General features: G+C 34.0%; 6 protein-coding genes and 2 long non-coding RNA genes across 10 annotated transcripts; 5 read left to right on the forward strand and 3 right to left on the reverse strand.

Moving 5' to 3' along the window:
* Nucleotides 1–4,376: 4,376 nt before the first annotated feature.
* Nucleotides 4,377–7,991, reverse strand: LOC113718750 (beta-glucosidase 18-like). Its single transcript, XM_027243660.2, has 12 exons — nt 7,774–7,991; nt 7,590–7,656; nt 7,426–7,484; nt 7,200–7,275; nt 6,724–6,798; nt 6,539–6,626; nt 6,179–6,431; nt 5,959–6,074; nt 5,497–5,770; nt 5,291–5,393; nt 5,105–5,210; nt 4,377–4,736 (listed from the first exon to the last, which is right to left on the reverse strand). Exons 1-12 carry the CDS (start codon nt 7,954–7,956, stop codon nt 4,502–4,504), a joined length of 1,635 nt encoding a protein of 544 aa, XP_027099461.1. The 5' UTR covers nt 7,957–7,991; the 3' UTR covers nt 4,377–4,501.
* Nucleotides 7,992–19,627: 11,636 nt separating this feature from the next.
* On the forward strand, nt 19,628–20,773 carry LOC113717892 (uncharacterized). The gene is made up of 2 exons (XR_003454549.2): nt 19,628–20,127; nt 20,304–20,773. It is a non-coding gene; the product is annotated as an uncharacterized lncRNA (long non-coding RNA).
* Nucleotides 20,774–21,605: 832 nt separating this feature from the next.
* LOC140021608 (uncharacterized) lies at nt 21,606–23,433 on the reverse strand. Of its 2 annotated transcripts, none has more exons than XR_011825509.1 (3): nt 22,917–23,433; nt 22,580–22,740; nt 21,606–22,184 (listed from the first exon to the last, which is right to left on the reverse strand). It is a non-coding gene; the product is annotated as an uncharacterized lncRNA (long non-coding RNA). The 2 variants fall into 2 exon arrangements; XR_011825510.1 differs by having other exon boundaries at nt 22,649–22,740; nt 22,917–23,426.
* Nucleotides 23,434–31,505: 8,072 nt separating this feature from the next.
* On the forward strand, nt 31,506–34,335 carry LOC113718006 (G-type lectin S-receptor-like serine/threonine-protein kinase At1g34300). The gene has a single exon (XM_027242898.2). The coding sequence runs from the start codon at nt 31,714–31,716 to the stop codon at nt 34,135–34,137; it is 2,424 nt and encodes an 807-aa protein (XP_027098699.2). The 5' UTR covers nt 31,506–31,713; the 3' UTR covers nt 34,138–34,335.
* A 3,915-nt stretch (nt 34,336–38,250) lies between these two features.
* On the forward strand, nt 38,251–40,763 carry LOC113717750 (G-type lectin S-receptor-like serine/threonine-protein kinase At1g34300). The gene has a single exon (XM_027242550.2). It carries the CDS (start codon nt 38,317–38,319, stop codon nt 40,705–40,707), a length of 2,391 nt encoding a protein of 796 aa, XP_027098351.2. The 5' UTR covers nt 38,251–38,316; the 3' UTR covers nt 40,708–40,763.
* Nucleotides 40,764–45,697: 4,934 nt separating this feature from the next.
* LOC113719540 (protein POLLEN DEFECTIVE IN GUIDANCE 1-like) lies at nt 45,698–55,156 on the reverse strand. Of its 2 annotated transcripts, XM_027244760.2 has the most exons (11): nt 54,367–55,155; nt 51,165–51,316; nt 50,341–50,444; nt 48,940–49,028; nt 48,697–48,770; nt 47,563–47,713; nt 47,299–47,466; nt 46,905–47,002; nt 46,672–46,794; nt 46,477–46,545; nt 45,698–46,266 (listed from the first exon to the last, which is right to left on the reverse strand). In XM_027244760.2, exons 1-11 carry the CDS (start codon nt 54,986–54,988, stop codon nt 46,063–46,065), a joined length of 1,854 nt encoding a protein of 617 aa, XP_027100561.1. In that variant the 5' UTR covers nt 54,989–55,155; the 3' UTR covers nt 45,698–46,062. The 2 variants fall into 2 exon arrangements, with proteins under 2 accessions (XP_027100561.1, XP_071928518.1); XM_072072417.1 differs by lacking the exon at nt 46,672–46,794 and having other exon boundaries at nt 54,367–55,156.
* Nucleotides 55,157–63,701: 8,545 nt separating this feature from the next.
* LOC113718796 (protein RGF1 INDUCIBLE TRANSCRIPTION FACTOR 1) lies at nt 63,702–67,030 on the forward strand. Its single transcript, XM_027243711.2, has 5 exons — nt 63,702–63,890; nt 63,989–64,264; nt 64,743–64,898; nt 65,016–65,144; nt 66,481–67,030. The coding sequence occupies exons 1-5, from the start codon at nt 63,888–63,890 to the stop codon at nt 66,598–66,600; spliced, it is 684 nt and encodes a 227-aa protein (XP_027099512.1). The 5' UTR covers nt 63,702–63,887; the 3' UTR covers nt 66,601–67,030.
* Nucleotides 67,031–69,736: 2,706 nt separating this feature from the next.
* LOC113719534 (miraculin-like) lies at nt 69,737–70,366 on the forward strand. Its single transcript, XM_027244753.2, has one exon. It carries the CDS (start codon nt 69,737–69,739, stop codon nt 70,364–70,366), a length of 630 nt encoding a protein of 209 aa, XP_027100554.1.
* Nucleotides 70,367–71,564: the final 1,198 nt, after the last annotated feature.

Genomic DNA, 71,564 nt, shown 5'->3' on the forward strand with positions numbered 1-71,564 from the left:
AGGATAACGTTAAGAAAATATTCTAAAGAAATAAACAGCTATGTTCTTCTATCTTTTGACAGACACGAGCTGTGAATTTAAGCTAATGGCAAATTATATTTTACCCCCCTGTGGTTTAGCGCTTTTTTACATAACCTCCCTATGGTTTCAAAAGCTATACGTAACCTCCTCATGGTTTAGATTAAAATGTCAAAGTGACGAAAATAGTCATTCGTAATGGAACTTCTAAAAATGTCAAAATTACCCTTATAAATACATAGCACACTAACCCCGTATGATTTTTATATTTTACCATATAACCCCCTTATGGTTTAATATTTTACTAGATAACCCTTTTATAGTTTTCAAAATATACACATAATCCCCTTGGTTAATAAATAATTTTCAACTTTATATAAGGGTATTTTTGATATTTTAGGTGACTCCGTTACGAATGATCATTTCCATCATTTTGACACTTTAATCCAAACTATGAGGGGGTTATGTATAACTTTTGAAACTATTGAGAAATTATGTAAAAATTACTAAATCACAGGGGTAAAGTGCAATTTGCCCTTTAAACGATCCTTCACATAGAACTTACCCTGGATACTCCTATGAGTTTTCAGTAGTCTTTTATCACATTTGAATTGGAATAACATTATCAAAGATCAAGGATCGGTTAGTAAGTCAACTATTCATCAGTTCAACCTATTTTGGCATGTATTTGTAAAACAAGACAGACCAATAATAGCCGGTCCAACTAAATGACATTCATGGGAGGAAAACCACTATGTTTTCAGAACCGGACCGGATATCGACTTGGTCGAGCTCAGGGGTCAGGGGTCAATGGGTTCAACCGGGTTCGATAGGGGTTGAACCGGATGACGTCATAAATAAAATTTATTTAAAAATTAAAATATTATATGTAAAATACTTAATAACATGTTAATATTAATAAAGGTATATTCATATATATTTGATGTTTCAAATATATTTAATAAGAAAATACAAATAAATTAGAGCAATCAAGTAGCAATTTATATTATTGAATAAGCATTAACAAGTTTAGAATTAAAATTATGGACTTAATTGAAAAATAACACCAAACTTTAAGACAACATTTATAAAGTATGAAATATTCGAGGTATGTTAATAATTTTTAACAACTTAAGGATCAAAACATCATATTAAAAATATTCTGCCCTTTCAAAAAAAGTAAAAAAAAAAAAAAAAGAGACCGGGTTCATTTTTCCGGTCAAAACCCGGTCACCTGGTTTGACCGAGTTGTTGATTTCCCGATTTTTAAGATTAACTTGGACCGGCCAACTGGCCGGTTCCCGGTTCGACCGGTCGAACCGGCCGGTCCGGTCCGAGTTTGAAAACAGAGGAAAACCAACGTTAGGTGCACTAAATATATCATACACTAACACAGGGCATGGAGTAATATTCTGCCATACTGCACATGGGCCAACATTTATAGCCTTAAACCACAGTATGTAATTTTTCAGCACATTTAAAGAGACAATTAACTGTCTTCTTCATCAATCAAAAGAAACTACATGACAAAGTACTTGTCAATTTCATTAAACTTACCTTTGTCCACCAAGTAAAATGGGTGATTACAGACAAAATCTTCAATATTTTCTCATCCCAAACTAAATAGCAAATTAGTAACACAAGTAAACACTAAACCCTTATCAATTTTCACCATTTGCTTCCAACATAAAATAAAGCAGTCATTTCCAAGACCCCCCTAACCTAGGAAAAATATTTAAAATGGCAGAGTAAGTTAAATTTTCTATAAGAAAACAAAAAATATATATATTTCTTTGCTATGAGCTGAAGAAACAGGAAAAGTGTCAGGAAGAAACTTTGTAAATGTAGAAAATAAGCATGATAGAAATTTGGTGACTTTTGAGGAAATAAGAAAAATCAAGTAAAACTTTCTTGCTGATCTGCATTTAAGCGTGGAAATTTAGTGCTTTCTATCATGCTGCTTCTATTTTTGAACAAAGTAAAGGGCTAAAGAAAGTTTCTGAAATTTTTTGAATTGAATTTTCATCCTTTTAAAAGGACAAAGAAAAGATTACAACAATCGATGGCCAAAAAAGGAGTATAGAAAATACAGAACAAATTAAACAGAGAAAGCAGGATAAAAGGGGAAGAAAATATCATTGATATTCAGACAGGAGGAAAAGAGAGATGGAAAGAGACAAAACAGGGGAATGAATAAAGGTAAGAAGAGAAATTCACCGAAGGAAAGAAAGGATCAATTTTCTTTGTCTAAAAGCCCATTGGCATCTGAACTCAATTACCAGTGGGAGAGAAAGGATCACCATTTTCATCTAGTGCTCCTAGCCATCTAGTCATGAAGCTACGAAGTCCTTAGACAGTGTATGAACTTTGGCATTCTAGTAGTGCTGGAGTTTTTCATGCTAAATAAGTCTGTGGTACTATCGTGGCATCCGTTGTGAATTCTGTGCAGCTTGTGGTACTTTCTTGGGAAAGAATTCCAGGAACAGAGAGAATTGGGAATTGGCATCAGAATGGGGAATGCTTTTCCATAGATTTTTGTTGTTCTTTTTAACACTTAAAAATACACTAATAACAGTATAAGAAATATTAATCCAATATAAAAATAATAACTGTAAAAGTTTTTTTGAATAAATTATATTTTACCCCCCTGTGATTTTGTATTTTTTACATAACTCCTCTGTAGTTTCAAAAACTATACATAACCTCTCATACTCTGGACTCTAAAAGAAATAAATTATCCTCAATTCCTGTGGATTCGACCCTGCTCACTGCTATATACAAGTTTGTATTTTTCTTAAGTAGGTATTTATTATTGAACAGGCTCGACACCTGTCAGCCAAATGCTTTTAGGCTTTTGTCCTGTTGAATTCTATACTAGGAAAACTTGCATAATCAATTAGTAGGAAAACTTGTTAAATTTAAAAATGAGAACACTTGGTCTCGAAAGGTAATGATTGAAATTTATTGAGCACCCATCTAGTAATTACAATTTATTTTGTCATTTTTATTAACTTATTCCCATGTACTCCTTTCCGTTTTTTAAAATGATTCTTGACTTTGAGGCCTTACCTACCTACAACCTGGCAAACAAACTTGAACTATCCTATTACTAAATATACGCATAAGACAAAAAATCCATAATAGTATTAGTGTCCATAATCTATGGGAATGACATGGTGATTAGGCGAATAGATTGAGGGAATTTTCAATTTTTCATGAAGAAGGCTGTGTGGAAGGTATTAGGGAAGAAGGTTTGATTAGGCACTGAGATAGGTATATAATCATGCAATACTTATTAGTTTTATTATTGTCCCATGAATTGATCCAAGCCTCCAATAATTTTGTTATTCTAATTTTACTTTTTTTTGTTTTCTTTTTTAACTGTTAAAATATATTGATTGTGTGGTCTTGTGGTTGTTCCATCTTCCATTGAGTCAAGGGAGGTAAATGTAAGTGATTAAATTGGAGGGGAGCTTCCTGCAATTTTATGAACCCTTGGAGGAGCTAATTTCAGCATTGCACCAAAGAATGAAGTTTGATGTCCAAGTTAAGGCTTTGATTAGGGAAAAGTTCCTAAATTTCAATGAATTATTTTAATTGTAAAGTTTTGACCACTTAAATATAACTAACCAAAAAAAAAAGAAAGAAAAATATATTAATAAATGGGAAATTTTTTTCTCTTTCCTATTCTTGGACAAAGAGGAACCACACCTGGTGAAAAGAGACAGAAAAAAAAAATTCCACTCAATAGGCAAGAGACTTGCAATTCTTCTCAGCCTGAAAGAGTACATTTCATCTTGCATAATACAACTGTTGGATTCTTATTTCCTCACCATACTTTTATAGACCAAGGATAAGCATATGTATAAGTAATGGTAAATATCCAAGGGAAAAATGAATAGAATTAGCAACTTATGTAGTCAATTTTTGTTGACAGTAAATTATAGATAACCTCATCTAGCATAATGCCTTTTCAAAACTTTACAATTAACCTTAAAATCTTTAACCTCAAGAATTAAAAAAGGAAATGAGCTTGTAAGAAATTAATAAATTTGGTATCAACAAAATATATTGGCAAATTTTTATGAACAAAATTTTCGAAAGCACTTTGTCAAAATGCAAGTGTCAAAAGATAATGATCAATGACACTTAAACATGAAATGACAATTATGTAGTTTTGATTAAATTAAAAGACACAAATATGTTTTTATGTACCAAGGATCCACATTGCAGTGAGGTTCGGTTTGAGCTTGTAAACTATTTCCTTACCGTAGGGTAAACCTTTTATATATTGACGGTGTATATACTAGTGGATCTACGTGCATAACACGCCATATATATAAAATTTAATGTTTAAATTCAAATTCAAATGATTTAGCATCTATTCAACTCTGTCAGTATCCACGAACAATGTAGGAAAGATTAATCCATAAAAATAGGGGAAATATACATAGGGGAAAATGAACTGAAAACAACCAGTTCATCACTCTTCTGCTCTACCAACTTTGCTCCAAAATGCAACTGCAGTTCTTGGCTTCATGCTATTGGAGCTGATGTTCCCGAGGAAGTTTCTGTACCACTTGGCGGAGGACCTAGGAGTTCGATTCAAGGTTGCACGATCAACAGAATAAAATCCAAACTTTACATCATAACCCGATGACCATTCAAAGTCATCCATCAATGTCCAGACAAAGTAGCCCCTCACATCTGCACCATTTCTGTCAAACAAAAGTATGTAAATTGATCAGCTATTCTAGCAAAGATTTTCAGTACGAAAGAAAGCATGCATCAAGAAAAACATGAAATCATGAATCTTTTTTGTACGAGAGGTGATATGATTTGTTTAAATGCATTCATACCTTGCCCGAAGGATGAGAGGCAAAAGGGGAAGGCTTATAGGCTATAGCTTCTTAAAGAAAAAATGTTCCATAGTGTTGAAAAATTTATAAACCTTTTTTAGTTTCTAAATCAGTAGAAAAGAGAATATTTATCCCATAATTGGCGAAGAATCTGCTCGACAAAAGCATCATTAATGGCAGTAGATGAGGATAGATGAATGTGACTACAATCATGGGAACAATATCACCTCATGGCTCGAGCCAAGAAGGCAAGGTATGCTTTGTGGAATGCAATTCGCTTGACATCAAGCTGGAAGTCATCAACTTGTTCTTGTTGTGGAGGTGTAGAATAACCTACAGATTGGTTAAAATCATGAGTTCTCAATGGTAAGACAAATGATAACAGAAGCATGTTATCGAAAGTATATTTTTACCATTTTCAGTAATAAGCATAGGCTTGTTATGGTATCGATTCTTTACATAGTCCACAATCTCTTCCATTCCTCTTGGAACAACAGAGAATGTAGGCAACCCTGTCTGTTTAAACCAGAAAAAAAAATCATGAGGAAAAAAAAAACTAATCTTAAGAGTCATATAGCAATCTCAATTTGATATTTCAGCGAATATCTGATTCTCGTACTGGTTCCCCAATCAAAACACCACCACGCTCTGCAGTAGTACAGACAAAGCCGCGGATGGCACGGTCTCCACCAGGGGCACAGGCAGAGTCGGAGCTGGCACAACTTAAGCGTATGCAGTCCTTAGCATAAAGAGTTGCATAGTGGTTCAGTCCAAGGAAGTCAATGCTATCCCTTATGAGCAGTCTTTCTTCTGGTGTAAATTTGGGTAACTCATTTCCGTGATAGCGACGCATTTCTGGAGGATAATCACCAAACACTAGAGGATCGAAAGCCCTGTTTTATAAACATAGCACATCAAGAACGTGTCATCTTGTCTTATTTTGATTTATTTCACGTAGAGAAGCTTCTTGATTTCAATCTTTCAATCCAACGAGGCTTCAATCGCGTGAGAGGAGAGGACAGTAAAAGCTCCCAATCTCAGGGTAAATGGCACAGCTTAAGGAGGAGATGTCAACACTTACCATGCCACATTATTAGCCAATGCCCTCTTTACAGCTTCCTTGTCATGCTCATCATCAGTAAATGGTTCGTACATAATTGCATGGACCACAATTCCAATTACACCACCTTTTTTGGGCTGTCCCAAGATTGGTATGGCGAAAAAAAAGTAGTTTAGCTGTATAATCCAGTAAAACAGCAGATACTGTATATCATTGATGCCAAACGAAGTATTTTACTTGCCTGAAACTGCTCGCGGTAGAGTTTGGAAGCCTTGGCATGGGCAAGTAACATGTTATGCATTGCAATCAAGGGCTCAGTATCTGAATTACCAGCTGAGCAGTTGCCAAAAGGAGGGGAGCAATGACCTGGAGGATGTTTTCCCCTTTCATAGGCAAAATCTGCAGCCAAATTTGGTTCATTGATGGTCACCCAATACCTCACCCGATCACCAAAATTCTTGAAACAAGTTTCAGCAAAATGGACGAAATCATCCCTAATTCAATTCACATAGACCCAAGATTTTGATCATATTGCGGAGTTATATACCATTCACATAAAATCCATAATCAGAAATCCAGCATAATATTAAGTTCAACATACTGAATCAGAGGATTTAGCCAGCCCCCATATTCGTCACTAAGCACTTGCGGTATGTCCCAGTGGTGAATTGTCACAAAAGGCTGAATGCCTGCGTTGGATACAATGTGATCTAAAGCTCTCAAGCGACACAGTAGTAATAAATAAGAGATGAAGGGTGGAAGAAACATGTGATGTTTGCTCAATACCTCTGAGTAGAAGATTATCGATTATACTACTGTAAAACATGATTCCAGCTGCATTAACACCACCCAATTTCCCATCTAAACAAACCATTCAAAGATTTATTGTGAGTTTGTGGCATTCCAAGAAAAGAAGGGACCAAAAGGGATTATACCATTGAGGGTAAACTACTTAAAGGGCCTCTAAACTATTTCAATTGTCAACTTTGACGTCTCATTTATTTTAAATCACAAATTGATCCACTAATAATAAGAATAGTCAAATTTTGATCATGTAGTCAACTTCTATCATTAGATCCGTTAAATTTTTGCTTAGATCCATCAGATTGACTAGTGGAGATGGACTAAAGGATCAAAATTTGACATTTTTTATGGTTGATGGACCAAATTGAGACTTGAAATAGATGAGAAGTCAAAACTTAATTATTGAAATAGTTTGGGAACTCCTCAAGTAGTTTATCCTTGGAAGGAAAATAACACACTTGGAAGTATTCTTGACCAGGAAATGGAGAACCGGTAAGCATCCACTCCAAGAGAATGGATTGTCTCTATATCTTCCTGTCATGAATGATTCAAAAGCCACATGCTTTAAATGGATTCAGTGCTTGAAATCTTTAATGTACATCTTCATATCATTCAAGTAAAATGTTAAGGGTAAAGTGAAAGGATATCAGAGTACTGGAGTTGGTAACTTAGTTAATTTGGTACCAGGTAACGATGGTAATGATCAGTGGCTATATCTCCAGTGTCTCCATTGTTTACATTACCTAATACAATTTGAAACAAAGTAGAAACTTAATCAGATTTCTTTATCCAAAATTGTATAGAAAAAGACATTGTTATAAGCAGCAGTAAAAAAGTATCCCTATCACCATTTTTATGGACAAAAACATCCCAGTTACTAAGGCTCTTCCCATCTTCAAGAATTGCACCCTCAATCTAAAACCATTGGAGTAGTGTCATGCTAGACAAATTTCAAGAGAACTGCATGGAAAAATACATCACCAAAAACACAGGCAAATACACAAAAGTTAAAGAAACACATGATTTGTATACTTGATAGGAAGAAGTGGCAACACCAAAGAGAAATCCAGTTGGGAAATCTGATCTTTTCACATCTTCAAGCTCTTCTTCTATTCCATTGCCTCCTTCTTGAAGGGCTCTTGCATAAGGATTTGCAGAAATGAGCAATATGAAGAGAAGAAGAGAGGAGGAGGATAGCATAGTGGTGACCTTCATAAGTTGATTATTCGAGTGGTGTCATGATAGTGCTAAAGATAATTTATTCTTTGATTTGGCATAACAAGAGACAAGAAGATCACTTGTCTGAAAATAGAAACAAGACATAAAAAATTAATGGTAGTTGAGACAATATCCAACTTCAGATGATCACTTGTTGGATGAAATCTTATGACAATACCTTCTACCTAGTCAGAAACGTGTATAAATAAAGTGTTTTGCTTAGGTAAGGATGCAGCATTGTTCATTCAATGCTAGTATTAGAACCTGGAAGCTGAATTCTCGTTTATTTGCCTTGAATTCAACATTGTACATTTTTTTTAATTATTAATAATAGGCGTTATTTATACATGATATTTTTGCTGATCCATTTACGTTTGCTTTTTCTTGGGTAAATTAGTCCTTTGCAGTTTAACGTTTTTCTAAATAACCCTTTTATGATTTTAAAGCTCTCCATCTTGACTTTATTGCCAAAATGACATAAACATTCTTCATAATGAAGCCACCTGAGATGTCAAGATTACGTGTGCTAACCACGTAGGGTTATATACATTTTAATACCATAAAATGATAATGTAAAAAAGTATTAAACCACAAGGGAAAAAGTGTAATTAATCCTACATATACCCTTTCTTTTATTATTTGTATCATATACCTGCAAATTGGACAATAAGTATGAGATCAATTTAATGAAGGTGCAAAGTATTTGTTAATTAACTTAGACAAAAGTATTTGTTAATCAAGGTGCAAAGTATTTGTCAATTTAATCAAGTGCATGTAAAATCTAAAGAATATATGAGTGAGAAAGAAAGAAACACAATAAATAAAATATGCAATAAGATTTTTGTAATTTCAAAATCACTATTAATTTGTGCAAGACAAAGATCCAGAAAGAGGGAGAAGAATTGTTGATTGATACAAGGCAAAACTAGAAATATCATATAATTAACTTGGAAACAAGGGAGGTTAAGGAAATTCATCTGACATTAAAACTCCAAAAACTACACGTAATTATGCAATAATTTAGCGTTGTACCCAAAAAAAACCGAAAATGAAAAAATGAAAAAAAAAAAAGAAAAGAAAGTCTGGCCTCATGGAAAATGGGAGACACCAATAAAATGATGTGACGCAGACTAATTGACAGTTCCAATTTTAAATTAGTATAGTCAACTATGCCAAAGCACAGGGATAAATTATTCTGCTCAAAGTCAAGCACAGCTGTCATCCAGTTTACTTATTTATTTATTTATTTTGGCGATGTCTGTTTCTTTGTTTTGCTTACATTCCTTTTTTTTTTTTTTTTATAAACTAACCCTTATATTTATTCCAACATCCTTCTTGAAATTGAAGCTCGAGCTTGGCTTAATTATGATTTTAGTTTGATTGAAGTGGATCTCAAACTTAATCAAGCTTAATTGAGTTTTATGCAATATTAATTAATATATGTGTTTTCTAAATAAGGGATACACTACAAATTTTACACTTACCAAAACCAGAAATTAAATGAATATTTGTTAGGCTCGATGACTGATGTTTTAAGCCGCACGCATAATGCTTAAGTACAAGGTCATAACTCATAACGCTATTCGAGCAGTTAAAAATCAGCTCAAGTTCGGTCTACTTAAGTTCGAATTTGAGTTTCTTTGAATACATATTTACGCTATAACTTTACCACACCACATTAAAGCATGACATTCGTGGCTATTTGACTTCTTCTTCTTCTTCTTCTTTTTCCTTTTTTTTGTTTGGTTGTTGGCAATAAGATTTGATTCGATCACATCGCACACATCAACAAAAGTGGAAAGGGGAAAAAGGATCATGACAAGTAATATATTCTTTTTCTTCTATTTGTTTTCTTCTTCACAGCTCCTTTATTTTGCTTGTTTGGAGCACATACATTGCAGTTGTGTCACTTCATTCAACATTATGTAAATGTTGTCTATCTCAAAATCATTTTCTTGTCTGTCAGACTCAAATTTGTTTGTGAGATCCACAGCTTACTATATGAAGGGCCCAACTTGGAAAGTTTATCTTCAGTTAATTTGCATATAGTGTGAATATTTTTCTAATCTAAACAAATACTAAATCTTTAGGCCTATTCGCTTGGCTAATTAAGCAAGGTGATGAGAAAATGAGAGCACCACAAATAAAATTGCCAACAGTGCTAAATAAAGCAAATTTTAGATATTAATAAAAAAGCAAAAAACTGTTGTATTTACCTTGTATATAAAAAGAAAGAAAGGTTACTGTAGTAACTTCTCTTTTTACCATGTGTATAGTTACTTCTTTTGACAAGTGGCAGTTTTCTTTTTTAGTTGAATTTTTGCTCCACAACCCTTATCTCTATCTTTTTTTCTTTATCTTTCTTTTTTCCCTTCAAAATTTTGCTGTATAATGAATTATACTAAGATTATTATTTTTACTATTTTTTAGGTTATTATTGTTGACCATGGAGAGGTATCACAACAATCAACTGATTTATATTATCACTTCTTCCTCCATCAATTTTAACTCTTTAATCCAGTATTTTGCTTTTTCCGTTAAATATTTTCCTTCATCCTAATTTTTCTCCCTTTCCTCTTTCCACTCAGTGAATGCATCTTTTCCTTTTTCCTTTATAATTAACTAAATGTATGTTTTTCTTGCATAAGAATAGATATTTCTTTTGTTCCTTTGTTCAAATATCATGATTCATGGTCATCTCTTTCTTTTAGAAAAAAACATAGACAATAGACATTTTACCTCCGCTATTCCTATTGTATGGTATGTTCCATTTTCTTTTTATTCCTGCTTTTCCCCTATTTCACGCTGCCAAATATGGACTTAAGTTTTTTTTTCCATTAACTGTATTTCATTTAGCCTTTATCATTTTTCTTTTTTGCCCCTTTTATCCTGCTACAATGGTTTATTTATTTATTTTGTCTTGATTTTCTTGATATTCATTAAGTCTTCCATTATTTTGGTTCTGCAAGTCAATTTTCCTTTTGTGAGGTTTGTCTTAAATCTAAATGCAAAATTTGTATTTTGCAATTCTGATGATTTAGTTCGTTTTTAATGCATAATTGAATCTTGCAATTCCTTTAGTAATTCTTTGGTACTGAATTTTTGTACCCTTTTTATGCATCGAAAAACCTTCCATTCGAATTTCTTGCAAGTTTTGTTGTAAATTTGTAGGATGGAAGTTTTTACATGATGATGTCTTGTTTTAAAAAGAAATAGTGGTAAAATTTTATGCATTTGTAATTATAATAGCATGATATTTGAGCTTTATGAAGCATATATAATTTATGTTAACATTGAATAGGTTTTGCATATCTCATGTGCTTGGTTTTTGGTTTTTTTTGCTATTGTTTGTCTACACAATACAGCAAGATAAACTGTACTGCATCACAATAAGCAAGTTGGAACAAACTTTTGGAACATTCCACCAAAAACAAACTTTATTTTTTAGACTCATTTTTTGACAATTATAATTGCTCTTTCTTTGAAAGTAAATTATAGTGTAATGAATTTTAACCAGAATTTTATTGTTGAGCCAAGCACAGCCTGGTTCCTTCTAGTTAAATGTATAGAGTGAAATACCCTTTAATTGGATAGCTAGCAATTTATTTATTTATTTATTTTCTTCTTGTTTCAAGTTATTGTTATTGATTTCGTCCTACAGTTAACTACATTCAGAACCATATATAGAAAAAAGTATTAAATTTTGCCCAAATAACTCAAGAAAAATTTGTGCAAGTGAAGATGTTGCTAAATTAAGAATGACGCATAAGCATCATAGACCTATCCAAAACATGTCCAATTGCTATTTCCAAGATATTTGTTGTCCGTAATTGTGTTCATTTCTTCATTTTTCTACTACGCATTGCTGCCTTATCATTGTATCATTCTACTACGCATTACTATTTTATTTTGAATTTATTTTTATTACTATTTTTTTTTTTTCCTTTTTGATACGATTGATTGAAGGTGAAGGATTTAAACCAGAACTCCAAAAACCCAACCAATGAGCACGGGTGTAAGATGGGGGAGTAGGGCTGCGAACCCCCAAGAATTTCAAATGTTTATGGGATAATTTTAGAAATTTTCCTTGAAGTTTCTAACAATTTACTTAGCTTCTATAAGGTTTTAAATATTACACCTACATCCCTTATCCATTTAAAATGACAATACTAAACTTAATATTTTAATAAAATTCCATTGTTGCTGTGTTTATACAAACAATGCATTTTATAATTTTTTTTCCTTTTTACTTCTTATTCATTTCTCCTATATTTCATTAGAAATATAGAAAAATTATCAATATTGTCCCTAACCTCTATTCTGATCAAATTTTAAATTAGTAATATTTTTTTAATAACTTTTAATATCATCCAATTTTTTTGTAACTCTTTTTTATCAAAATCAAGAATAAATCAACAATAATTAAAAACAAATGGCTAAAATCACTACCAAACTATGTTGTTATATCACTAAACTAGTCCATAAACTTTTCTTAGAAAAAAACCAGTCCATAAAATTTTAAAAAAAAAAGATAACACTTCTATCTCTATCTTGAAAAGAATCTGTATCCCCAATAAAAACACTATGAAAAGTAACCTATTATAGCAAAAGATTTATGGGAAAATCCACTTTTTGTCCCTAGACTTTGATTTAGGGACACATTTCGTCCCCAAATTTTTAGACGCACCACATTTAGTACATGAATTAATTATTTTTTGCCATATTTAGTCCAAAAACGGTAAATTGCTTAATTTGGAAGGAGAAAGTCGTTTGTTTGGCACGTGGCCGTTAAGTAAAAACAATTTTTCACCCAAAATCAACGGTCACATCAGCCTTCTTTGTTCCAATTGAATATTTTACCCTTTTTGGACTAAATGTGGTCCAAAATAATTAATTCATGTACTAAATGTGGCGCGTCTAAAAGTTTGGGGATGAAATGTGTCCCTAACTCAAGGTTTAAGGACGAAAAATGGATTTTTCCCAAAGATTTATTGTTATAGTTGATTATCAAACAAAAAATATTAGCGTGAAAAATTTGACACTTATTTCTTTTTAATTGTGCCAAATTACTTGACTATTGTTTAGAAGACTAAATTAAACTTTATAGGATAACAGTATTTTAGGGTATTCATTAAATTTTTGACCCTACTTTAAGGTTTGGTTACCAAAATGTCAAATCAAGGGAGGTAAGTATATGTTTTAAAACTTCGAGGGAACTAAGTGAAATAGTCAGAAACCTCAGGAAGGGTTTATGAAATTATCCCAAAGTTTAGTGATACGAGTCTTTACCTCAAGAAACTAGTTCATACGTTAAAATTCTTGCCTCCTCCCTCCAAACTTGAAATTAAGTCCTTGCCCGTGAGAATTAGTGACTTCATTAGTTGTATGCTTTGCTCTTCTCTTGATTGTTCTATAAGTTGAAAGTATATTTTCGGATATTTATTTTATATCTATTACCCTATAAAAAGTATGATGAGTTTTGGAATTTAAGAGTGTAAACAAAAGTTGATATTAGTTTTTGAGATACCAAAATTACCCTCAACACCTATAAACAGCCAAACTGTATTGCATTTCCTTAATAATTAATAAGAATTATGCTAACAGTTACAAAGAAACATTTCTTGAGTTATGGTAAATTAAACCAAAAGAAGAACAACTAATTCATTGTATTTCATGAATAACTAATATCAATTATGCCAACTGTTACTAGAATGAAAAGCATTCCCTTGAGTTATGGTGAATTAAATCCAAAAAAAAAAAGAATTAATTTTATTTATAAATGATAAAAAATGGTGAATCTTAGTGATTATAGTGTAAGAAAAAAAATGATAAAATTACACACCTCTCTAATAAATGAATAAATTACTTTGCATTTCATTAATAAATAATAGGAAACATTCTAGCAATCACAAAAATGAAAGATTCCGTGCTTTTTTTATTTATAAAAAAAAAAAAGAACAACAAATTTTGTTTTATAAAATGTCCATGTTTGGAGAGTACTTCAAATATGAAAGAAAACATAATAAATTTGTTCTATGAGTCTCTTGAAAAGTACCATTAGTCTTTTTGTTTTTTTGGATACGAGTAAATTAAGTCTTAGTATGCATAATTGAAAACTAAAGGAATTGTAGACGGTGAATTGATACAGCAGTGATAGGGTGTAATTTTATCATTTATTTTATTATTAATTTCCTCTATTACATGACTCAATGTGGATTAATTATTAGATTCTACTCACTTTTCATAATTTACATTTATTTCAGAGAGTAAAATGAAAATGCTACAACTAATGCCAATTTGACAGTCATCGGGAAAGAATTCAAAAAGAAGACACTCAGGAACATTTTTGGAACAAAAGAGACGGAGGCCTTTTTAGTCATTTTGGCCGAAGTCTTCCTGGAAGGGGAGAGCCGCCGCAAAGGATATCAATAAAAGGGGGCAGCCGCAAAGCAGGAGGCAGGAGAGTAGGTTTTTAGATAGGAAATAAAGTAGAAAACAGGGAGGACTACTCTAGGAATTGCTTTTGGTTGACTTTTCTTTCATTGGCTTTTGCTTGGCTTTAACTCTCGTATGTCAATTAGGCACAATTGAATGATTCCCTGTAGCTTTTCTCTTGGACGTTGGCTCTTCGTCCTTTGTGGTTGCCGCAAGATGGCCGCAGCTTTTGCGTCAGTTTTGAATGGGTTTTTCTCATCAACAATGAGTTAAACCCCTTTATCTAGTCAAGGGACAACGGATGCTTTGGATCGTCTAAAATTATGAAATCGATTTAATTTTATCTTTTCTTTTTATTTATTGGTATTCGCATATTCCCTGGTTACAGTGCTTATGATTGTTTAATTAATTGATTGTCTTGGATCCGGATAATTAGTTAATCTGATAATCTATTGTTAATTGGGACGTTAAATCCGTAATTGTTTAATTGTCTCAAAATAGTGATAACTGGCATGATTGGGTTTGTGTCAGGGAAATACGTGTGCTAATCTGAAATAACCCTGGTAGTGTGTTATTTGGTTAGAATAGGGCTCCTCTAATACGTAAGACAATTGAGGGATTAAATCTTATGGGCATATCTAGGATTATTTCTCAATTAGAGCAGTGATTAACGGGTGTACCTTGATCACCGACACAGTAAGGAGGGGTTGACTGTCATCACTTGTTTGGCAATTATAACCTATTTATTAATAGATAATTGAAATTGCATGTGCATCGATGATCAATTAGGTGAACCATTGCTGAAGTTATTCCTTGACTAGATTCTTAATTATCACTTGTTTGATTTTAGTAAATTGTTATTTAATTTCTAGTTGGCTATTTTATTTTTATTATTTTACTTTTAGTTGAAATGCTTAAATTGTCACCCCTGATATAAAAATACCCCCTTGTCACTGTGAATTTGGAAAGAAGCAATTACACCCAGTCCCTGTGGATTCGACCCTACTTACCACTATCTACAGAAATTATTTCTAGTTTGAGTAGATTTTTATTATTGCACAGGCTGACACCCTGTCAAGCAGTGAAAACCAAAGGAAGTCTCCTAATATAAGTACACACATGAATTTTGAAGACCACCTCAACCGTCATTAATTAAACCCGAGAGGGGAACTAGTTGACATGAGAGCGAATCTGGAAGCTTGGCTGGCTCACGGCTGTGGTCCTATTCTCATTTTTACTTCCGCCACCAGCTTGGAAAGTCATTCACGATCACGACTGCAATCCACCAACCTGCTATCAATATAGTCATACTCCAAAAAAATCGGCATCTGCTCTTTTCCAGTTCCAAAAAATATTCTCAACTACATTTCCTATATCCATTACTTGCTCTACACTTCTTCCTACTAGCCCAAGTGTAAAATTAGGCATGAAAATAAAACATGTTTATCAAAATTAAGGACCTTCCTTATACTTTCTGCCTGTTTCAACCTAAAACCTAAGAAGAACAAATAATTCATTAGACAGAAATGCTTTTCCAATTTCTAGCTTAATGACCCAACTTGTCAACAATACTGTTGATAGTATCTGAAGCTTTGTCCAAAATTTCCTGCTCCACTTTAGAATGTTCCAATCCATCCCTTAAAGTCTTCAACTGGTCCTTGGATGACGCGTCAAACAAAAGGCTAAAAGAACCTTTAAGCAGCATACCACCGGTGTATAGTCCTCCCAGCACAGTGCAACGAATCAAGAAGCTCTCCACTTCATCCAATTTAACCAACTTGACATGCAAACGTGAAAAAGCGGTTCGCAACATGCCTATTAAACATAAATCAAACAATTTAGAAAATGAGTAGATTCTTGGAACTCAACTTGCAATTAAAAATAATTAATCATCTCCTAAGTCATTTTATCCCATCTTGGTCCGTCAAAATAGATACTAAAAATAGATTCTTGGTCCGTCAAAACCTTTATCCCGTCTTGCTGGTTACTACTCAAATACTAGGAGTATAGCAGCACTATTACAAACTCGGTTCAACAGTATCACAGCTCAAATCAGCACAAACAAACTCCTCAAACAATATAGTAAACATCTATAGTAAAAGTTTTTCGTACACACTCCTACAATAAAATATTTTAAAAATATCCCCAAAAACAGCTAATGCACTCGGAGCAGTCAAACTCAGAAGTTATTTAGTTACTGTACACGTTTGCTACTACCCTACCCTGAAACAGCATCTCCCTGCAAAAGTAACCTACACAAGCATCATTCCCGCAGAAGCTTTCCCAGTCAAACTTGGAAGGAAAGCAGAGGAAACCAACAATCAAAATTCCCAAGTCCCTTGCCCTATAAGCTGTATGTACAATTCACGCAGTAACCCAAATAAAATAGGTCAAGAGCCTTCTACTGGATCAAGAAATGCAATAGTAGCTTTACGGAACATCAAAGATCTTTTGGCTGCTGAACATACAAATCAGACAAGACACCAGAAGGAAAAGTACCAAATTGTGGAATGCTGTAATAACACAAGATAGAAACGTCAACTTTGCATTTGCATGAACTGCTTTCAAGGAGGGAAAGAAACCCATTAACAAGTGTGGTTGTCAGTGTTGCAAAAGCTAAACCCTTTTATACAAAATACTACATAAAGTGATAATAAATTAGTTCAATTCATGGTTTCATTTTCCAAAGTCCAATAATGAAAATTCATAAAATATCCTCAAACTTTCCTCTAGGCAGCTTTAAGGTCCATCTTCTTTGCCCTCGAGTTCCACTCCAACATTCCTTAATAAAAAACCAAAATGCTTAACTAGGAGCTTAGGAAAGCCATTAACCAACATTAATAAAGATAGACGACATCAACCAACCACCACTCAAAGATTACCCAAAAGTGCACTAGAAAGAAACTTGAATTCTAACAGAGCAGAAACTAGGTAGGACTTCATCCTATTTATGAATGTGTTTTCTGTGCTCCACTTTCAAACATGGTAAGAGCAAAGGATATCACTGAATAAATTAAAGTGAAATTTTGCTTTATTATGTATTATAACACCTTCAAATGTATACCAGGTGAGATAAGCAAGGAAGGTAAAGTTGGGTGCTTAATAGGGAGGGTGAAACACTTGTTATAAAATGTGGCCTTCATTTTGGTGGCACTAGAAGTTGGGAAGAGGTGGAAGGCTAGTCTTTTTTCTTCCACTTCATTTCATCATTGCTGTTCACCTAATATATTTGGAATGTGTTTGGATGGGAGTGTGTTTCAAAAATTAGTTTTTCAAATACAATAAAATTTTTTAAAAAGTACTCTAAAAGATAATCTAAAAATTAGTTTAAATTTTTTTAAAATTTTAAAAAATTTTAAAAAATATCTCAAAATATATTCTAGAAACTCTTCTTTTCTTAAATATCCTAAAATATTTTCTAAAAATATTCCAAAATATAATCTAAAAACTCTGCTACAGCAAATTTTTTCAAAAATACCCCCAAAAATAACTAATCCAAACGGAGGATTATTCGTATAATTTAGGGCACATAAAAGTATAGTTAAAAAAATGAGATTTTGTAGCAATAGGTCAATATATAATAAAAACATCCCCATTATTTATAAACTACAACATTGATGGAAGTTAAATCTTGAAAAAAAGTAGAAATCTATATCATAAATTGAGCGACATAAGGGTTCAATTAAATGTAACTGAATATTTAATTTGATAAGTAAATGAAATACTTACAAATATGTTGCCTTCGATTTGATAATCTTTTATGAAGGTGGGAACATTCTTCACACCAATCAACTCCGAGTACAAATACCAATATTGTGGGTTTAATTAATTCTGTTGAATTTTGTGAAATTCGTACTATAAATGAGAATGCACGATTTTTGCATGAATTAATGTGTTGGTCAAACAATGTACCGCCATTTTTCTAAAAATTAAAAGCATACGGGATTTAGAATTATCATTTGTTTTAGAAAGTTTGTAAATAATATTGTATAAACATATATACGTATAAATAATTTATACCTTTGCTTTTAAATCTCTACGATAAGAAGCATCACAATAAAATATGAATCGTGCATGCCTGTCTTGAAGAGCGAGATATAGATTAGCATTGGAATCTCTAACTTGTATGCTAATATTGTATCTGTTAAGAAGAAATTGTGATATATAATTAAAAAATGTAATTAAAATTAAAGACATATGAAAATAATTACCTAACAATAGTGTGGACTACGTCATTATAATGGATACACGCCATTTTTGAAAAATGAGATTGACATGGTTTTCCATAATTTTTGCATAACTTATGGAACATATTTTCTATGTTAATGTTTTGAATGTAAGCATGTATCCGAAAATATTTAACTTAAAACCATTCAAAAAATGTATAGATTACAATTATTAATTCAAAATAATATGTAGATAATTGTTAATTAATTAATTAATTGAGAGAATTTTTACCGTAGGTGTGACTGCAAATGTTTCCTCCTTTACAATCTGGTGAGTTTGAAATTTAGGTGTTGGTGAAAGAGATGGTCAATTGCAATTTTTGGTAAAATTATGTTCTTATCTCTTGTTATTGGAATGGAGGAGTTTTAATAGAAAAATGGAATTGCTAATTGGAGGAGTATTAATTGAAGTGGGAAGGTGTGTGAAAGGAAGAGTGTTTGTTGGAGTGAAATTCTTATTTGATAGAAACGTGGTAGTGTGTTTCAAACACAGATCTGATGTATTTTATGAAATAAATTAAATGTAAAATGCTAGAAAAATGGAATTGAGAGTGGGAAGGTGTGTGGAGGCTTGTTACTAAAATTCCCTTCTCAAATTTATATAGATATAGATAAGTTCTGAAAATTTCTGATTTTGGCAGTTGATAAGTTACTCGCTCCATGGCTGATGCTTTTGGGGGTACACTGAAAGTTTGAATTCCCATGTTTTTCGATGGCAAGGAGAGCAGGAGAGCAAGAAAATACGCAACGGATCTTCTGTACCACACCCTGTCTCACATCCTGTCCCACTCCTTAGAATCTCGCCAAGTGTCCCTTAATAAACCAAACCCTCAAACAACCCAACTCGAACCATATTAAGTTAATTAATCGATTAACCAGGCAAAGAAACTTTAACCAGGCAACAGCGCTACTCCTATTTTTTTCGCAACGGATCTTCTGTATCACACCCTGTCTCACATCATGTCCCACTTCTTAGAATCTCGCCAAGTGTCCCTTAATAAACCAAACCCTCAAACAACCCAACTCGAACCATATTAAGTTAATTAATCGATTAACCAGGCAAAGAAACTTTAACCAGGCAACAGCGCTACTCCTATTTTTTTCGCAACGGATCTTCTGTACCACACCCTGTCTCACATCCTGTCCCACTTCTTAGAATCTCGCCAAGTGTCCCTTAATAAACCAAACCCTCAAACAACCCAACTCGAACCATATTAAGTTAATTAATCGATTAACCAGGCAAAGAAACTTAATCTCTTTAACCAATACAACCAAAACCAAGAAAAATAAAAACTCTTTAACCAAAATCACAATTTATCAACGGAAAAAGCCCTAAAACCCAAACAACCTCTGTCCCCTTCATCATCTTCACCATTCAGCTTTGACGAAATATTCACGGATATGGTCCGAGATGCCGAAAAGGGTTTGCACGAAGATGCATTGGCATTGCACATGAGAGACAACTTTTTTACGAGGATGAGATAAAGCGTCGAAGCTCTTCCCAAAGGTGAGAAACAACTTATTTCTTAAAAACCTTGGTGGGTTTCTTCGAAGCTCTTTCTTATGGTAGAAATATATTTAGTTTTAGTGTAAATTTGTACTGGGTAATGGGTACTTCCGCTTCCGAAAAAAATTTTGTTTTTGGATGCAAAGTTAATTTAGCTTTTGTTGTTTGCGTCAAAGGTCATCAGATTATGTGTTCTCAATGGGCAATTGGACGAAGCTCACCACCTGTTCGATCAAATGCCTAAGAGGAAGATGAATCAAACTGTAAGGTAAACGATGAACCAAAACAGGCTATTTGTACGGTGAAAATATGGGTTGTTTGATAAAAAAACTCATCAGATTATGTGCTCTCAATGGGCAATTGGACGAAGCTCACCACCTGTTCGATCAAATGCCTAAGTGTCATGAATCAGCTTTTCTGTGGAATTCACTGATAGCCCCCTATGCCGAAAAGGGTTTGCACGAAGATGCGTTAGGTTTGCTCCGAAAAGGGTTATGCCAAAACTCAGTTGTAGACAGCATTTGGAGAACATTCTCCTTGCTGAGTTGTGTTGATGATGAAGTTATATCAGTTCTTATGTTTCTCTTGTTTGGCAGATATCTGAAATCCCAAAGTTAACTTCTGGTTGCTTGTTTTGTTGGTATAATTGCAAGCTTTATGGTAGTCTTGTTATTACATTTTATCAACTTCTATATGACAATAGTATTTTGGATAAAGTGCAGGTCATCATCAAACTTTTCAAAAGTCTCGTTCACCCATTCAACTATTTTTTTTATTTTTTTTTTATCAAATAGCCCATCGAACTCTTAAAATGATTCATATTACCCTTTATGCTAAGGTATGCTATGAAAACTAACAGAACTTATGCACGTGAATGGACATTTCCATCATTTGCCCGTTGCACTATTTTGTACTCCATTCTTTGTTACAGGTGGTTTTGACGGTCAATCTATACAAGACAGGATTGTTCATTTGTTAATAAAGTATGCAAAGCAGAAATGGCTCATTTGCTAACAGAGTATTCTTTGAAGAGGCAATAAAGATTGATCAAAAACCACAAATATAGTCTCTGAGTTGTGTTGATGATAAAGTTATATTAGGTCATATGTTTCTCTTGTTTGGCAAATATCTGAAATCTCAAAGTCAACTTCTGGTTGCTCTGGGTTCGTTGACTTTGCAGAACAAATATTGGAGAAGAGGAAGATGAACCAAACTCTTCTGGCAAACCATTGTACTTTGCTTGACTTGCTTGAAATTCCTCGGCTGATGGACACGTATGTCTTTGACCACGTTGTAAAATAATACAATAAATTCAATTAATGGTCTCTGTTCGGAATTAATATTTACTAACCTATGCTACAAGCAGATCAAATAAGTTCAATTAATGCAATAAATTCAATTAATTCCTTTCGCTCTCTAGTGTTTTTTTTTCTATGTGAACCGTGAAAGTGTTCAACTTGGCCACTCAACAAATAGTATACCAGAAAATGGTCGTTTATTCCCAGCATGTCGCTTGATTCAAATCATCTCAAAGCTAGAGATGGAAAGTGGGCATCTTGTTGAGATATACTGCAGAATTTTATTTTCTTCACTAGTGGAAGGAATAATGCATAACTAGAAATGATCTCAAAGCTAGAGATGCAAGTGCAGTTTGCTAAATTCCAGTGTTGCAGTATAACCACTACGTCCCTCAAACAATGAGAAGCAACAATCTTCCCATGCCAAAACAGAGCGGAAAACATGCAGTTTAATTGTTTTCCATCAAAGATGCACCTTCCCGGACACTGTTTGTTGCCCGACTATGCCTTGGATCCTTGCCAATTAAGTCAATGCCGCCAACTTGTTCACCAACCCATTAGATGAAAAGGATCTTCAAAAGATATGGAAAGAGTCAGAAATCGAGTAAGATGCTGAAACTTCTCTTTCACTGTGTCAAATGTCTCTGCTGCAAAGCGTATTTGACAACTTCATAAAATGAAACAACAATCCCCACTGAAGGGCCTGCCCGGGCCACTCGAGGACCAACTCCTGTAAAAAGTCCCTTTATCCCTCCATCCCTGTTACAAAGTCACGATGAGTTAGAATAGGCCAAAAAGGACAAGAACCAAGGATTATATTGATAAAAAATATTTGAAGCATATACACCAAAAAATTTAGATAAGAAAGCAATGCTAGTTTCTCATTCTTAAATTCGGTTGCTGAGAACAAAAATAAAGCCTGTAGAAACAAATTCTTAGACATGAGATTTTACAAATTCAGGCCTGGATACACTTAGTTGGCATTATGGACCAGTATCACTAAGAAAACAATAAAAAAATAGAACTCATTTCCTACAAAGCTCAATCCCAGTCTGAACCTTCTTTAATCATTTTACCAAATTTTTGTGTTTAACCATTTATACATATCATCCGAATATGCAAACCTTAGATGAAACAGAACCTGCAAGTTATACCTCCATATCTCAAGCAATGTTTGTCTTGTGGTCATGAAATCCCAAGAAAGGTAAATGTGCTATTTTTACCTTACAGTTTGATTCATCTTCCTCTTAGGCATTTGATCGAACAGGTGGTGAGCTTCGTCCAATTGCCCATTGAGAGCACATAATCTGATGACCTTTGACGCAAACAACAAAAGCTAAATTAACTTTGCATCCAAAAACAAAACTTTTTTTGGAAGCGGAAGTACCCATTACCCAGTACAAATTTACACTAAAACTAAATATATTTCTACCATAAGAAAGAGCTTCGAAGAAACCCACCAAGGTTTTTAAGAAATAAGTTGTTTCTCACCTTTGGGAAGAGCTTCGACGCTTTATCTCATCCTCGTAAAAAAGTTGTTTCTCATGTGCAATGCCAATGCATCTTCGTGCAAACCCTTTTCGGCATCTCGGACCATATCCGTGAATATTTCGTCAAAGCTGAATGGTGAAGATGATGAAGGGGACAGAGGTTGTTTGGGTTTTAGGGTTTTCTCCGTTGATAAATGTGATTTTGGTTAAAGAATTTTTATTTTTCTTGGTTTTGGTTGTATTGGTTAAAGAGATTAAAGTTTCTTTGCCTGGTTAATCGATTAATTAACTTAATATGGTTCGAGTTGGGTTGTTTGAGGGTTTGGTTTATTAAGGGACACTTGGCGAGATTCTAAGGAGTGGGACAGGATGTGAGACAGGGTGTGGTACAAAAGATCCGTTGCGAAAAAAATAGGAGTAGCGCTGTTGCACTTGATTCTAATGGTGTTAATTTTCACTTACTTAACATCAAATAACTAGATGCTTAACTCAAAATGATCATGGCCCTTTCTCATAAATGTAACACTCATCGCATGTCTATCTAAGAGTGATGGGAGGCAAGGTTCAAACCTTGCCTTCCAACCCCACCTAAGCCTGTCAAAGGTCCGGGTCTAGATTCGGATCCGTCAAATTATTCCGGGTATGGGTAGGGATATAATTTTGGGATCCGGATCTGTTTTGTCAAACAAAAAAATGGATCGGATACGGAATGTGGTATTCCGACCCGTATTAGACCCAAACCTGAATATAAATTGATTAAGAATTTAATATATATATATTTATTAATATAATATCCCAAATTTACTTCTCTACCTATTATTTTTAAAATATATAATTTTTTCGAGTAGGCCGGACCAGGATCCGAGACCCGTCAAATCTGGTTCCGGGAGAAAGAATAGAAGACCCGTCGGGTATCCGGGTCAGATCCGGAATGGGTATAGTATAACGGGTCTGAGTCCGAATTTATTAATTTCGGCCCAGACCCAACTCGTTGACAGGCCTAACCCCACCAAGCCTTAAAGGCTTAGTGGTGACCAACAGTCCAAAGGCTGTTTATAGTGTCGGTTATTTGTTCCCATATTAAAATTTGTTTGTCTTTTGCATAATAGCTTTGTGAGTTGAATTTACTCCTGTATTAATCAATTTTTTACAGGGGTGTTAAAGGTTTCAATTTATGAGAACTTGTTGTTAGTGCCACAAAAGCCTGTTGTGTATCGCATAGTTTTCAATTGCTTGTAACTTCGTAGTAACCACTGTATCCAAAACATATCTAGTATGATTTAAAATTTATATTACTAAAAAACAAAAGTTCAACGGCTTTATAATGGCAAAAAATTTCATGTACAAATAGTTTGTGCTTTTTGTACACTACTAATGTGTACATGCACCCCAAAAACTTTTTTCACAATTTTGAGTCATGGAATTTTGTGGCCCTAACTGGTATATCAATGACTAATTTTATGGGTAAATGAAATCTAATGCAGAATCCCCACCATGTCTATGATAGTTAGATGAATTAAGAATTAAAGTCAAACTAATACCCAACCCAACCGAACACCTCACTGCCACCTAATGTGGGTGGTGTAGCATATAATAATAATAAAAAAAAAAAACCAAACGAACACCTCACGGAGATAGAAATTCGAGAGTGACAATTATCCTTTGATTGAAGTAAAGGAGAAAAAAAAGAGTTAAGCTTGGCTAGTAATAATTTACTTAAGAGTATTTCAGGGGTCAAACTTATAGGGACGAATTATTCAGGGGTCAAACTTATAGGGATGAATTAACTTTCTCTACTTTAATTATTATAGAAAAATAATAAAATTCAAAGTTAAAAAGGTTTAATCTCTAATTAAGAAATAAAATAAATAAACCATACAAATAAAGTATAATTTAGAAAAAAATTGGCAAGATACTAGAGTTTGAATTAATTATCTAATTATTTTCTTAGCATACTAGGAACGTATCACATAGGTGTACTTTAGATTATCTCTTGATCCATCTAATAAGTGCTCAATTAAGTCTCGCGTCTCTGTCAATGCATTTAAAATAACTAGATTATCTAGTCATTTCTTAACATCATTTTAATTACGTCATACAAACCATAAACTACTCTCCTGTTTAGGCTAAACATAGGTTAAGTATCTTCATATATGAACCCTAAAAGCATGTCTATGGTGGCCAAATATAAACACGTACTTAAAACAAGATGGATAAATCAAGGCAAAAGTCAATAATTTAACTTGAATATACAATCAAACCTCTTTCACAAAATCCTAACCCTAAAAAATTAGTTCAATATGGTAAGATTAAACAAGAATTCAATATTAAAACTACATGACTTGGAATAAAGAGTAAGAGGGACTTCTCAGTTGATGCCGTCTCCAAATCCCGTGCCTAGATCCTTAATCTTGATTCTTGAATCTCGCACTAGAAGCCCTAAAACTAATGTTTAGATATGTGTTCTCTGTCTAAAAATGTCCCAAAGTACTCCCTATTTTTAAGTTGCTAAAGTCTCCATTAGATCCCAAAAGAAACAGGCTTCTTAAAGTTGAAAAAAAAAGCCCACGTGATTTTCCAATAATGTCTGCCACCAAGTCCGGTAAGAACTAAGAAGACCGACGTCGAACATGCCTTGAGTTGAGACCAAATATTAATGCAGCTCCAGAACACAACAGGTGACGAGTCCGGCAGCGGACTGCGAGCAACTATTCTTCACAATTCGATTTTTCACTCCCCGCTCGCATTTCACGCACAACTTGCATCCATTCTTCTTCAAGTTCAATCTTCCTCCGATAAAACAGCTATATCACTAAATTAGGTAATTTCTACCCTCCTTAGAACACAAATCAAGTGGTTTAAGCACCAGTTACTTGTGTGAAACAAGCGTAAATACTATCCCATCACTAAGAATATGAAAATTTGGATTTTGCCGCAATAATGGAGCATGCCCGTCATTTTGAGTAGGAGCTTTTGATTCATATCCTTTGTAATTGCACATATACAAAATTTTCTTGTACGTTTCACTTGGTATGCTTTATGTATGCACATGGACCAAAATAGCGTGAAACAGTAGTGTCTTATATATTACGAAAAATGAATTATTTTCTCCTCAAAATGACTGATTTATTATAATTTTCGGAAATTGAAGCTCTTCACGTAAGTCCCGGATTCCTACTTGGATATTGTTAGTCTTTAATCAAGTTGCACTTTTCACTTTTGGGTACCTTATGCTCTCTCTTTGTAGGTAGATAATTGAATCATAAAAAAAGGAAGATTTCCTTGGCAGCCAACTCGAGGTGCAGAAAAGTCTAATGCACCAAAAGCTCAAGATAATATAGGTGGTCAGGTATTGAAAAATGAGGGATGAAGTATTTACCTAACCTAAATTTTTATACTTTTAAATCTTAATTAATTATACTTTTGATGACGAACTCTTTTTTTTTTTTTTTTTTTTTTAATGTAGCGAGGTGGTGCACCAAAAGGTAATGTAACTAGCAATACAAACACCGGCACTTATTCAAGCTTAGCAAAAAAGTCAATTGAGACTCGTATTTTATGATGAAACTAAGGTTAGTCCTTTAATGCGAAATGTATGTAGGACCTCCTTAAATCTTTAAAAGAATGTTTGCAATCCCGGAAGCAAGGCAATGAAAGCATATCCACCAAGAATGAATGGTAAAGAAAATTTCTTGTTGTATTATTTAAATGAATATGCTATGAAAATTTTGTTGTAACTGATTGTTCAATTTACTTGTTATATGGGGCTGGACGCATTTCTTTTTCTGTCCAATTAACATTATAAATAGCTTTAGTTATATGTTTTCTTTTTTGGGTAGTAAACTGACTGAAAATGACTTCATAGGAAATAAAGAATAAGCTCATTCAGGTTATTGCACAAACAGAATTTGGATCAAAACAGAGAGGTTTTAGTGACAAGAAAGCAAAAACAAACAAAATAAGTGATGACTTTGTCCCTTTCTTTCTTGATTGCCATCTTGCTAGGTTTTTTTTTTTTTTTTTGGGGTACTATATCATATAAAATCGCGAAGACTCTTCAAATAGTGAAGAGTTTTATATTGCAATAGACTAGGTTCAAAAGTGATAGGATTGCTGTGTTTGCGCCTTTGATACTACTGAGTTTCCAAAGATGCAAATCCTCTATCCTAATATATGTACGTTTGTGTATATATTGATTTTGTGTAATGACTCTTTTTGTGGTGGAAATAAAAGTGAGTGGGATTTTGATAACCAATATATTGATACCCAAATGGATTATGACATTGAAAACAAGTGAGTCCTCAAATGGTTTAAGTATTCATTTGCTGCAATATTTTTTTTTCCTTTTTTCCTTATGGAATGGACTGTTGTGGTTGATTTTGTGCATCAGTTTGGTACAATTTTAGTAGCAAGGGAAGATTTAAGAATTCTTCTGATGGCTTTAATTAGCTTAAGTCTAATAACAGTCCCTTTTGTAATTTTCTGGTTTAGTCAATTGTTTCTTTGAATGAGCTGAATGCACTTTTCCTTACGGGATGCAGAACTAAATCAAAGGCTCAGAGCAGCATGATTGGGTTTTTGTTAAGGAGACATGCAATCTAACTTAAATGAATCCTCGTATCATATTTGTTGGTTAGAACAAAATTTTTCCATTCCTTAATGCAATTATGAAATTAAATTCTACGGTTGTACCTAGAGTTATCTTTCGATTAGAAAAGTAGTTAATGGTTGTACCTTAACTATTGAAAAAATAAGGAAAAACTGGTTGTTAGAGATTATTGACAACTATAACCAGTTTATCAATGAATGCTTGAATTTATTTTTGCATCAATGATCATGAATCATTTTTGAAGTTATGCCTTTGGCTAGAGTCATCGTTATCATTATTTAGATTTAATTAATTTTTGCATGTTTCCTTTGTTAGAATTAATTTGTTAGTTTAATTTTCTAGGAAAAATCCCCCCATTTAACTCTTGCTTTAGAAAGAAATAAATCTGTCAATTCATGTGAAGAAGATTCTATTTACCACTGTGCTCTGATTACTATATATATATATTGTGGAATAGGTAATTATTTTAATTGGCTGACAACTTGTTAGGTACCTTAAAATAATGCATGAGATATTTTCTGGCAAATCCTTTGTGTGTTTTTTCTTTTTCTTTTTTTTTTTTTTGCTCTTAAAGTTTTGCTTGTCACCCAGGAGCGGATTTAAGGTGGGGGCCCCAAATTCTTATACTCCTCTGTCCCATTGAAACTGTCATACTTTCCATTTTGGTTTGTCCAAAATGTTTGTCACATGCCTAAAATGGCAAATGAATTTTTCTCCTTCTTCTAATTTTACCCTTCTGACACTATCTTTAAATATGTGGGTCCAGCATAAATTGTCAAAAGAATAAGACACGCGTTGAAGTGCGTGGCTGATGCTAGCCAATGTTTACTAGCGCGTGCAGTGCAAAATAAGCAAAAAGTTAGTGTAGCTTTAATAATGCAGTGGACCCAAAGTGTTGACTAGTTTGCATAAACCATTTGAATAACTTCATCCGCACCACTATAGGCAAAATTTGGACAGTTTGGCAGGAATAATTTAGGAATTACAGACAGCTATCTCTTCTTCTTATCTACTGTTGAAAAATATTCCAATTCCCAAAAAATGACAAACTTTTCGGGACTGAGGGAGTAATACCTATATAATTTTAATATCATTTTAAGTGTGCCCCCATAATTTTTTTAGAAAGAATATGAAAGAATTACATAATTTTTTAAGTTAGTTTATAAATTAAAATTCTAAAAAGATACATGGGGCACAAATTCCATTTAAAATAAATTAAAAAAAACCTTTTCATTTCAACTAGCAAGTACCAATCATATTATTTACTTTCTTTGGGCCCCGCTCCCCAATTTCCCTTTCCTCCTCTGGTTCCCCATTTTTTTCCCCCACAACCGAGAGCCACTACCTTCCACAACTAAGCAGCTAGCTACTCTTTCTCTTGATCAATTCATCTAATCATATCATTCACTTCCTTTGTCCCCACTTCCTAATTTCCTTTCCCTCCACTGGTCCCCCATTTTCCCTCCACAACTAAGAGCCATTCTTACTTCCACAACCAAATTAGTTATCAAAATATAAAAACTTGTAGTGAGCAATTGTAAATAGTTTAGTTTGTTTTTAAAATAAAATTATTATTACATTAATAATTTTGAATTTGTCTTTTTATGTTTTTTATGGAATATATGCATCATTTATACTTGTTGGTAAAATTTTTTTTTTTTTGCTTAAAAAACTAGAAAAAAAGTAGGTAAAAATTTTAGTGTTGCTTTTGTTTCTACTAAGAATTTTTTCTGGCTCCGCCCCTGTTATCACCTACTAATTATTGTAACTATTTTAACGTAGGCGTACACTGTTCATTCAACATTTTGGGAGGACTGCATTTGCTTCTTGATTGAAGAACGATGGATACAAAGCTATCTTTTGCTCTTGTAATGTTCGGCCCGCAGATATTTGCGTTTGGACTTGGTTTGCTTTTGTAAAGTTGTCTTGACTTAGACGTGAAATTTCGGATACATACTACTTATAAAAATATTTGTAGGGTGGTGTTGAATTTATCTACTCAATTGTGAATTGTGAATTTGTTTCTTTGTTTGAAAATTTAATACCTTATGCTGCCTGATTTTTTGTGCCAACACATATAGGAGTTACTTATCCAGTTTTTGTTTTATTTCATTTTGTTTTCACGTGTCCTCACTTATGCTTATTTCAATGTACAATTTCATCTTGAAAATCCAGATAGCTGAAACGGCCATACTGCATGACAGGATAATGCAAATCAACTTTAGATGAATGCTAACATGTTATTATTGACACCTGAGAGAGTTCAGAATCAAGTTTCATTCTTTGAGAAAGAACCCTTTTGTTAGTAAAATATTTTGATTTGGGATTGGGAAATGAACAAATTTTTTAACAAGCTCAAATTTTATGTTTACAGCAACGAAACTACCTGTAAAGTTGCTCAAATTATATGTTTAGATGCATTTCATGGTTGGATTTTTAATGCCGTCCAAGAGTTGGATTTTATTTTTATGAGCAATCCAATTTACAAGAAAGTTATTTGGAGTAGTGTTAGATGTTGGCTCTTCTTTTTTTCATTTCGTTATCAATAATGACATTTTATATATAATGGAAAATTAGTGTAAAGTGTTGATGTATAATAACACGCTAGATTTTCTCATTAATCTCTTAAAGCCAAATCTTCTTTTGTATTGTCGACGGCCCTGTTTGGCACTTGAGTTTTTTATCAAGTTTGTCTGCTACAAATTTTTTAAAAATTTTAGCTACAGTAACCTCAAAAAACTTTTCAAATTTTTTAAACTATACACTTCAAAATATTCAAAAATTTACACATTTCAAAAAATTTTTTAAAAGCTTCTACAGTATGTTAAGGTAAAGTTTTAAATAAACACCCAAAAAACTCACTTACCAAACATTGTTCAGGTGCAAAAGCATGCAATTTGCAATAAAAGTTTCCTTTCCTTACCCTGTTTGACTATAAATGCCAATGACTGTCATCGCTGCTGTCATGGCCCCATTCAACAAACGGAATGGGTGGCTTGTGTGATTGTGTTTTGCAATCAATTTGTTGTGTGATTGTGTGGAAATATTCTTGTTTAACCTTCGATATTAGATGTAATTTGCCGTGGAAAATAGCATATAGTATTGCTTAAAAAAGAACAAATTATTCAGCTAAAGTTTTCATGGTACTATCATGAATGCAAGTGGGGTATTTATTGAACTACAATTATTGAACTACAATTATTGCGTCGGACAGTGACTCTGTGGCTGCGCATCTGATTTTGACTTTTGATAAGTTGACTTCAAATTTGCTTGAATTGGGATAAATTACTTTAACCCTTTTCCTTGCTTTGGACTGTAAACGAGAATTAATCAGATTTTGTAACAACATCAATTTCTTTTACTATAACATAAATACTCATGCAAATAACATTAATTAGTGTCTTTGAATTGCAAAATTATCCCAAATAATATTTTGCTTACACCTCAAACACATTTTTCAATCCACTTTTTTATATTCCCAACTAATTTTTATCTCACATACATCATATCATAAAAAATGTTACAGTAATTATTTCAAATAATACTCTATCCAAATACACTCGTGTGAACCACTAAAAAGATCAATGAGTGAGCCATTAAAAGCTCACAGATTTGTCTTTTTTGTTGGTGGAATTTGTTTTTTTAAGCACTATCATTATATAGAAGATTAATCATTTATCTTGTGTTTTCCAAGACTCTTAATACTAAATATCAATTTGTCATACAATTGTCTATTTGCAAGTGTTATTACCATTTTTCATCTTTTTTCTTCTATAGTCTACACAATAGTCAATACTGCAATATATCTTCAAAAAGAGAAAGAAAATTTGTCATTATACCTAACATTGTTTTAAAATTTAAGAAAAAAATATGTGCTATGAGCAGATCCTTGAGTTTTTTTTTTTTTGGGTTCTTGCAGAGGAAGTATTTACTACACCAGTAAGCAACTTGAAAAACAGTTAGCAAATGAAGAAGAAAAGAAAGTAAAAGAAATTTGGTCTATGGTCATGATTCAGATGAACCAGAATTGAACCTTATCATCAAACTTCAAAAGCCGCCATAGATAGAATAACCAAATGACCAAAACAGTACTAAGCTCAGAATCTTCACCTCATGTATTATATATCCATTCAGATTATACACATTAAACAGATTCCATGTTCCATTCAAGTTTTTCTTTGTCCATACCATGTCTCTGTTGCTCTTCTTCTTCATCAGCTTTAGCCTCTCAAATCTTCAATTTTCAACCTCCCAACAACAGCAAAACATCTCATCTTTCTCCAATTTAGATTCACCATGGACTCCAGATCAGAACAAAATCCTTCTTTCTCCCAACTCCACCTTTGCTGCAGGCTTTTTCCCACTGCCCTCTTCACCAAGCCTCTTTACATTCTCAGTTTGGTATTATAGCATCCCAAACAAGACAATAGTCTGGTCTGCAAATGATAACTCCCCTGTTAGCAACTCTGCTTCTTTAGTCATTTCGCCGTCAGGGGTATTAACCTTGATTAACAGCTCTTATGGTCAAAATTTGTGGCCTTCAAGGCCTGTTAGCAACTCAAACTCCACACAACTCATCCTCCAGGAAAGTGGCAACTTGGTCTTTGGGACATGGCAAAGTTTTGCTAATCCAACTAATACAATTCTTCCCAGTCAGAATATTAATGGTACAATTTTAACTTCCAAGAATGGGAAGTTCAAGTTTATCAAGTCTAATCAACTAGTTTACAATGACAATCCCTCCAACTACTGGAGCATTGGTAATGCTTTTCTCAGCTTGGATAATCTGGGGAAGATTTCCATGGCGAACGGCTTTTCTTACATTTCGTCAGACTATGGGGATAAGAAGTTGAGAAGACTGACTCTTGATGAAGATGGTAATCTCAGACATTACAGCTTTAATCCAATTTCTGGTGTGTGGACAGATGTTTGGAGGGCCATGTACAATTTGTGTCGAATTCAAGGTACTTGTGGTGTTAATGCTATCTGTGTATATGATCCTTTGGTTACTTTTGTTTCTTGCACATGCCCTCCAGGATTCAAGAAAAATTCTCTTGATCCCAATTCTTGTGATAGGATAAATCCAATTACAGACCTGAAAAGTACCAAGTTTTTGCAATTGGATTATGTCAATTTTACTGGAGGAACGAACCTGACATTCTTTATGGTGTCAAATTTCACCACTTGCCAAGCTGAATGCCTAAGGAGGCAAAATTGCCTGGGATTTCTGTACAGGTATGATGGTACTACTACTTGCATACTTCAATTGGACAGACTGTTTTATGCATATTGGTCCTCAGGTGTTAAGGGTGCCTTTTTCTTGAGGGTTGATAAATCTGAGACAGCCACTGAACCAAAATTCACTGGCCTGACCTCTGTCTTGGAAACTTCTTGTCCTGTCACAATTAAGCTTCCCTTTCCACCGGAAGAGTCCTCTGCCACCACTAGGAACATTGTGATTATATCTATATTTTTGGCAGCTGAATTGATTAGTGGGGTTTTCTTTTTTTGGGCTTTTCTCAAGAAGTACACTAAGTATAGGGACATGGCTAGGACATTTGGGCTTGAGAGTGTACCAGCAGGTGGACCTAAAAGGTTTAGCTATTCTGAAATTAGAGAGGCAACCAAAAATTTTTCTCAAGTTGTTGGAAAAGGTGGTTTTGGTATTGTTTATAAAGGAAATTTAAGCGATGGTAGGGTTGTTGCTGTCAAGGTCTTGAAAAATGTTACAGGCGGGGATTCTGATTTTTGGGCTGAGGTAACAATTATTGCCCGGATGCACCATCTCAATTTGGTCACATTATGGGGTTTTTGTACTGAGAAGGGTAGGAGGATGCTAGTGTACGAGTATGTGGCCAATGGCTCGTTAGACAAGTTCATTTTTCAGAAAAACGTTGATACATCAAATCTGCAACGAGAAAATATTTCGAATTCGAGTTTCGGTCAAAGACCTGTGCTTGAATTGAATATCCGATATCGGATTGCAGTTGGTGTGGCAAGAGCAATTGCATACTTGCATGAAGAATGTTTGGAATGGGTGCTACATTGTGACATAAAACCTGAAAACATCCTTTTGGGGGAAGATTTTTGCCCGAAGGTATCCGATTTCGGGCTAGCCAAGTTGAAGACAAAGGAGGACAGAATGAGCATGTCCGGAATCAGGGGCACCCGCGGATACTTGGCGCCGGAGTGGGTTCGAGGTGATCGACAAATTACGTCAAAATCTGATGTCTACAGTTTTGGCATGGTTCTGTTGGAAATAGTGACTGGTGTGAGAAATTTTGAGCAACAAAATTCAAAGATGGAGAGTGATCAGTGGTATCTTCCAATGTGGGCATTTGATAAGGTGTTCAAGGAAATGAATGTTGATGAGGTCTTGGATCCAAAAATTAGGCAGTCTCATGAAAACAGATCCCATTTAGATATAGTCAATAGGATGGTGAAGACAGCAATGTGGTGCCTTCAGGATAGACCAGATGATAGGCCATCAATGGGAAAAGTGGCCAAGATGTTGGAAGGGACAGTGGAGATCACAGAACCTAAAAGGCCTGTAATATTCTACCTGGGGACGGATGAACATACTGGGACTTTGAACAACCCTACCCAACATTAGCCTATGAAATGTAGATTGCAGAGCTTTTAGATTGATGATTCTCTACAGACGCCTATCTTTTATCCTGTCTTTCTACCATGTAAAAATCAGTTTTGTCAATTGCTACAGTGTTGTAATAGACATGTTGTCTTGAGAAATGTAAATGATACTGAAGGAGAGTAGTATATCTTTGTTTGGAATGAAAATTTACTGATGTAATCATAGCAGTTTTTCTAAGACAATATACTAGCATAGGATAGCCCATTTTTTTGTGCAAGTCTCATTATTGACAAACATAATTTTTTTTGTTGGCATTAAAATGTGCAAACTCAAAAATTTCTAAGCTTTCTAACTGATTTTAAGTCATTCCTTGAATTTCTAAAATAACAAGTTAGCTGTAAACTTTTGGAAATCTACTAGTTTAGTACAAACTTCCATAGTCAAGTGCGTCGGGTGGATGTCAGCTTGTTAGGAAGGAAAACTGGAAAACTGGGCTATTTTTCATCCATAGTCATATTTCATGTTCAATCTAGATTTCTTCTCCATATTTGTTAAGCAAATTGCAATGAACTAATAAATGTGGGGAAGTCCAAATAAAATCACAACGGCATAAGATTGTTTTGCAGCTTCTCTCAAGTTGACAACTATGTGGCATCTAAAGCATGAAATTAACCATCTTAGCATCCTAAACAATTATTAATTTTTCAAGTATCTAAGTTACTATATTACAGCTTTAGCACTAACTCTAGAAAATTACTAGGGTGACAAATTTAGTTCCCTTGTGATGTAAAGTCAGTACACTTTTGCAATGTGATACGAAAATGGATGGCAGGGAAAAAGTTTCATTTTTTTTTTTTGGCTTAAGGAAAAAGTAATTTTGATTTCTATCCTTTTTTTTTTTTAAAAGAGCAACATCTATTAATTTCTACACTAATAAATATCATGGAAGGATCCAATAGGGCAAGGTAGGAGTTGGAAAAAGACTCGAAATTTTAACCACATAAATTCTGGGATAAATTGGAGTTTGAAGGTCCCTCCTAATAGTTAACTTAGAGAACCACTAGGAACAACCAAAGACCAGGGGAAGGCTCTTAAGTAATATTGTTAAACTCATCGGATTGCGACTCAATTAAAATATTAGGTCGAGGGTCAATTGATCGGATCGATCGGACCATTCTAAAAAATCCACTGACGTTAGCATGATATCATAATTATTTTATATTTTATAAGTTTCAGAAGTATTAAAATTAAGTTCTTAGTTATATTCGGCCAATCATACAAAATGTTTCAAAAATATTAGACTTGCAATCAAATATACACCTAAAAATTATATATAAAATGTAAATTTATGGCTAAAATATGTCTATTCTCCAAAATTACTTGAAAAACTAAATTAAAACAAATTAATGCAAGTTGGAATCATTGATGCTAAATTGATAAGATGATAGGGATGAAAACAACTTGGTTTAGTGATCATTCAGGAAAGCGAGTGATTTTGGTATTTCCACTAAGTGGGTAGCGTTTTCTTATTCTTATAAATAAATGAAAGTGTTACAATTTAGGTAACTCAAATTATGCATGGGGAAAATAAGAAAGAAAAAATTGAGAACGAGATCAACCAGTTGAATCGAGCCATTGGTTTAGCCGATTTTTGATGGTTTTGATTGATTTTGATCAAAGCAGTTTTGTACTATAAACTAACTCGAAAAGAATGCTGGTTCACGTCCGATCCGATTCGGATCTAACAATACTGCTCTTAAGGTTTTCCCTATTGCCAAGGGTGGGAAAGGTTAAAAAAACAAAAAAAAAAATTAGATGAATGATTTTTAATAACATTTTTACAACTGGAAAACTTATAAGAGAATTATTTTGAAAGATAAAGTAATTTTTGCTCTTTTTACTCTTTTAAATAGTACAATAGAAAACCAATGTTTTAAAAATCGGACCGTTAATTGAACCGGTGAAGTGAAAGGATCGAGGTTCAACCGGTCGGACCGGTTCAACCTCGGTTCAATGAATTTTTTAAAAAATAATTTATATAAATATATATGTACAAAATAAGACATGTAATGGACTAATTTAATATTTTATATGATGAAAAGTTTACTATTTTTTAATAACTTGAATTTTTAAAAATAAATTTTTTAAATTATAAGTTAAAACAAATAAATTTCATCTCAATTTCAATTATATCTAAATCCAACCCCAAAATATCACAATATTTTGAAATTATACAAAATTCATGTCTCTGAGAATTTAGATATTATGAATTTAAATTTTAATTTACGTTTTGGGATTTAGAGATTGCAATTTAAAAAAGAAAATTTGGAGTTCAAAGGAAATCAAGAAAATCGAAAATAGAAATGTAAACTTGATAAGAAACAAAAAATAAGATAAAAGTGAGTGGTTGTGGCATTAAATAATTTGAGTTAAAAAAAATTCTTTTTTAACTTTTTTCAATTTAATCGACAAAAACAAAATTAAAAGATGGAAGAAAACATCAATAAATTAAAAATAAAGAGGTTTGATTAAAAATGGAGTGACAAAAGAAAAGAGGATAGAGAGAGAGAGAGTTGAAAATTAAAAAGAAAGAGCCATGAAGGGATGAGATTTTGTAAGAAAAATGGAAAAAAGAAATATGATTGTTTGCTTTATATAAATAAGTTATCAAAAAAAACTAGTAAGATGTGATGGTGCAACGGTTAATACATTGGTCTTTTATTACAAAGGTCTTGGGTTCGAATCTTGATTGCTGCATTTTGCAAAATTTTTTTTTTTTAAAAAAAAAAAAAACAGGGAAAACTGAAAACTGGAAAACCGTGGTTCAATCCGGTTCGGCGGTTTTCAAGGTTCAACCGATCTTTGACCGATTTTCTAGCAAAGTCAACAATGTCATTGAACCGGACCGGTGCCATGGCCGGTTCGCGGTTCAACCGGTCGAACCGGCCGGTCCGGTCCGGTTTTCAAAACATTGTAGAAAACTGATGGATGTTATCCTCTTGATTTTAGCTTGATACAAGTCAAGTGACAATGCAAGTTTTGGGGTGGGGGCAGGGGAGGGAGTTAGGAAGGGATAAATGAGTGGTACGGAATAAGTGAGTGTAGATGAAAGGTTCCAGTCTCGAGACCACTTACTTACACTAAAAAAAAATCTCTTAGAATAGTTATTTAAAAAAAGTTGACAATGCATGTTCACATCTGAATGACCAAGAAAAAGAACATTGTACCACTCACAAGAGTCTTTTATCATTAATTTACTCCCATCCCCTAAGTGAAAGACAAACTAAAGAATACAACGGATCTTTTCAAAGTATAATTTTTTAAAAATTCAAACATATTTTTCAAACATCTTTTGATCTTATAAATAATTTGTTAAAAGACTTTCTATAGCAAAATTTTGATAAAAGAATGCTCAAAACAAGCATCGAAATGGTTAATTCAACGAAAAACTTTAAGATTAATCCTTCATGATTTCTCTATATAATTTTCTTCTTTTTACTCTAATACGAATAGATATACGACACATAAACCCTATTTAAATTCTAATTTTTTAACATGTGACGTGGACTCAAGCATTTCAGGTAAAAAAATTATTTACTTATAATATTGAAAAGAATAATCCAATACTTTAATATTAAAGTCTTTTTCATTAGGCTCACGAGATTTTATCTTAGCCCCACTAGCCATAAAGGCATTGCAACTAGTCAATTACCAACTACCAGGAACGAAGGGCGCAGACGGGTTGCTAGTAACAGTAGTTATGAATGATTTAATATTTTTAAATAAAATATAATTTGACGTGAACTACTTGTATAATTTAATAATAAAGATATAATTATTATATATACGATCTATACCTATATAAACAGCAACAGGATATTATATATCTATTATAAAAATATAAAATATTTATATAAAATATTTAAAAATATATTACACACTATTCACAAATGATTAATCTAACCCGTCCCTGTCACCAGCTCTCCAAAAGGGCAGACAGGCCAGAAGCCAAGCCCATCCAGCACGTGCGCTAGAAAAGACTCATCAATTGAAAATAGCCTACCTTGTGGACTTTCAAAGTCAACTCAATCGACCGAGAAACGTCCTCTTTTTATCCCAGTTCTCACAATTATGTAATCCAATTGCTCAGCTCTCAATTCTACACTTCCCATTCACATTCCTTCCCTCCCTCCTCCGATTATGTATCCTTTGATCTTCTTCATCATCTTAAGCATCTCAAATCTTCATTTCTCAAAATCCCAACTCCAAAAACCAAAAGTTTTGTCATCCTTTTCCATTTCTAACTCATCATGGACTCCAACCGAGAACCAAATCCTTCTTTCTCCTAACTCTACTTTTGCGGCAGGCTTTCTCCCTTTGCCTTCTTCTCCAAATCTTTACACATTCTCAGTTTGGTACTATGGAATAACCGAAAACAATGCTACCATAGTATGGACCGCCAATTATGACTCCCCTGTTAATAGTTCAGCTTCATTGATCATCAAACCGACTGGGGAGCTGAGCTTGAGCACCCCTTCTGGTAAAAATCTCTGGCCTTCAAGACCTGTTCGCAGAAGAAACACAACAGCTCTCATTCTTCAAGAAAGTGGGAATTTGGTTTTTGGTGATTGGGCAAGTTTTGATTATCCCACTACTACAATACTTCCCAATCAGAATATTACAAATGCAAAGAGAGTTCTTTCCAGTATGAATGGGAAGTTCAAGTTTAATGAGTCTAAAGAACTTGTGTACAACGGAGATCCAGATTATTACTGGACTGCTGACAATGCCTTCTTGAAGGTGGATGATCAGGGGAGGATTTCAAAACAAAACTTCCAATCATTCATTTCATCAGACCTGGGAGATCAGAAGTTGAGACGGTTGGCTCTTGATGAAGATGGAAATCTCAGGCTTTACAGCTATGACTCAAGCTTGGATCAATGGGCAACTGTATGGCAAGCCGTGTTCAACTTGTGTCAAATTAAAGGTACGTGCGGCGCAAATGCTATATGTATGTATGAAACTTCAGATTCCTCTACTTCTTGTGTATGTCCACCAGGGTTCAAGAAAAGCTCCCATGATTCCTGTGAAAGGAAAATTCCATTGACTGATTTGAAAAACAGCAACTTCTTCCGTCTGGATTATGTGAATTTTACCGGAGCAGCGAACTCTTCAAGTATTCGGAATTTGGCTTTATCTGATTGTCAAGCTAAATGCTTGGCTGAAGATAATTGTCAAGGCTTTCAGTTCAAATATGATGGCAAAAATGACTGCATACTTCTGATGGAAAGACTAGATTATGGATTCTGGTCTCCAGGTACTGAAACTGTCATGTTTTTGAGGGTTGATAGCTCTGAAACAGATGAAAATCCAGAGTTCACTGGTATGACAACCTTAATGGAAACAGCTTGTCCTGTTACAATCAAGCTCCCCTTACCACCTGAAGAATCCAGGGCTACAACTAGGAATATTGTGATCATCACAACTATTTTTGCTGCTGAACTGATTAGTGGTATTTTCTTCTTCTGGACCTTTCTCAAGAAGTACACTAAGTATAGGGACATGGCTAGGACATTTGGTCTTGAAGTCATGCCTGCAGGTGGTCTTAAAAAGTTCAGTTATGCTGAGCTGAAAGATGCTACAAAAAATTTCTCTGATGTTATTGGAAAAGGTGGTTTTGGTACTGTTTACAAAGGAGTTTTAGGTGATGGCAGGGTAGTCGCTGTTAAGGCCCTGAAAAATGTTGCAGGAGGGGATGCTGATTTTTGGGCTGAGGTAAATATTATAGCCCGGATGCATCATCTGAATTTGGTCAGGTTATGGGGGTTTTGTACTGAGAAGAATAGGAGGTTGTTGGTTTATGAGCATGTGCCTAATGGCTCACTGGACAAGTTCATTTTCCAAAAAGATTTAGTCAATTTGGATCTTGTCGAATCCCCACAGGAATTGGCTGACCGGAAACCCGTCCTCGATTGGAATATCCGGTACCGGATCGCCCTCGGCGTGGCACGGGCAATTGCTTACCTGCATGAGGAATGTTTAGAATGGGTACTGCACTGTGACATTAAGCCTGAGAACATCCTCCTGGGAGATGATTTTTGCCCCAAAGTATCAGACTTTGGGTTGGCTAAATTGAAGAAAAAGGAGGACATCGTGAGCCAGTCAAGGATCCGGGGCACACCTGGATATTTGGCTCCCGAATGGCTCCGACCGGAGCCCATTACGTCGAAATCCGATGTCTACAGCTTTGGATTGGTGTTACTGGAAATGGTAGCTGGTAAGAGGAATTTTGATCAGCAGAACTCAGAGGTGGACAGTCATGAATGGTACTTTCCAAGTTGGGCATTTGACAAGGTGTTCAAAGAAATGAACGTTGATGACATTTTGGACCCAATAATCAAGCATTCTTATGACAGCACTGCACATTTTGATATGGTCAATAGGATGGTCAAGACAGCTATGTGGTGCCTTCAAGACCGGGCGGAAAATAGGCCAACAATGGGAAAGGTAGCCAAGATGTTGGAAGGGACCGTGGAGATCATTGAGCCGAAAAGACCCACAATTTTCTTCATTAGAGATGAGGATGACTAGTCCATCAATGTGGCAGTTTCCATGACTCAAACTCAACCGATTGACACGTTAAGCAATTGACTGTTAAATCTCTGTCTTCTCCTTTCTCTGTCAATAATTTGGAGTCTCTTTTTTTGGGGGTTGGTGGTGTTTGGGGGGGGGGGGGGGATAATGCTGCAAATGTAAATCGTCACTGGTCCATGCTGATTTGTACTCATTCCCAGATTTCTACGCTATAGCTTTTGAACATGAAGAAATAAAAGCATAGTTCTGTATGATGACATTCTAGAGAAGATTGTTCAAACAAGATTTCTCCAGTAGCTAGCTGTCTAGGTCTAGGGGCCAATAAGGTGATTCCAACCTTGGTTGTTTGTGGTGTAATGTACTGTATGGAAAATATTTTATTTGAGTAATTTCAGTATTTGAACTCTCGACTTAAATTACATAATTGGATTTTTTTTAAAAAAGGGGAATTGTTAATAATGGAAAATTTTTGTACTTAATTATTTGTTAATGGGCTTAAGTGGAGCACGGGCGACAAAAGGGGAGTGCAATTAACTATTCTCATGTTTAAATACTGGAATGCTAAGTGTAAGGATTGAAAGATAAACCAAATTGTTTAAACACTCACATCAAGTTTGACTTGGTAGGAGCGTGTTCAAACTTAGTTTACCAAGTAGTTAAACCAATCTTGAACAGCATTTGGCACTCAATAAATGTTCAAACTCGGCTCAAGTTTGGCTTGATTTGCATAAAATTGAAACTTATATATAAAAAGCTCAATCTACTCGAGCTCGATTCGAATTCGATTCGATAGAAGTTCGTTTGAATTTGGTTCGATAGATAAACAAATCAAACTTGAACAGAATTTTAATTTGGATAAAATAATAAAAAAGATTTGAACACTAAAATATTTGATTTGATTTGATTCGTTTACGGTTCTGTGCAAGCTAAGCAAAAAGCACATATAGAGAATTTGTCGTTACAGTGCATATTATCAATCTTGGTTGATTCAGTACTCATCCACATTCGTAGATCTTATAATGGTCTCTCGGCTTGGCAAATTGTTCGAAGTTCATCCGTCACGCAATTTTCACTTTTAATGAACACAGAATCTTAGATCACTTCTCCCGTGTTATGCCGAAAAGGCCAATTCTGATGGTTGATGAATTTTCCAGCTTATGATTGTTGAACCTTTTCCAGCCTCTGAAATTATTGTTTGAAATTCTTGAATATCAATTTAACTCGACCTGGCTTCTCATTATTTGTCAAGAGTTGACATGTTAATCAAGAAGTGACAAGCTTCCATAAAAATTGGCAAGATCTTCGACATGGAAGGAAATTGTTGGAATTTCAAACATAATAAAACTAGAATATGCTAAAATATGGAAACCAGAATTAATCAATTTCCCAGTATACAGTTTCCCTACATTATTATTTCCAAAGAATTATTGCTATTTTCTTATTTTTTTTATAATGGGGTTTGAACTTTGAAGTAAGTAAAAGAATGTTTACTTGGAAAGTTTTCTACGAAGGAAAGCTTTCTAAGATATTGAATGCAAAATTATACTAGGTTTCTTCCTAAATATAATTTAACGGCGATTAAAATTAAAGGAAGTCTAAACCTAATTCTATAAGTACCGCCCCCCATGTATTTGTTCACAAAAGTAATAACAACAATTAGAGTATCCTTCGTCTTTGACAAATCTGATTGAGGATTTGGAGAACGAAAAGGAAGAAGTTCATCCTCTTGATTTCGATGGCGCATTACGCTGATGCGGTAATCCTAGATTTACCTTTTATGTTTCTGTTATTCTCTAATTAATGATCTACCATATAAAAAGTCCCCATAGATAAAGCAGTAATTGTCTAGATCTTGAAATTATTGTAGATTTTAATAATGAATCTTGCACCTTAAACTGTATTTATGATTAATTAATTGCCATTGTGGGAGAATTTTTAATCAGTTGCAATAACAACACGAGGGTTTTGTTGAGTAGCTCTAGGCAGCCATGGGAAAGTTCAAAGATTGGACTTGTATGCTACGTTTACACTTTCCCAGAAGGAGCCTTTAGATGCTTAGTTGCCTTCTATGTAATTTTTGTCTTTTTGAGGAATAAATTTGCGATTATGTCTGATTGAGGCTCTGTTGGTGATTAGTTATTAGTTATTACAGTGTAAAAGTTTGGACTATTTTCTGCAATTAGTGCAGATTTTATGGAATGGAAGGATCGATATTTGTTTTATCAAAAAAAAAAAAGTTGAACTATTTTCTGTTCTTTTGGCTTTATATGCTCAGTCTTGTACTGGTCTCATAACCTGTATATGAAGAAGTTTCAATAGATTCATGGATTTGAGTTCGAAATCCAGAATCGACAATTGAGATAACAATTATACTTGATGCTTGGTTCACATCAATAGCTTAAAAAGCAAGAAATCCAATTTTTGTAGTTAAGAGTGAAGCTTGTATTTCCATAGCTCCGTCGTATTGTTCACGTTTGATTATTTCGGGTGATTTTAGATTTTAATTTTGGATAATTAATTTTTTTTTTATATTCATGTTTCCTTTTCTATCTAAATTTTAGATCTTTTTAAGAGTGAAAAAAAGATTAAATGTAAAATAATTATTTCTATATGCACTTGTCATAATCAACTTTTACAAAATCTAGAGTAATAATGCTCAATAGTGTGATTAATTTTTATTTTTTGGATAAACTAATGAAAACCCTTTATTCTGCTAATACTTTCAATGGGTACAACTTCAACTTTGTGGTAAGGTCAGCATCTAATCAAACATCATCAAGTTTTCTGTCTTTGACACTGATTTGAAGATTCGGTCCTATGAAACTCAAAAATAAAAGAAACAGATCAAATCGAATGCAATTTGATTTTTCAAGTTCATTTTCTGAAATCAACCTAAAAAATATAGCTTGTGATTCTGATCTTTGTCTTTTTCATAATGTTACTTATCTGTAGCATTCCTAAAATCAATTTTATTTTGATTTTCCTACATACTATTTTGTAGGCTTGTGTTTTGAAAGTGAACGTTCATTGCGATGCATGCAAGATGAAGACAATGGAAATCCTTAGCTCCATCATTGGTAATTACTTAATTACTCACTTCTTCACTCTCTCTCTCTCTATATATATAGGAATAAATGAGACTATTGCAAGGTATCTTACAACAAATTAAAGACGTGGGATTTATGAATAGTCGATCATTGGTGTTTATTACTTATTATTATTATTATTATTATTATGTTTTTTTTGGTATTGATCACTTAGTTGATCAATCTTTTTTTTTAGTATCAGTGGGAGGATTCAAATTTAAAATCTTTTAGTTACACTCCTTCACTCGAGACAACCTAACTCATCCCCGTCCCCCCCCCCCCCCCAATTAATTGATCACTCACTTGATGAATCATTAATTAATTTAAGATTGACGTGTAGACACCTATGCCTGACTCCATTGTTTTTTTTTCTTTTTCCAGTTTCTCTAGTGCAGTATGAAAAAAGGATAGGAAAAAAAAAGAATAGAAAGCAAAGAAAGGGAAAACAAGAGTGTTGGTTTTGCTCAAAAAGGGGGTTAGTTTTATTCACAAAAAAAATCTTTTAGTTATCATTGCTTGGGCCATTTTGTTTTTGTATTAATCTACAGGAAATATTAACTGCACTCCACTTTTTGTTAATCGCACTTCCTATATTATTTTTATCATATCGATTTCATTTATTAGACTATAAGATAAAATAAATGATAAGAGTCTGATTAACAAAAAGTGAAGTGCGATTAACATTTTTCAAAGTTAATTATCCATCATCCCATTGTTTATCATTTTTTTCAAGTAAATATTGATATCCTCAAAATTAAACACGCAAGTGCTGTTTCTATGAACTCTGTTGTAGGGGTATATTCTGTCTCCATAGATGCAGAAAAAGGGCTTGCAAAGATTTACGGTGAGGTTGATCCAAACATGCTTATGAGGGCAATAGCAAGAGCCGGGAAACATGCAGAGCTAGTTCATCTTGACGTAAAGCATCCACAAATCAAAGCAAACGCTTCACATAGTCGCCGGCTCGGCTACAGTTCTGATACGCTGGAGAACTACTGTGGCAACGAGCATGTTGCAGGGAGTTCGTTGCCTGATGGTGCTTATTATGGGCACGAGCAGTGCTATTATCCCAATTCATACGACAGAACAAACGTAGGATATGTGCCCTCATATCCTTCTCAGCCAGGATACAACAATCCATATGATGATGAGAGCTTCAATACTTGCACCATAATGTGAAAACTTGCATGGCTAGAATGTTTTACGTGTTTGTTCTGTTTAATATATATACCTCCCTTTTCTATGATAGCAAGTTTGTCAAGTGTGGAAGAGTTCGAACTTGGCAGTACCAAAAGTCAATGAGAGTTGAGGAATGAGTATTTAAAAGAGGAGAATTTGTATTATTATTTAATGGTAAATTACTCTTGAGTTTGCTTTTTAATTGGTTTGGGGCAAATGCATTTACTAGTATTGTAGGATTCTTCTATTATTAATACCTAGTATTTATGAGTTATGACCAATTTTTATTTATTATTTTTGCAAATCATGATAGGCCATTTCTTTTTTCTTTTTTTTTTTAATTAGAGTAAAATCTCACGAACTAATATAATCAGTTGCACTTTACACTCTTTCAGATATTTTAATCCCCATTAAAAGCTCAATAGTTATTCGAAGTGACACCTTATTTTCAATTAGGGGATTTCTGCATTTAACTATTTTCATTATTTGTTCTTTTGCTAGTAGTTAGGTTATGTGAATGATTGTGTGAAAATCTCATTATCCGGAACTTAATTTTTTTCATCATTCTTTAATATTTGTATTGATGGGATTTTGATTTCATCTCTACCAAATCTGTTAACAGTCCTTTACACAACTTCATTTATTTGCTGGTTTAGTCTGTGAATTCTTTTGCATCAATGCCTACCAGTGGTACCAGAAGAGATTTCGAAAATGTAGAAAAATTTCTCCAACAAAGTTGCTATTTTCACAACTTTAGCTTTCATCATGAACACTGTACAATGCATTCATCCCATATGTAGCCGTTGAAGTTTGTGTACACCACTACTACTTTCAAAATGCTTGCTTAATGTTCTTTCTAAGAAGACAAAATTGGGGTATCACATGAAGTTATATGACCTTGATGGGCATTATTCAGCAAAATTGCCCAGATTAACATCTGTTCCAGGTCAAATATCTAAGCATCAGTATTCTTGATTTGCTGTTCAATGGAGATCCTCACCGTCTCTGTTACGATATGGGGTACGAGAATTTCCAGGCATTTCGAGAGTTAAAACTCCATGTTTGTCCAATAATTACTCTCTCAAAATCAGTCTTTGTGAAGTTTTCTTCTTCTGTCGCACCTCCTAATATACCACCAGGCATGCTTTTGAAGGCCCATGCCGACCAACAGCTTGAGGCTAGAAAGCATCACAAAGGTCATAGCAGCCAGGAGCAAAATCCAGAAGAGTCTCCAAAGAAAAGGACTAAAAGGTAGATGAGCTGCATAAACTGGGCGCAGAACTCGGATCACCTGTTGAACACAAAAGACGAAGGGAAAGAATCTCGTCAAAACTTTCTCAGCTCCGGGACTAAGAACCGAACTGAGCTTTTACTAAGTTGGCATTAGTAAGTATGAAAAGGGGGTGAGCTTGAATACTGAAGACAACAAAGGACTTTTGAAAGTCGGCAAAATAGGAAATCACAGGTTGAGTAGCAACTAAAACAAGCAATAAATGCTTACCAAACAAGCTGGTGCCAATGGAACGAAAACAAGACTTCTCTTCCCAGTCTCTGTTTGTATCTTTAGAGTCTGACAAATGCATAAAACACATTAGGACTAAACCATGGCAGTAGATATTCATGATGCAAAAGGAAAAAAGATTGCAAAAATGGGATGCTAACAGACTCTAGAACATAAAATGGAAAAAAAAAACACCTGTCTGCAAAGATCTTCCAAGAATTCCGAGAAAGATTCAGGCTTTATGTCATTGAATTTTGCAATGAATGAATGCTTAATTACATCGATCATCACTTCACATATAAAAACAACAAAAGCATTCTGCAAGGTATGGTCAACAATCATAAGCATCAAGATGCCAAGTACATACACAAATTCCATTCACACTCAATTGTTCCATCACACCAGAACATATAGTGTGAGATACTCACATAAAGGAAGCTTTTAAACCAATGACCCTCGGCTTCCAGGATATTTTGAGCTAACACAAACAAAAGAAAAGCTGAAATATGGAACCGCTCCACTGCATCTGGTAAGACACAAAGGTTGCAAGAGAAAAAAGGCATAAGTTGGGTAAAAGAAAATCAAGAGCATTGTAGAGGCACTAAGTCCAACATTTCAATACCCCAATGCACGTATTAGAGGAGATGAGGAAACATTATGAGATTGAGAATTTCAAGAACAAAATAAAAACAGATGAAATAAGAACTAGTTATCTGTTTGGAGATACCAATGAAAGGTATATAATATGCTTCGCGATAGACGTTGAAACCAAATTGCTATCAAAAAGTTGAATGCTTTGTATAAGAAAAGAAAATTACTCACCAAAATATGTGAGATTGTGAATATTATCCTTGCTAAAACGTTTGAAGACATTGCTCTTTATCTCAGCAAAATTGTTGGAGACTAGCAGAGCGAATAATGCATTATTATGAGCAACTATGCAAGTAGACAGAGTAATACCCTGAGCTAACAGAATAAATGAGTGCACAAGTATTAAGAGTTAAGGAAAAACATAATTAGAGAGTAAAAGGTCACATGGCAAAACAACAAAAAAAATTTCATAAGCTGCTCTAGAGGCAAGGATATTGGATGCACTGACAGCCAATGCCTCATCCTTAATGAATCTCCACTGCCATTCTTGCATGCTTTCCACTGAACAATTTGCAAGTCCATCTGCTGTATTAAACAACGTCTGCATGACATCTCCCCCAAAACTTTGGCATAGTCTATCAAATATCTGGGCAAGCACCAGTTGTTATAGACCTTTCAGCCTCTACAATAAATTGAAATAGATAATTGAAAGTAACAGTAGATTAAGAAACATACATTTCGAACAATAAGTACAATAAAAGATCAAAGAATAGATTATAGCATTGCCTTTCTGCACTCAGCCAACAGCCAAGTCATAAAAGGAAGATTATGACCTTTAGAATCACCACCCTCAAAAAATATGAGAGATGTACTAAAAAGGATAGTCTGGACATTTGATTAATCACAAGAGTAATCACAGCAATATATGTAGGATGGACAACAATATTAGTCAACCACCAAAATGAGGAGAAAAAATTGGGTCTACATTACATAATAGCACTTGAATAAGATGAAAGTATAATGCTGGAATTAAGTTAGTCAGCCATGATTAGCCACAATAGTAGCAAAGCAAGCACTAAATACTACCAAAGATGTCACTTAGCTCAAAACAGATTTTTTAGATATGGTATATAATCAGAAATACCAAGATTAAAGGCAAAATAACTCAACGTAAAACTCAATCCATATATTGGTCTTTCGGCATACATATACAAGTACATAAATAAATTTACATGTAAATAACCATAAATATGAATTTATGTAACACATACACATGTGTATCATTATGCATGCACTAAAACTAAGTGCATTTATACACATACACCAAGCGTAAAACCAAACTAGGTCTTCTGGTCCAGAAAGTAAAATTTGCAACAGTTGGAAAAATACAAAAGAAGGAAAGTTCAAGGACATTTTTCTATCTCTTTCAAAATAATTCCTAACGAAATTTATGGAGCAGCATCATGAATGATTCCAGGGTGCATTGATATCAAAGATATCACCAACATTTTGAATCCTATATTTCCTTAGGAGTCAAGTTTTAATGAACAATACCAAATGTACAATCATTGAAATGTAGCTTTGCAAGCAAATAGACATCTTAATATAAACCCAACTGCAATTACTTACCTCCAAAACATTGTAGACAACATAAAGTTTAATTGTCCCTTGACCACGAATCATGTGATATATCCAGCTAATATCTGAAATAGCAAATCAAGGATAGCAAAAAAAAAGGTCAGTATCACCTATGAGGGAGAAGGTTCTAGTAAAACAATAAACATAGCAGGCAAAAATAACCAATTAAATGTGCATGAGCAGAAAAAAGGTGGAAGAAAGAACTAAAGGTTATAGAGGTTATAAAGGGTGAACCTGCTAGTTGTAATAGGGAGACTCCAATAGCCAAGACAATAAAACAGCCAATATCAGATAGTTCAGCTGCTGAGAGTCTCTTGAACTGCCTGCCATTGATATGGTTAAGTAATAATTAAAAAACCTACATACCATTGAGCTACAACCAAACAATCAGAAAGCAATATCAAAATGACGAAGGACACAACAGTCAAGTTCCTTGAATTTGGAGACAAATATCCTCCCCTTAAACAATTCATTACTTTATTATCCTGACAGCGGTAAAAGGCAAGATTTTGAGAAGGAATATGAATTTACAAGAAATCAGAATTTACGAAATTTGACTTCAGTGAGGAATTTTAAATTTGAACATCATAACTTAAATCAATCTGCACTTGCACAAACTCCACAAAAACATGGCAACATTAACTAATGACTAGCTTGATACATTTGATAAACAAACCCAACTTAAAAGAAATCTGTAGCTTCCATTCCTACGAAGTGTTAAAAAAATCATTCAAATGTCAATCAACCGTGAAAGATAATGCCTCAAGCTAGTTCCTTCACAACCTACAGAGCTTCTGTCAAACAATAACTAGCAGTCAAATAACACATCGATAGGACAAGGACAACACATAAGAAAACGCAGTAAAAGGGTATGAGGAAAACAAGATTACAGTCCCTTATCCATTCCAAGGTGAAAAATTAATATATGGGTCAAGAATGCAAATTAAAGCTACGGAAATGGAAGATACAATGTTGTGTCTTCTCATTCCTTTGACGTTCCTGTAGCGATTTTTTTCCCCTTTCTGTATTGCGTAAGGAATTCATAATCCTGCAATATGGTATCCTAACTTTAGAATGCAGACACTCTGGACCTAAATTTTAGACTCTACAAAAAGCTTTAGAGAAACACAAGAATATCAGATGTCTAACTTTCCAGATACCTTTAAGTTAAATGTAACATTCTCATTCTCGCCACCCCCTTCCCCACCCGCACAACCACATCAACCCCAGCTGCCCTCCCTCCCCTCATGGCCAATATATATATATATATATATATATATAGAAGAGATCCCATATTATGAGGCTGGCCCTAATTTAAGAATTGTCAAAAAAAATCTATCCATCCAGAGAAGTCAAGGATAATAGTTTTTACTTTCAAAAATGGAAACTAAAATGCATGTCTAGAATATAGTTCGTACAATCTAAAATGGAAATGTTTGAGCTTTTTTCATTTGCTGGATTACTGATATCATCTCATCACTTGTTAGCATGGTGTTGTAAACTGACATGACTCTTGTGCATTTAGAATACTCATCTTAACTCTGGAAAACCCAATGGCTCTTTAAAGAGAAACAAATATAATTCCTCAACCTACTGATAAATCAAGAGCATATCTAAGAACGTGAAACAACTAACCTTGTTTTCAGAAGTCTATATAACATCATAGTTATCCGTGCTGGCATGATAGTTAACAGTGATAGAAATGAATCAAAGCAGACAAAGAAGCCAACATCGATGAGCTGCAACACATTGACATCGTTATAGTCCATCCCAGATAATGTCCAAGAAAGAAGTGCAATTGATTCAGAATGACTGTTCTATGGCATTAAATTCTTCCTTTATGGTATCAGTATATAAGTCCTGTATGAGAACAGAGTATCAGTTACAAACCCAAGGTCAAAAAATAGCTGGACATGCCAAAGGCTGCATTTGTTGATCTCTTAACCATTATTACAAGGAAATATAGCTTTTTCTGTTCATAGTAGTTTTATTTCTTCTCCAAAAATTTTCAAATATTGCATTTAATAGGTATGTAATTCAAGCATCCAGTGCAAAGTAGAAAATAAACACATCACATAGGTTATGCTTTCTAATTCATTTTGCATAGAACACTTTTAATACTATCCTAATACTATCCTATAGCATTACAAGAATTTGATATTATACAACAAGTCTTTATAACCTAGATGCCACTTTCTACACATGAGGAATTCTCCAGTTGTCTGACGCAAAAGGGTAAGGGAGACAGAACTAGACAAAGAGATTAAATCCCATATGCAATTAGCAACTTAAGATGGCTACCGTACCAAAGCAGACTCTTCAGAAGGATAAAATTATAGCATCCACAAAGAGCCTGTACTTATTGATTAATTGTTGGTAGAAAGCATGAAATCAGATAAAAGTATCATGGACATTCACTGCTCTCTTAGCTTAAGAGTAGAAAAAATGAGAAACTTCACCAGTTCACATCTCCATGGCAAGCGGAATATGGTATCATATACTCTTTCTCGATCTTTCTCATTACCAGGAGTGATTGTGCTCCTTAATGAATTTCCAGCATACATTTCTTCCAAAAAGTATTTCATAGGTGACTTCTCCAGAGGGTACGCCTCTAAAATGGAAACATGTTCAGCACAGTGAATTAGAAAATCAGTTATTGAGTTTGGCAATTCAACTAAAAATTACAGAACAAAAAAGCCTACTCGGACAAGTGTTAATTAATTCTCTTTTTGTGTAGGACTTTCAGCAATTACATAACTGACAACCTATAGACCGACACTGCACTTCTTATAGGTACAAAACAACTATGAGCATGCAGGAGTAGCATAAATAAACTGCGTGCCTAATGTATGCCTAGAATTTTTCAAAGGCAGCATCTGAACTAGTACATGGGAACATAAACTTGTATCCTGAGGAAATGTATAGAGTAAATGGAAAATCATTGTGGGTCACTTTACTTGGATCTCCCAAGCTGATAATTTCTGATATTTCAAATTCTTGTAGTCTGATGTTTAAGAACAACATGAGTAGGCTATCAAGAAATGAGCATGCATATATGCTAAAATTTTGATAAAATGCATCATTTAGATACAGAATTCAATCTTCCTTGGAACCCTCAATTTTTTTGGTTTAACTAGCCCTGTTTGACAACACTAAAGTCCGAAGCCCGAATTCTGAAACACTAAAGTCCAAAGTCTGAATTCTGAAATTTAAGGACTGAAAACGTTAAGTTGCTGACTTAATAAAGTTATATCTGTTTGATAACAATTTTTTTGTGCATGTGAGATAATATGTCAGTGCTAGTGTGTGTGTGTGTGAGAGAGAGAGAGCACAAACGAGAGAGTGTGGTAAAAGAAAAATGGTGTGTGCTTGTATGTGAAAGAAAGAGTGTATGAGAGAGAATATGTATTTATGTTTGATTAGAAAAGAGAGAAAAAAAGAGTGAGTGAAAGAGGAATGAAAAAATTGGTCCTTCTACCTGTTGTCAATTCAGCAAATTCACTGAAAAGTTTGCACTGAAAATTTTGAACACAAATTAAGTCGCGCTTAATGTATTAAGTGGTAAGGCATTCATGTTATCAAACATGCTGAACTTAAAAAATCTCTTAAATGGATTTATTTTCAGCATTAAGTTGAGTTATCAAATAGGGCCTTAGTTAGGATCATATTTCACGATACTTAATGATGAAGTAGACACTTGTTAATCATGTTAATTATGAAATGTTGTCATGAGTCAGAACAGGCTATGAATACTAAAGTTCAACTTCTTTATCATCATAAAGGGACTATTAGACAACCGAACAATGTAAAGCCAGCAGAAATATCAGCTTGTACTATGATTTTTAAATAATAATCAGAGTCCAAGACTCAGTACTGATGTTGAAGGCTACAACTCCAAAGATCTTGCTCAATCAGATCACACTGAGTGCCCTTGGAGAAGCTGGCTGTCATAGAATATGAAAATTTGACTTGCAAAAAGTTACTTCCAAGCTACAGAGAGCAATCTGATAATATCTGAAACACTGAAATGATTTCAGTTGACCCACAGAAAAAAAGTTTTGCTGAAAGGATAAATTTTAACCAGAAATTATATACTAATTTTGTTATTTAGTGCCCAAAACTGAAGCTCAAAGTACTGAAAGAAGAAACGTTCTATCAACTTATGTGAATTTAAACAATATAGGAGACATATCTACATTACTCACATGCACCTAATAGCGTGAGTGTAAGTGCTTTTTCTTCTGTATATAATATTCTCTATTGCAAATGCTGATGTGCAGTTTACAAATACTGCTATGCAAAAACCAGCATCAATATAGATTAAGGTCAGACTTCGTATATAGTGAGTTCAAGAAGCCCCTTTTTCCATGTATTTTAATGGCAAGTTGCATGAGTGTGAAATAAATCTTCATTGCTACCAAGGTCAGACAGGATTTACAAGATTTTCACAACAAAAACAATTTTCCAACTTAATGATACAATTCATACTTAGTGCTCTACACAACTGACAAACTAGCTGTCACTGTAACTTTTCTTCTTTCCTAATTACAAGTGCGCATATAATGTCAATTGGACGAACTTAATAGAAAAAGAACTCTCATTCCTTCCTGCTGCACTTACTTCCCGCCTCATTAAGTTTAAATCTTAACCCATGACATTGAAACTTCATCCAAACTTTTCCTAGAGAAGAATATTCCCCAAGATCCCAAGACTTTCAATCTTTTAAATCCAACTTTCCCACATTTAGAACAATTCCCAAAAACATGTACTTTGTGATCTTTGTGATCAGCTCCTAAGACTAAAATTCCTAACTGGAGATCTAGCAGATCACCATAATTCCAGTTCAACCCAAACATCCAATCCTCAAAAGCAGGATAACATGAAGCAGAAAATTCCTAATATAACTTTCTAAATACTAGCATGGCATTGAAATATCAAGCTGTCCTTAATCTACAATTCACCAGTTCTTAAGAATCTCTGAACGCCCAATGTCTCTCAAGCAGACCTTGTACTACAGAGTTCTAACAAAAAGAGCTTCTTTTGTTATGTTACAAAACTATGATAGCTTCTTAAAGGTAGCCTCCCAAATGTGTCATGATCAATGAACAAGATCATGTCACTATTTAAAACACAGAAATCTACCTGAAAGATCATGTCACTTTGTACTTTCTGGTCTCAATAATGAGCCAGCATGTATCTCTTCAAAGTAAACTTCCCACAAACAATTTTAAAAAAAAAACATTTTTTGGCTATAAAAGGCAAGTATAAATTCACAATTACATAAATTGAATTGTTATCCAGTAGGAATAAATTCACAATTGAATCTTTTTTTCACGCCCTCATTCTCTACAATTAAATTTCACTTCCGATTAGCCATTAACAGTCAATGGTAGCTATGAAACACAGTACAGAACCGACAAACAAACAATATAATGCTAGCAGACACAGTTTAGCATGTAACTGATCTTGAGTCTGAGCTTGTTTGATTGAAACAACAACCAAAGCTCATTCGAGTAGAGCTCAAGTTCGGCCTTGATTTTAATAATCAAGTAAACCTAGAATATAATTTCAACCTCATTAAATTTCCACTCTTTGAATTTGTTTAGAGATGTTTATACCCCTAAAATTAACATTAAAAAAAAATAACAAAACTTGACTTACGATTGGGATCTTCAGCCATCAATTTCTTCCAATCCAATGACTCCTCTTTCTCCAACTTCCTTCCGTTCATCTCAACCGTCGGTTTCTGGTGCTGCTGTTCCTGCAGCTTCGATTCTGCTTCATCTTCCTTAAAACTCTTGCTCTCAATCTCACCTCCATTATGTTTATCACCATTACAATTACCCTCCACCTCACTCCCCAATGACGTCACCCCGGACGTCACCTCCTCCGCTACAAAACTCACGTTCCTCTGCCTCAAATGCGGACTGTGATGAACCGTCCGCACCGAACAATCCCTTCCTCTTCTCTCCGGCTCCTCCGCCGCCGGCACCACCTTCGGATAAGTTTCAACCACGGTGCAACTATATTTATCAAGGAGAAACCCACGCCCCCGATCAATTGCTTCTCCATCCCGGTCGGCTACTTTATCATTTCCCGATTTTTTTATCTTCTTTCTCTTCTTCCTTTTCTTGTGGTCCAATACGGCGCCGTCTCCGACGGTAGAGGAGGAGGCGGAGGGATCGGAAATGAAGCGGGGAATGGAAGTGACGTCGTCGGATTGGGCTTCGAGGGTGGTCAGGGTACTGAAAGATAATTTCCGTTGGGAGGATTTCAGCGGCATTTTAATTGAATCAGAAAAAATATTTGAGATTATAAATTAAAAAATAAGAATAAAATTGAAAAATAAAAGAAAAAAGAAGAGGAAATGGAAAAAAAAAAATTCTGAAGTGAGAGTTTAGAAGAGGTTTTGTTGATGTTTTAAAGAAGAGAAGAAGAAGAAGAAGAAGAAGAGAGAGGAGTGTTCTGGGAATTGATGTACACGTAGATTTCGAGAGTTGGAGTCGGAATTACGTTATCTTGCCCAATATGAATATGCCACGTAGATTTTGATATACATTCTTGAAGAAATTTTTGATTTTAAAGGAAATTACTATTCATCAAAATCAATTTACCCCAGTAATTTCTTTTATTACCGCTAACAGCAGTCATTTTGAATGTGATGGTTCTGGGTAAAAAACTAAAAATTGCTACATATTTATCTTTGGCTTTTTTTTTTTTTTTTGAGGATTCAAGACTCACACGAGTAGAGCAATTCCTCACATATTTTTCAGTCTCTTTCCTGCACTATCACCTAGAACATTGATTGGCTTGCAAAATATAGTCCAATAAAGAAGATAAAAATTAACATCCAAATATGAAGAATAACGCTGATCCATATCTGGGATGTGGTATAAAAAAAAATTCAAATACCAATTTGAATAGTTACTAGAGGTGTTTAGATTAGGGATGACAATAAGTAGGGTAAAATCCGATATTCTCAGTATCCGATTCTATGATTAATCCGATTAGATGACTCATGAATTATCCGTTAGGGTTTGTATTGATGAAGTGTTATCGATGGGCAACTAGATAAGAGGATCTTAAAATCCTATATATACAAATATATATATGTATATATATGTGTGTAAAAGTTAAATTTCAAATACAAATTTTATATATTATTATTCATCCAAAAATTGATAGTATATACAATGAAAGTATATAAAATATTATTCCATATAGATATATATTCTTAAGGAAGTGTGAGAGTATTTGTCTGAGTTCTTTCTTGGATGTTTGCTGAAATTGCTGACGGCCAAAGACATAATTAACTAAAAGCCGCAAATGGAGACAATTATGATTAAAAATATAAGAAATGTTGATTTAACCCTTCATAAAATGTTAGATTTTTCTCATGCAAGTTCTATGACTCTATCCAAGTTTAAGACTCAACGTAACGTGTTAATTTAACATGATATATGTGTTGATTTTAATTTGATAAAAGTTAATTTTCTTTTATTGAATTATTCATATAGGGTTCAGTAATGAGAATCAAAACATGTAGGGTTATTTGATAGGGTTTGATAAAAAATTTAAATAAGCAAATTAGGATTTGGAAAGAAATATTTTTGAGGATACCATCATCTATTATTCCTAGTTTAGAACAAATATTCTTACAAATTATTTTTCCAATATTAAAAATTAAAAGTAAATAAACTAGAGGAGGTGAATGTGAGCATTTTATATGTACAACAACATTCACAAGAAGAATTTCTATTTTATTGGCAAATAGCACTTAAGTGCAGCCTACAAAACTAAAATAATTCGGAGTTTCAAAAAAAAAAGTGCAGCCTACAAATTTCTTTTTAGCTTGTATATGGTATATATGCAAGGCAAATTCTCAAGTATTAAGCATGATACTTACACGGCACTATTTATAGTGTCAAACGTCAAGAAATGAATACTCAAATGTGCAAATATCAGACGAATTCTTTAAAGGTAAGTCTATATCTTTTAATAATGAGTACTCAAGTGATAAGTGATAAAATTGATTCTGTCATTACCAAATTTGGCAAAAAAACAAAACTCTAGGCATGTTAATTTTTTCATCTCAGTCATTGCTACTCTTAGATCATTACAGACTATAAAGATCTATTGTTGCTATTGAATATACCACGTAGTTTCTGAGCATTCCTTGGACCAAATCTCAATCTAATTAGGGTTTTTTCTCGTAAACAATGTACATAAATCTACGTTACTTAAGGGATAGAACAACTTTTTAGCTCTGGGTTTATATATATATATATATATAAGACAGAAACCCCTCAGATGAAACCATCCTCCTTAAAGTCAGGGGCCTGGTTTCGGTTTCAACCATCAGCCCCATTTGGCAAGTGAGTTTTTTGAGTATTTGTCTAAAATTTTACTATAACTTACTGTAGAAGTTTTTAAAAAAATTTTTGAAATGTGTTTTTTTTAAAAAAATTTTGAAGTGTATAGTTTAAAAATTTTGAAAAGTTTTTTGAGGTTATTGTAGGTAAAGTTTTTAAAAAACTTGTAGCAGACAAACTTGACAAAAAACTTGTCTGTCAAACAAGGCCGATCATTTCGGCTCAGCATCTTCTTGTACCATTTGTTTCAAATTCATGGTTTTACTCCATTTTCTTTTATTACTAGATTTTAATATCTAGAAAATCCATGTTATCCGACTTTATTCGACAAGTGTTTACATTTGTTATGCTAGAACATCCGTTTTCTTGTCCTTGACAACCTTTGACACACATGTTCTAGGTTAGGGACTGAGTTAAAATTGATTTGAACCCAAAATGGTATTTATAAAGTATTGTAGATCCATGTAAATGTAGCAAGTATTCTCGTATTATATATATCTCTGCTAATCATAATTCATCTTCCTTAGCATTGGTCATTTGGTTGGTTCTCTGAATTGATTTTTTTTTCCCTTACCATTCGGTGACTAATATATCATACTTTTTTGGTGTTAAAGCCAGCTACTAATTAATCGGCTCTTCCATGTAATTTTATTAGTGAAGTCTGAGTGATTTTCTATGGACATGCAGATAATATTGGTGATTTTCTATGGACATGATCAAGTCATACAAGGGGTTGATTTATTAAAGATCATTGAAGATCTTATGTTCGTATCAATGATTCTGTGTGATATATCATAGAGTGAATTGGGTGACCTAAATTAGGCAGCAAGATTGAAAATCTTTCAAAAAAAGTTGTCAAAATTTGAATTTGACGATTCAAATGATCAAATCAGCCCAATATAGTCCACAGCATTCATGTGGTCAATTTTTATTTTGTTCGACCATTATAGATTCGCATACATGGAAAATCATTCTGTATGTTTTGTCATTGAGTGAATTGGGTCCCTCAGCAATTGTCATAGGTTTGATAACCTAAACTAGGCAGCAAGGTTGGAAGGTTTAATGCATGTTCTGGTGTTCATCCAGCAGCTCTGGGGTATGCATTCTTGTATGATGGGGATCAAAACTCCTCATCAGGTTCCATATCTCCTACATACAAAATTCTGTCAATCTCTTCTGGTTGTGCAAATCTTTGATATTTGAATCTTATGTTCTACAGCTTCAAATGAATGATGGGGATCAAATATGTACTCATCTGCATCAACCCCAAGTTTAACTCAGATGTGGACTTGTATGCTCTGCGAGAGAAACTGAAGAAACAACTACAATTTGTGAACAGTACCGTGTTTGGATTGTGATTTTCTGCCAAAAAATTTTTACGTTTTTCGTGAACACAAATTGTGATATTTTGCCAAGGAAAAGAAGGTCTAGTCTCGGTTCTTGCCTCAGTCAAGCGTCATTACTAGGTTTAACACTGGGAAATTTGTGTGTCTAATGGTACATTACTGAAGGCACAAGACCATTGTGGTATATTACTAGTAATTGAATATGTGTACACAAATTATGTCAAAGGGAGAAATGGAACCTCATCAGGAGTTTGATCATAATAAGAGTCTGCTTTGTTGAATAGTTTACTATGGCATAAAATCCTTCTCGATCTTGTTTGGATAGTGCATTATTCACCAAAATTTATTTGTTTATATTATCAACGTATTTTTCAATCATCTTTTTAGGTTTTATGCAGTTCAGACCATGTATTTTTATGTTTCCATTGTACTTTCCACAGCTCGAAATGGAAGATGGGGATGTAATTCATGTGCTGCTGCAACAGCTTCGATTTTCTTCAAAGGCGGAAGCATTTTCTGTTAGAAAGAAAATTTCGAAACAATTTGAATCTGTAAACGTTTTTATCTCAAGCTTTGAGGATGAAGAGAGAAACTTAGCTGGATGACAAAGTCAGTAATCTCATGGCTCATTATGATCAGCTCAATTGAGCATCTGATCGAAATGACGTAAAGAGAAGATTCAGCCACACCTAAGCCAAGTTACATGGTGAATGTCACTTAAATCTATAGATGTTTTTATCTCAAGCTTTGAAGTGGAGTACAGACCAATTTTTTTGTTTCCTTTCCCCATAGCAATAGAGAGGTGGGATTTAAGAAACAGGAAGGGAAAAAAAGCAGTGAAAGTTAGGAGTTTTGAAATGTCAACGTTAAACATTAGATAAAAGTCTCATTGATGTGGAGAATAGACGTTTTGTTAATTTAGGAAAGAAATCAATTCACGGCTAAATATGATTAAAAATAAATGAGCATCTGAATCACGTAAGATATGCTCCAGACACCTAGGCCAAATTACATGGTAAATGGCTTGATATTGCAAGAAAATGTTTCTTCTATGCTTATTTGGTTCATGTGGATGGCCATTCATTTGGTTTTGCTGAATAACAATGAGTCGAGTAGTGAATGAAATTGTTGTGATTCCACATGTTCAAGACAAATACAGCTAGTATCTAAGAATTATATATTTGGAACTGGGAAGTATAAGCAGAGGGAACTGGGAAGTGGGTAGTTTTCTTAAATTGGTAAATTGAAAAGTTTTTGACAAAAATTTTTAGGAAAAAACCTTAAGAATTGATGTAAAATAGGGTCCGAGGCAGTAGTAATTAAAGAGATTTGGACGAGAAAATGATTTATTTTTCTTTATTTTAACCATTCAAATTTGTTACCACCATAATTCAAGCAGAAGGAATCTCACAAGGCAAAACATTTCGTTCCAATACGAGCGTCGTCATTGGCACTCTATTTTTCGTTAGTGGTACCTAATTTCCTTTGCACTTTTCCTCAAAACTGCATAAAAGAAATGTCATTCAAAGAAAAAAGTGAATTGTCAATACTTTTTTCATAAACACAGAAAAAATGCAATACAATTAATGAAAAAAAAGGAAAAATCGTTCAAAACTTCCATTATGTTTCGTCAAACGAAATTTTCCATGTTTCACTTTTGAAAATATTACTTCGCTTGCAAAATAAGTTAGTAAAATTTAATCCCAATTTAAATTTTTGACCACTTTTTGCCCTTAGTATTTTCGCAATAGCTTGGTGTTATTTCAAAGAAATCGTCACAGATGTATTATGCTATGCTACAGTGGTATAGTAGCTTCCCCTTTTCAGGAGAGCGTTAAAATATTGAAAATTTTAGGTCAATTTAGATAGTTGAAGGTTTAGAAACAATAATGTCGAACTCTCTGGAGGTTGTTGAGTTTTCAAATTTGCTATTATGTACCATCTGCTATGGTACAGGGCAGTATGGCATAGATCTTAATATATCATGTGTACAAATATGAAGATGGTTATATATAACACTAGATTGTTTTTAGGCATAGATGAGAAGGTTTGAAAGCCACTCCTTCAAATAGGTGGAAAAAAAAAGTGTTAAATCCATCCCATGTAAGATGCTGATAGAATGCTGGTGAATTATGCTTTTCCTTGGGGAGTGATAATATACTGATTGCGGCTTTGGTACAAATAGGAAGAAAAAGAAGAAATTATAGGAAAAGGAAATACTTGCAAGAAAGAGAAGATGCAGTCAAACGAGAAATCAGGTAATGATGGTAATCCTGTGATTGATATGATTTTGCTGCAAGAAGCAAGATAAAATGATAGCTCAACGATTTGCTTTGCTAGACTTTCATAATTAGCTACTGTTAATCTAGATATAATGGGATTTGGTTCGTCTAATTCCACTTTGCATGCAGCTTAATCCATTTTTCAGTCTTTTCCCTTGTTTTTGTTTTGGTAATTCAAACTCTCTTTCACATTCTTTACAAATTAATCATTTTTTTAGTCTTTTTCCTTTTTTTGCTTTGAGCACCTGGTATCTCTACATTTAGGGAGACTAATTCAAATTCGATTTGGGGAGCGTTCGTAGAGTTTGACTCTTATTCGACAGTGAAAGCTGGCCCTGAATTTTTTAGTCTTTTTCCTTGTGTTTTATATTGGTAATTCAAGATCTATATTCACATTCTTTACTGAAAAGAAAAAAAATAAGAAGAAGAAAAGAAGAATAGAGAGAAACAAAAAGTCTTTGACATTGAAGAAAAGTCAACCTTTCTTAATTTCTGATTATTTATGTTTGGCCCTTACTTTCCAATGTCATCATCACAATCTTTGAGAATATTATTACACCCAAAGTATCAATTAGTAAAGTTCCATGAGCGCCTCCTCCTGTCTCTAATTGGCTGGATGGATGTGTCTTGTGGGTCTCGCTTAGATTACCTTCAGGTCGGTTAGCTGCTAACTCATGCGTGTCTGTTTGTATTATTGTATGTGTGTGTCTTATTTCGTTTCGGAAAAAAAAAAATAAAATCAATTAGTAAAGTCTTATCATAATTTATTATTTAATTAGAATATCACTTTGACCATCACGTTCCTTGACATTGGAATACATAACACACGGCTCATAGAGACTAGAGAGGAAAGAAATAGCAGAGAGAGAGAGAGAGAATGAACTGTTTCTGTTTTTTTTCTCTTGCCCCATAAACCTATTAAATATTGGAGATCATTAATGAACTCCGGCGGGGTAGCCACCAATAAAGTGCTTCATCTTAGGGTCTGTTTGGTTGGAAGTAAAATGTTTTCCTTGGAAAAATATTTTCCGTGGAAGTAATTTTTCATGAAAATCATTTCCCTTTCATTATTTTCAGGTGTTTGGTTAGTTTATTGAAAATATTTTCTTACTTCATTTTTCTGGTGTTTGTTTAACTTTTGAAATATTTTCACTTTTATCTCTATCTTTACTTTCTACACATTATAACTACATACTTCTTCCCATGCAAAATAAGAAAATTTATCTCATTGTTTAACTTTAAAAAATCTTGGAGAAATGTATATATGAATAAAAAATATCTCCTTAAGCAATAAACAAATTGCTGGCCATTTAGTGTCAAATATCAATCACATGCAATGCTTATTGTGACATATATCTTGCACTCTTACTGCTGAAAGTTTCTCTAGAAAAGAATGTCCCAATTATACATAATTAATTACTAGCATAGGATGAGCAGGATGAGATTTTTTTTATTTTGAATATACTAGGGGGAGGGTTGGGTGGTACGGGGGAGGGAGTGTAAAGAAGAGGTTTTGGGTTCGAATCCTCCTGTTTACACTAAAAAAAAAAAAAAGAACATACTACAAGATGTTTTCAATAAGTTTGGAACATACTACAGGCGGGATGCATGCATTTCGGAAAACAACTTCAGTAAGTTTGGAAGGGAAGTTGTTTTCCATAAGATGAGTGAAAATATTTTACATAGGAAAATGTTTTCAGTAACTTGTGTGCACCCAAACACGGGAAATTAGGAAAATATTTTCCTGGAAAACATTTTCACCCGAAACAAACGGACCCTTAATGTACATTTATTTACTTGTGGCCAATTGCTTATGAATTTGTTGTAATATTGAAAACTTGCAGCTCTATTTGTCTTGGAAAATATAAACCAGTATTAGTTTAGCGTATACATTTTATAAACTGGTATTGTTCTATTACCTGTCCAATTGTTCTTTAGTAAAATGTAACCTTTTAGCAGTGTGGTACCTTTATAGGATGTCGTAATTCATCATAAACAACTTGTATAACTCTTTGGAGGAGGAATGGATTGAATGGTTCAGAGAAAAGGAAATAGTGTAAATAAGAGATCTTGAATTTGAGTCCTTTCACTTGTACTTAAAAAAAAAAAAAAGAACATGTACAACCCTTTAACAACAATGTAAAAACCTATTACTATTTATAAGGGAAAATCATGTCCTTTATCTCAAACTTATGTGGTGTTATACAAACAATAACTTTATTTGAAATTTTACTTTGTCAAAAAATTTTTTACTTTGTCTACAAAATCTTTACCGTTGAAAGTTAGGATGATGGTTTTGACAACTTTCCATGCCTTTGTCCCCTTAAATTTTCCAATGTTTGGAGCTATAATTCATGCTATTGATCTCAGTCAAAGGCAATATTAATTCATGTGTTTACATTTGAGGGGTCTAATGTATTGTGTATAATCTAATTAAAAGGGTTATTATTGTCATAAACACACTATACAAATGGACTTAGAAAAGATTCAACTTGCTAATTGATTTTTTTTTCCCCTTTCCCTTCTCCTAGTCCCTTTCTATCCTGACCATTAGAATTAGGTTCGAACCCTAATTTGTCAGATAAAACATAACGCCTCAAACCAACAGTCCCAACAACTATTGGTTAACTTGCCAATTGACTTACAAAAGATTCACTTCAAAATTTCACCAAAAACTTTAGAATATCTCCGACCTGGCATCACAAATTTATATCCATTATTCAGAAAAATATACGCTGATTTAGATCAATTCCATGGAATTAGCCAATGTCGATGCAATAAAATTTGGGAAAGCGCAAAAGGCACAAAAGCGGCGCCTCCACAACTCCGGAAGCAATGGCCGAGATTAGCGGAAAGTTGTGTGGATTGCATATCAACTTGACACGTGTCAGCCATCCATGGCACCCCTGTTCATATAGGCCCCACATCGACAAAAATTCTTTCACCTTTCACGGGAATTAGAAAACCTAAAGAATTCCCAGTGTGAACATATTTTACGTAGCTTTTCAGAAGATCCCATTCTTACCATTCCTATTTTATTCTTTTTCCCATATTTTCTCCTTCCATCTCAACCTCAATCTTCGAAAACCTTTAAAACCCTCTTCTCTCCAATAACCATTTTTCTTGCTCTATATTGTCCACTTCCGTATCCAGTTGCTGCTCCATCTTGCACTAAAAGCAATATGGTTTGTACCTTATATTAATTCTTGCATCATTATGTTTGTAGAACTATATATGTGTGAATTTCACTTAATTTTTTGATCTTTGTATTTGATTTTTGAAGGTTGGATGTGCGGTAAGATTGAAGAAGAGAAAGCCAGAGTGGCTGAATACTTTGTTGGACAGCAAATTTTTTGGTTCATGTGCTGCTCACCATGATCTTAGGAAGAATGAAAAGAACATTTTTTGTATTGATTGTAATCTTGGCTTGTGCAAGCACTGTATGTCTTCTTCTTCTCCTCATTGCCTTCACCAATGGTTTCAAATCTGCAAATATGTCTATCATGATGTTGTTCGCCTGCAAGACATTCAGAAGCATCTTGATTGCTCCAAAATTCAAGTGAGTATTGTTGAATTATTAGCTCATCTGGAAACTATAATTTGTTGGTCCCTTTTTTTTTCGATGTTATTTGGTGGGATAATGGTTTCTTGATCATTAGATTAGTTCACCTGGTTTTACGGTTATCTGGTTATCTACCTCCATACAATTCAACCTTATCTTGATAACCTTATCTTAATTTACTAATTTTTGTTTTAGGGTAGTTATTAATGCTTCATTAAAAGCTTTAGCTTGATTATCATTCCATCACAAGGCCGTGATCTAATCTGTTTAGCAAGAGGGATTTTGTTATGAGAACTGAACCATAAACTTCATGAAAATTGAATTTGATTCAAGTTCTTGACAATTTGAATTTATTTTATCTTCTTTTGGATTCGATTGGATTTATTGTATCTTGTATTTCAATTCAAATGCTTTAGTCTAAATTACATTATGTATTTATCAAATTGCCATGTACTAATGTAGCATTTCTTCACAGACTTACAAAATTAATGGAGAAAAAGCAATACATTTGAATCCAAGGCCTCAAACTAAAGACATCAAAATTCAGAAATCAAAGGGTGGCGCCACATGTGATGCTTGTGGAAGGCATATACAAGACTTGCCTAACAACTTTTGTTCCATTGCATGCAAAGTAATTATTAGTCCCCCAATTCAATATCTGTTTTTTTTTTTCCCAAAAGGGTTCTTGTTAATTTTTTTCTTCTTTTCAAACATGAAAGTGTGATCAATTTTTAAAAGTAATTTGCAGGTGTCTATGGTTAAGGAAATGTCTAAAGAAAAGAACTGTAGAAAGACTCCAATTTCCGGATTTGATAATACGTGTTTGAAGGAGAATGAAGATGAGGATCAATCCATTTCTTTATCAGAGTCTTCTGAGGTAATTCAAGAAGGGTGGATTTCTATGCTAAAACCAAAGAAGAAATTGCACAAGAGGAAAGGTGTACCTCACCGGGCTCCCCTATGTTAAATCTTCTAGTGAATAAATTTTAATACTTCTTCTTTTTTTTTTTTTATCTAATTGTATTTTTTTTCTCATAATAATTCTTATAAATTCAATAAATTATTAATCAATTGATAGACAAATCATTCTCAAGCTGCCCCATATATACTTGGATTTTAGTTGGGTTAGTTGGAATGTCATCCCAGCTTGACTTGCTATAGCAATTTCTAGTGGTGCAAGCTCCAGTGGGCTTGACTCTTTCGGTGGCATTAGATTTTTTTTGTACCATCTACTTAGATGATGTTTTTTTTGGGATGTCCATAAAGTTGTTCTGATAAGTTACCTGTCAAGTCTAAAATTCAAACTCATGGATACAAAATTTCTTTAACTGTCGTTTTTTCAACTAACTTTCTATAATTTTAAATATTTTCTCATCTCACAATAATTATTTTAAAAAATATTTTAAATAATACTCTATCCAAACGCACTGATTGGCCTGTGGCCAGATGAAGCTCATCAGGTGCTTGTTGAATATTCATAGTGAAAGGTTAGATCAAGAATCATAACAATGCAAACAAATGCTCGAGTTTACTATCATAGAAACAAACAAAGTTGCTTTTCTTAATTTCTATGATACGTGGCACTGTAACTTTGAGAACATTTGACAAAGCAAAGCACCAAATTCCTGTCAACATTGAACAGAAGGCTTATTTATAATATCATTGATGATTGATTGATTTCAAATTGAATGAAACGTGGTTTCTTTTTCCCTCTTTCCTTTCCCTTTTTCTTTCTTTCTTTCTTTTCTTTTTTTTTTTCCTGTTGTGCAGTCACAACTCACAAGGTGACAGCTTTGTCTTTGGTCGTTGTCGGGGTGGTGAGGGCGTCTGGTTTTGTCTGTTTTCAGATAAATGTTCAAATAGGGCCCAAAAAAAAAATACCATTTGCATTGGGCAAACAAGCTTTTTTTCTTTAGCTTTCACATGAGATTGTGGCAGACAAAAAGGCCGTAGCATAATATGGGGGAGTCTGGTTTGTGGAGGATGGCCAAATCAAGGGAATGTGACTAGCACATTTTTCCATGGCTTCTTCACATGGATAACTACAATTTTTCTACTTCATGTATCTGAAAATGGGAAGCATGTTGGTTAAGTATACTCAACATAGGCATGTGACATAGGTACTAGAAAACTTTCATTTGTAAAATAAAGTATATCGCAATGAAGATATTCAGTTGTTGTTGTTGACTTCTTGTTGTTCTTGCTGTTGTTAGTGTTTTTTCCCCCCGTTTGGTGCAAGGAAAAGGTATAAAAGGAGAGAAGATTCTCTCATGTCGAGGGAAGGACGTGCTTTCGGTGCATTTGAAGCGAGTTACCATGGATCTTATGAATAACACGTATCAACAACAAGAGCCCGGTGAAGTGAGACTTGAATTCGAAACTTTTGTAGGTAAAATGAATGAATGAGGTTACCGTTCTTTTTCTTTTTCCTCGCAACGATAACATTTATTCTACTCCTACACTATCGAAGAGATACTCTTACCCTGACATATACTATGGGAGAGGAGGAATCTAAAGAAACTTGTATAGAGAATGGAGGGTGAATCACCAGACAAGTGCATTATTGTATTCTCTGAATTATTTTAGTAAGGAAGCACTATACTTCCTTGTGATGTACTAGGCAGAGTTTGTATCTCGACTTAATGCACTGGAGAGTTTTATGGAGGCTCTTCATAGCCATTGGACTAAGACTCAATGGTTAAATGAATGAGATTACCCTATTGGCAACGTATTCAATGATTGTGAAAAGTAGGGTTGACAAGCCATGATTTGTATATTATATCAAACTAGAATTTTAACTTAGAATCTGTGCTTGCTAAATCATATGGAACAGGATATGTCAAAATTGATAAATTAAAAAAGTGATAAATTAGAAGGCCTTAAACGTCCATGGTAGAAGACGTAGGTGTCTACTCCATCTTAGTTCAAACGGACATATGGTACATATGCTTAATAACTTCTGATTAAATAGTACTTGAAAAGGAATTACATAATCTTAAAATGATAAGACAAAGTAAAAAGAAAATCTATTAGAAATAATGTTACTTTTCAGAAATTTGCTTCGGTGGTAAAATTCTAGTATTTATAACAAATATACAGTAATATCACTTCAATTGAGTGATTTATGCTTTCAGCATGCAGATTTCATATTTTAATTTTCGATAGTATCAAATGAAAATTAGTTCTACTAGGTCTATATTGTCCAAAGCCTAGGCCCTGAACATCAAGTCTAACTGAAGAATGTTCCATGCAGAGGCCTCCACTAAGATGGGCTTCCCTGCCTATTAAATCCATTTTGACCTGCCCAGAGTCTAAACATACTTGATCTTTATGGCTCATAAATCTTGCGCACAACATGATTTGGGTTTGCTCACCTAGCCTAAATGCTCTAAAATATTTGTCTGATAGCCTCTTATTTTGTTTATTTCAGTATATATACTATCATCATTATTAGATGCATAACAATTAATATAAATTTAAATTTAAATTTTAAATTTTATATATGTATTATGCATTCAATCGTAATAATATATGTATCGTAGAAAACATAAGAAAAAGAGTAACTTATAAGAACAAGAAAAACAATAAGATCGCAACTACAAGGTCGGTACGTTACCACCCTAGCTGCGCTTTCCACCTCGGGGGAGAAGAGGAACATCAATTACTAGCCCAAGGGCCTTAAGGATGAATAGCTTCAATAAGATGCATGCATCACATGCCTCGTGCAATCAAATGCTTCAATAGATTGTAAGAGGAAGGAAGAGTGTCGTTCGGATCTCTCCCCAAGAGTCCCTCAAGCGCTAGGGGTTTAGGTTACACTTGAATGTATGTAAGATTAACTTCTAAAGTATTCATTTTCTATATGCATTTTAGCTAAAAGAAACGATTGCATCTTAACATTTGAATATCTACCTACTTAAGAAGAGGTTCTGGCAGAAAAAAAGGAAAAAAAACTTTTCTTTCTTTCACTTCTTTTTTTTTTTGGCATAGAGAAGACTCATGTATGATGTAATCTTTGATAGCATCCAACTTGTCCACAATGGCACTTGAATCCAATCATTGAGCACCGGAAACTCTGGAGACTCGACAACATGCCATGTCCATCATTTTCCTTGGTACAATCAGACCATTTTTTTAACTCCCACCTACCGGAAACATACACAAACAACAACCAGATGCCTACACATTTTGCCTTCTCTTTCGTATCAGCAGTCACAAAACGGCACTTTTGCAGATATATATGACACGCAGTCAAGGTCTGAACTCTAAAGTAATATGCACTTAAATGATGCATACAAAAAATCTAGACTTAATTATCATTTATCCCTTACTATGTGGCTTATGGATAAGAAGCCAAATTAAATATTAGAATCCACATTTTGTTTTTTCCCTTTTCAGCTTAGTGCTGGCAAACCTTGTTATTACTTGATTGGTCTTTGAGTAGTATTCCATAGGGTTCACGACTTTAAGGGCTTATTCTCCACTAATTTGTAGAAACCTGTTTTGACCTTTGGTTTTGGAAAAATGTGTCAAGTGATGATGCTTTTTATCGCGTTTCTCTTTCAGCAGGAGTTACAAAAGACTTGCATTTTAGATCCTGATTTTGAGCTCTCTGGAATCAGCTTTTGTAAAAATCAGAATCAATTGAGAAACATGCGATTTAGGATCCAAGAGGGCATTGAAACCTCAACCATTCCCTGCTTTATGTGTTCAAAAAACTGATAAAATTCGAGGACAGACAAAAGCACCAACCAGTTGATTCTCTAGCTATAGAAGGGCCCTTTTGTGGCCACTAGATCATGCTTTGACTAAATAGTAGGGACTGAAGCACTTGCTACCAATTATGTGTTACAATCCATTACCCAAATGTTTTCACTTTGCTAAATCATTGGCAATACATGCTCAAAAGAATAGCAAAAGATCTTCACTTTTAGGATTCTAGAACCTCAATCTTTCTTTTATAATCCAGATTAATTGATTCGAATATCAAAGGCAGAACAATTTGGCTAAAAACCAAAGGGAAACTCACGGGAGCAATAGCTTAGCCCCACTCCTAATAAAGAAATAAAAGAAAATCTAGGAAAACAATCACCATAAGTTTTATATTGGCCAGAAATTGGAGTGTGAAGTGGATCAAACATTATTAATTTTGTCATAATTCAAATATGATTTTTTATTCTCTTATGTCTCACTTTCTATGCCAATCTCTATTCTATTTTCTATATCGTCCTCATGTATAATTTTATTTGTATCGCTATTGGTACCATTTTGTCAAACATTTCCACGTATCAGGTGCTGTTTAAATACAGGGTGCATGATAAGGATTGACACATGTAGTGTAATGGAGGATCAGAAAACCATCAAATACAAGACAAAGGTTTCTGTCTTGTCTAATTGGTTATGTATAGTTGCTAGCCTTGTATAAATAAATCCCCCTTGATGTTTATGTCAAACCAGATCAAATACAATATGAAGTTATCCTACCTTAAACTTGGGCTTCTATTCTCCATATTGCTTTCATTTTCTTGTTCAACATTCTCTCAATCCACAGCAGCAGCAAGAATCAACTTTGCACTAGATGCAGATGGCCATCAACTCCAATCAGGCACAAAATACTACATATATCCAAGCCAGGGTGGGAATGGAGGAGGGCTAGCCTTATCAGCTAAAGATTTCGCGTGCCCGTTTTATGTCATGCAAGAAAATCTTGAAGCCTCAAATGGTGTTCCGCTAAGATTATTGCCTGTGGACAACAGACAGCAGAGCATAAGTTTGTCTACTGATCTCAATATTGCCTTCAATGCAGCAACCATTTGTGTGCAATCAACCGCCTGGAAACTCGGACCCATCGATGAAAATTCGGGGCGGAGATATGTGATGAGCAATGGTGTAATTGGCCGTCCCGGAGCTGATACTTTGAGCAGTTGGTTCAAAATAGAGAGAGATGGAAGTGGGAATGGATACAAGATTGTGTATTGTCCTGGAGTTTGTGGCTCCTGCAAGGTTGGGTGTGGAGACATTGGTGTGTTTATTGAAAATGGGAAAAAATGGCTTGGTTTGAGTGATGATCCATTTGTTTTTGTATTCAAGAAAGCCTAGGTGTGAATCATGAAGAATTTCATAGTCTTGTGGTTAATGAATTCGGCTTCTTTGTTGTGTTATATTTCAGAAGAAACACTGGACAATCTACAGAAATTTCAGTTGTTATTACTTGTTATAAGCATATTAGGTTCATCTGTTTACCATCAAAAGACAAACTTCATGGTTTAATTGTATTTGATCAGAAAATGTTTGAGAACGTTGTGAAGAAAAGTTGTACAATTGACTGAGAATGGATGAATTTGCTGGATTTAGGATTTTAGCTAACTGAAAACTGATAAACTCTTTCCTGCACTAATTGCACCGTGTAAGCTTGGACAGATTCATGTACAATTAAGATGCGCAATGGAATTCATAATTTTAATTTTGCCTAAAAATCAAGAGTGGTTATGTTAATTCTCACGTAGCTATTCTGTTTTTATAATAGCCTATAGAAAAAGGTGCAACCAAAAACTAAATTTTATCTCCCTAAGTGCTAAAATAATCCTGAGAATATGAAACTTTTTTCAGTGCATTAGTATTGAATTTTAAATTTCAATTCATGTTATATGACATAATCTAAATCTACTAGTGTAAAAAAAATTATATATTGATTGTGTATAAAAAAGTTATCTATAAAGAAATGAGGTTTGGAGACCAAATACATGATAAAAGGATAGCAGTTCATCTCATTACAAGCCAAGAATTCTGCCTTCAAAAAGGCTTGGATATCTGTTAAAATTACCAACTTTAATTGTATGCTTTTTTTTTCATTTTTCATTTTTTTGACTAGTTAATCAACTCCTTCAGCCTTTGGTATGTTAAAATCCACCGTCAATTTAGTTCAAAAGACAAAAACGTCGATAATTTTACTCTTTCAAAGCAGCAAAAAGGCCTAAAATACCAATTTACTTCACAAACTAAAAAAGATTACTCATTAATTTAGCCCTAGCGTAGAAATGGCCAAATTTGTTCCTAAACTTCTTATTAATGTCGATTTAATTCTTAACTTTTGTTTTCGGCCAATTTGATCGCTAAACTTATGTTATGGTTCCAATTAAAGAACTCTACAGCGCCACCACCATGGAAAATCGATCAAGCTCCTCATTGACTAATTAAATACAGGTATTTTAGAAATTTTAGATATCTCCTCCCACTATCATCAATCCCCACCGCCTGCCACCCACCTCCTCCTTCTACTCCTAACCTTATTCTCCTA

This window comes from Coffea arabica, chromosome 11e, assembly GCF_036785885.1.
Source record: "Coffea arabica cultivar ET-39 chromosome 11e, Coffea Arabica ET-39 HiFi, whole genome shotgun sequence".
In the NCBI taxonomy this organism is placed as follows: Eukaryota; Viridiplantae; Streptophyta; class Magnoliopsida; order Gentianales; family Rubiaceae; genus Coffea; species Coffea arabica.

Coding starts and splice junctions, on each gene's coding strand:
- LOC113718750 (XM_027243660.2), bottom strand. CDS start 7,956: ATGAAGGTCACCACTATGCTATCCTCCTCCTCTCTTCTTCTCTTCATA. Junction 7,657..7,773: donor TTGCCACTTCTTCCTATCAA/GTATACAAATCA, acceptor CAATGGTTTTAG/ATTGAGGGTGCAATTCTTGA. Junction 4,737..5,104: donor TTCTTGGCTCGAGCCATGAG/GTGATATTGTTC, acceptor TTTGTTTGACAG/AAATGGTGCAGATGTGAGGG.
- LOC113718006 (XM_027242898.2), top strand. CDS start 31,714: ATGTCTCTGTTGCTCTTCTTCTTCATCAGCTTTAGCCTCTCAAATCTT.
- LOC113717750 (XM_027242550.2), top strand. CDS start 38,317: ATGTATCCTTTGATCTTCTTCATCATCTTAAGCATCTCAAATCTTCAT.
- LOC113719540 (XM_027244760.2), bottom strand. CDS start 54,988: ATGCCGCTGAAATCCTCCCAACGGAAATTATCTTTCAGTACCCTGACC. Junction 47,467..47,562: donor ATTGGCTGTCAGTGCATCCA/ATATCCTTGCCT, acceptor AACTCTTAATAC/TTGTGCACTCATTTATTCTG. Junction 47,003..47,298: donor TCACAATCTCACATATTTTG/GTGAGTAATTTT, acceptor GTGTCTTACCAG/ATGCAGTGGAGCGGTTCCAT.
- LOC113718796 (XM_027243711.2), top strand. Junction 64,899..65,015: donor TTTGTTCCATTGCATGCAAA/GTAATTATTAGT, acceptor AGTAATTTGCAG/GTGTCTATGGTTAAGGAAAT. Junction 65,145..66,480: donor CTTTATCAGAGTCTTCTGAG/GTAATTCAAGAA, acceptor TGCTGTTGTTAG/TGTTTTTTCCCCCCGTTTGG.
- LOC113719534 (XM_027244753.2), top strand. CDS start 69,737: ATGAAGTTATCCTACCTTAAACTTGGGCTTCTATTCTCCATATTGCTT.